Source organism: Camarhynchus parvulus, chromosome 4, assembly GCF_901933205.1.
Source record: "Camarhynchus parvulus chromosome 4, STF_HiC, whole genome shotgun sequence".
In the NCBI taxonomy this organism is placed as follows: domain Eukaryota; kingdom Metazoa; phylum Chordata; class Aves; order Passeriformes; family Thraupidae; genus Camarhynchus; species Camarhynchus parvulus.
This window is the reverse complement of record NC_044574.1, coordinates 41,534,640-41,606,728: the sequence shown is the minus strand read 5'-3', so window position 1 is coordinate 41,606,728 and position 72,089 is coordinate 41,534,640. Positions and strand designations below refer to the sequence as shown.

The window sequence follows — 72,089 nt, the reverse complement described above, 5'->3', positions numbered from 1 at the left end:
AAACATTCAAAAGGAGGCTGAGCAGCAGCAAAATGTCTCTTGTAATCTATTTTTTCCTGAGTTTCATAGCTGAGGAGTGCAACTGCAACATTGATCATATTTACTCCTTGTGTGATTTTGAAACCATCTGCCTTGGATGCATTTTATTTATACTATCACTTTTCCACCAGGAAACATCACCCTCAGCATCTAGGCCATTAAGTAACCAGTAAATAATGTCAATAATTAAGAGCCTTCAGATTGTCACTGATTGTAAGGAGCTTGATGAGATGAGCCACCAGAAAAGAGGCCTCTCTGGATATTAGAAAAAGTTGATGTGACTTATAAATGTTGCAAAACCCATTAGAGATACACTTTTGCTATCCTTGCTGCTACCAGGTATATATAGCGACTATAGCGGCTGTCCCTAAAGTCACAGTCCAGTTTGCTGACATCTTTACTGGTTCATTATGGTACATGACACCATAACTCGGTCTCAGCTTTTGGTTCACATGCCAGTCATAAAGAGATTGACCAGGTCCTTTGTTAGTGTGGTCTCAGCAGACTCTGTGACCTTTTGCTGGTCAGCTGCACTTCCAGCAGCAAGGGACTCTAATAAAATGGAAAACAGCTTCTGGAGGCTCCTCTCTGAGACATGCTCAGGGCAGATTCAGAGTCACTTTCTCCTAGTCACTGGACTGGAAAGCAGAATAGTTACTGTCTGGTCTGTCTTCACTGGAAGTCTATATGTTTGGATCCAGATGCTGGCATGCTAACCTAAGATCTTTCTTCCCAAACTTAATGGTCAGACTGCAGGAGAAGCAGGGAAGGATCAGAATGAATATTGAAAACCACTTCTGCTTGTGAATCTGAGTTGGGTCTCAGTTATGAAACAAGAAAAATTGAGAAAAAATAGAAAAACTGGGGCAAATTCTTATGCATATGTACAGCTAATCAGAAGAAAACAATGTCATAAAGACCCTGATGTCTCTAGCTCTTATTTACCCAGTTTTACTGCCCTGTGGGAATTATTTCTTGGAGCAGAGCCATAATGCTGGACTGGACAGTTGCAGTAGCCAGTCTCAGACTGTTTCTCTGCAGTCTGACAGTTCCTCTGTGCACCCAAGCTTTCCCATATTCTTCTTTTCCTAACTTGGAGCGGCAGGGCTGCAGTGCCCCTTGCTCTAATTTACTAAGGTCTATGTACTTGCAAAATGGTAGTAAGAAATCCCCTGAGCAGAAAATGGTTGGAGTTTGGAAAGTTATTTGGGTAAAAAGTAACATCTGCTGGTCCTGTTCATACTCTTCCCTGGGCATCTGCCTGTGGCCACTGGTGCAGACAAAATGTTGTTTTATGGGGTCCAGCGGCCTGAAGTAGCATGGCTGCTTTTATGAAGTCATTTGATAATCTTCATCAAATATTTAATGACTGCATGGTCTCCATATGAACACTACTGAATTCATACTGCATACAGAATAACTGACTGGTAATTTGACAAAATAGATCAATCTGGGCAGACAAACTCCAGTCCTAATCTTTTAAGTGTTCAAAACTGAATATTTCCATTGAGTTTGGTATTTAAAATCACTGCAGAATCTATGATTTTAGCTATGTTCAAGAAGAGTGCTAACACAAAATACAGACCTTTAATCAAAAAAAGCATTTCAACACACACTTAAGGATGTGAATAATTACAAAAAGTAATGCTGACTGGCCTGAGCTGATTTTAAAGTGAAGCTATATGAAGGCAGAAATATAACGATAATCAGATGTAATCTGAAAATGAAAATGTATTTTTTTCTAGCATAAAAATTGTTCTCTCCAGCAACACTGCTGTCAGATCCATTAGCATGGACGAGTCTCTCTTAGATCAAGACAGGAAGGATGATATCTTAGACAAGAGAAAATTATGCTAAGGATGCATTCAGAGCTCACTATGTTCTTTACTATTGAATGACCACCCATCCTCTAGCACCTATGTTTACAGCTAGATATTAAAAAAAAATAGGAGCACAAGAACTTTCACCACAGCTTCTTGAAGTTTCAGTGCTAGATTCATTTTTAATGTTGCTGTAAGGGATGTAATTTACCCTGTACATTTCAGGCATAATGTGTAAAATACTTGTTTCCATAACAAGCTGTCATTTTAGGATGAATGGGTTTTCTACAGGGATTTCTGGGTAGCATATTTTTGGAGGTTTCTATTTTGTAAATTATTAGTTGCTATTATAGTTTCTGAAAAACCATGTAGTGTAATAACTAGGCACCAAGCATATAATTATTATTACTCTGAAGTGTGTTTTTCAAACTAAAAGGACATGGCCTTTCTTGCACGGTTAATTGTATTCAAGCCTCTGAGAAGTATGCTCCGTCAAGAGGGTTCATATAACAGTTATCGTTCCAACCCCTAATTTTGTCCAACATTCCTGATGAAAAATATCTCCTTAAATAGTGTGTGACATACCTGTGATGGTGCCTCAGGCAGCTGTTCCTCTTTTTGAGCTCATTCATTCTCCAAGACTTCCACTGCTGTACATGATTCTACTGCATTTCACAGTCCTCATTTCACACCTTACCCAAACAATCAGCATTCAGGCATTGTTAGTTCTCCTGGTTTTCTGGGAAAAAAAAAGTAGCAGGGCTTTAATTTCAGGGGAAATTTAACAGTGTTTTTTGGATCTCCTAAGGCAGATCCTTTAACATGCATGGATCATTCACAATGGTGTGAAAACACAGATGTTCTCTCAATTATTATGATGGTGTCCCTTTTCTGTATTGCTAAATCTGAATGAGGGGACAGATTTTAAAGTTCAGACTGATATATAGCTACAAATATAGAGAATATAATTTTTTTAGGCTAAGAACCAAACTAAGACCTTAGAGTAAGATTCTGCTGAAATAGCTCTCTTAAAGGCAGAAAGGATCTGTTTTCTTTAGGTAAAAATTTTGGGGCTCAGGTCCAGTTTGGAATTGGAGCCTGGGAAAGGTGCAATTCGTTATAACACTATGCCAGTGTGCTAAAAGTGTTCCAAAGACTGCAACTGAGCATCTTGTGGGTTGTAAGAAATTTTCCCTGTGGGCCTTGGGCACCATATGTCTAGCAGGTAGCTGACAGCTGCTCAGACTGAGGGCAAATCAAGAAGAATTTAAGTAAAGAGCAACTACTACAGTAAAGCACATCAGCAGTGTGATTTAGGTATAATGCATGTGCCATGGTGAGCGAAAAGGAAATTTGAATGTGATGTTGCATGCTGTCCTCACTTTTGTCCTCAGGAACATCTAGATACCTTTCCAAAATAGTCAGCCAGGAGGAATACTGAATCATGCTTAAAACTCTTATTAGATGGAATTGCCTTGACTTGTCCAACAAGGAATCTGTCTCTTCTTTTTATTTAGTAAGGAGAGGAAATAAAGACAAGTACTTAATTCCGTACTAATTCACTCTGCATGCAATAAGTGCCTTTAGAAAGAGTCTATATGGCAGAAAGTATAGGTGTTATTAAATGACATCTCAACAATCACTGTCTTCCTAATTCTTTTCAAGGTTAAGCTATATTCTTTATCGATTTGTATAGATATAGCTGTGGCACAGTTATTCATGAGACGTAGTTTAGGCCTGTAGCTTGCTGATAACAATTACTAATCATGCATTAACTCTTCACAAATCATTTACATCTACCGTTTATGCATGAACAAACACTGCCTTTAAGAGCTTTGAAGCTGACAGGCTAATCCTTTTCATCACTTACTTGTATCTCAATTCCTCAATGACAGTATAATCCAGAAAAGAATTCAAAATGGATTCTAAATCAATCAAAACTAATTCAGTCAATTAATTACACTATTTTATTGAGACTTAAGGGTTAAATGAGAGCATATGAGTTGTGTGTATGCAGACAAATAGGTATCTTTTGATTTAATTATAATTTTTTTCTCACAAAACTGGTGTGACAATATTTCTCAACTTTCTAAAATATTGTCTTATAGGAAGAAAATGAGCCTCTGTAATTTTAAGAGACATTATTTGGATTTTTTTTAAAGTGTTTCCACTGTGACTGTTATAATGTGCAACACTGTGAGTGTTGTAATGTGCAACAAGAGTTTACCGTCTTTAAACATTAAAGTTTAAGGGAGGAGGTTGGGCAGGAAAAGGATAGGAAAGTGTAAGAGTAAAGAAGAATACAGAAGACCCTTCTGTTGAGTCACAAGGTTCAGAGTAGACCCTTGTGCTAAACTGAGCCTGCCTTTACCAACAGTTTATGCTTGAAAGCTCAACAGCCATTAACCTTAACAACACTTAAATTTAATAGCATTTAATCCATAACTTAGGATCAACAGCTTAGCGGAGGTTTCATACAGAATATGCTGTAGCACAACAGTAACTCACTTACAGGTCTAACTTTACTTTCAAACCCAAAGTACTTAAGAATCTAGGAAAGCAACATTCCTACTAATTTGCTATAGCATATTCACACTTGCTCACACAGACATAAAGAGTCTGTACGATGTACCTGTGAAAATTTACTCTTGAGTGCAGTGAAGTGCTCACTTCAGATGCCTTTGCATCTTCTCAACAGGCACAGGGTTGAGCCTTGAGGAGTTGGGATATCAGCCCAGAAACATCATCATCATTCAGTGATCCTCTGAGCAGAGCGAACTTGAGAGTTCACTGGCTCTGAGAGATGTCCCGGGCAGAGGGAGGTTGCTGGTCACAGTTGCTGTGGTCTGGGAGAGCTCAGAGGCTCTTACTTTGGGCTGCTGTTTTTAGAACCACAAGAGAGGTGGCTTTAGTCATAGCAATCTTCCATCCTGGCCACAATTCAGGTCAGAAAATGTCTTTGAAAATTTGATAATGAAAATATTACTTCACTTGGGTTGTTGTTCAGACAGTAAAACGAGTTTCCAAGGCTGTTTGCTGAAGTCCAGGTGGTCATTAGACTGTACTAGTTGCTGGGAGCAGACAGTGCCCCTGACAAGCTCCAGGTGTGTCTTCTCAAGGCCTAGGAATCCCAGGATTGTAGTGTGGCAGGGGCTGGGGGAGTGGTGTGTGCACCACTACATGGGGCAAAAAATCATAAAGTTATACAAACAGCTTGACAGTGGTTTGCACATGGAGATCTGTCAGCAAGGGAATAGCTACATAGTAAATGTAAGCAATAAAATGCATAAGGCTGCAGGGAACACATGTTTTCAGCATCCTGGATGATCTCAACTTTCTATAAATCCATGACAGCAATTAGACATGGCTGCTTCCTGTATTCATAATATTAATATGTAATATTCATAATATGAATATGCTTCAATATTCATCTTATGAATATAACCATGTCGATTGTGATCAATGTATGCAATTGCTGTTTTGACAAGCTCTTTGTCTATCAGATACATAAAACCTAACATATATATATATATACACATATATACTTACCAGCATTAACATGTTTGAAGGGGCACAGGTTTCTAACAATTTCCTCATTTAATTTTATTAAATGAGACACTTAATTGTGTGTGCAGGTCTCTCAAAAGTCTTAATTTTAGAGCCTCCACCAAGGCATAATATTCTGAATTTTCCAGTCAGAGTTGCCACAACGACCCTGTAAGGATCATCTGTCATACTCAGTATCTGTAAAGGAGAGAGAGATGAGAGAACTGGAATATTAAGGAAGACAGACTATAATTTTCTTCATCTGATGGTTCATCTGTTTGCTTTTTTTTTTTTTTTTTGCTGATGGGTTTGCCACTTCAAATTTCGGTATAAAATCATTAGTCTTCGTTTCAAAGAAATAAAATCAGGTTACTTCCACAGTTCTGGTCATTTGTGCCAGATGGGAGAAACCTTGTATACCAAATACCTATTATGTCTGTATTTCCTACAATGATGTATACTCATTACAATAGTAGAGAAGGAAAGAAAAAGAAAGAGCTTTCATCATCCTTTGGAAATCAGTCTTTCTTAGGTGCTCTGTAAATCTCTAAATCTTCTGGATGCTCACCATAGCCATCAAGATGTGACAGGTGATTAAAATAAACCATTTATAATTACAAAGTTTGGAGACCAATAAATCCTTTCTAAAACTGTGTTTTTCAATTGTGTAAATTAAATCAACTCAATTTATAAGAAAAACAACTTTGGTGAGCATTGAAACTAATGAAATATGATTTTCATTTGATTTGGATCTTCTGTTTGCCTGGATTTTTAACTGAATTAGTCTGAAAACCAAGGTATGGGTCCTTGTGTTAATAGAAATTTAAAAATATGTATTTGCTTTCCTGAAAAAGGTTTGGTAAAGGCTTCAATAAAATTTGGTCAGCTATTTGACATTAGAAATTTGTTTTTCAATCATAATTCATCCTCTAGTAAAGTTGATTCTTTATGAATTAGATAGGTTTGTGGCTAAAGAACCTGTAATCATTTTTTCCTAGGTGGTTTTTCTGATTTCTAGTGAGCACTCAAGCCAGTCTGCTTGCTCCCTTACTTTTCTTCCTTCTGCAGGAACATAATCTGATTTTAATTCAGGTGCCTTTACAAAACACACAGGACTACTCTCTGAGTCCTCTGCCTTTTTTTTTAAGTTATTGTTATTATTTTAAATGTGGTATAAATCACTTAAAAATCAAAAGTTTGAACAAGCTGTTTGAAATATAGACACATACAGTGTTATTGCACAAAATTCAATACCTTTATGAGACTAAAAAGAGCCATAAACCCAAAGAAATTTTATCTTCTACAGCTGCAAAGTATCTTTTGTGGGATCGAACAGCAGAGCTGGACCTTCAGATGTCCATGTTCTACTACTGCAAACTAAAGAAACAACTAAAGTCCCTGGGCTGATCATTAAGAAATGTCTTGTTATATCTTGCATTTGGTTTACACAAGAATTTTCTAGTGAATATTGTCCAAGATCAGGATTTTATGGGAATTATTCCTGAATTAGACAATTTAACATGGTTAGATATTCCCAACTCTTGACAAGGCAGCAATTGCAAGCAGAGGAAAGATAGTTAAGTCTACCACTGCACTCTGAAATACAATGAAAATTGAGACAGACATGTGCCTTCCCCTATACATCCATTTACTACTAAAATGGTGTTTTATTCACTTCAATAGAATCTCTGAAATACAAACTGATATGACTAAAACTAATCAGCAGAAGCTGCACCATTACTCATGGTCAACTGGCTTGGGTGTATAAGGCTTTCTCATGAGGCTGTTTTCTCCATTTCTTCCTGTTTGGGCATTGCCAGCTTGGCTGGCTCTGCAACAGGACATCTGAAAGGTGTGCAGGCTGTCCTCCAGAGCCTTGCACGCATGACAGCTCTGGCTTCCTCTTGCAAGTGTGCAGTGAGGGGATGGAGTGATTATTCTGTCCCTGTTGGCCTGCCAAGGCAGGAAAGCAGTTGTCTGTGACCTTGGACTGCTATTATAGGGTGAGAGGCAGAAGAAGAGGCCTTTTCTTACAGAATTTTCACTGCATTGCACTGATCAGGAAGCTCTTGCCAATGCCTGTACCTGATGGATTGAGATGGATCCTGCTGCCCAAAGCAAGCCTTCTTCCTCACTCCCTTCTGACTTAGATTTGCCCCAGTCCTAGTTTTCCTGAGTCTGTAGCAAGTGCTCTAAGATGACAGCATTAGGAGGAATGTAACTTAAGAAGAACTGAAATAGCAGTCAAACATCTGGGTCATGAAAAGTGATGTAGTGCCAGTTTGAGTAGAGATCTGCTTAAAAGGCAAATGAACAGAAGTGGAAAGGAGGGAGGGAGCAAGTGAAAAGGGAAATTAAATGTTTCTGGATATAAATGGAAGCAGCTCTGTGTCCCCAGCAATGGGAATTATAAGGATTAAATTAAAAGAATTTTAATTTAAAAGAATTTATAAGATTAAATTAAAAGAATTTATAAGGAAATTAAGGAAGGGGATTAAAAGAAATTATAAGGAAATGCAGGCAGCAATTAAGAAAGAATCCATGTGCCTGGGGGCAGTTGAAACCTGGCAGGGCAAGTCAGAGGGATGAGCACCCTGTGGGTTCACACTTTCCAAGCTTCTGAAAAGCATCCTGTGGGCTGGGAAGGGATGGAAGGGATGAGATTGCCCTTAGCAGTGGGATGGAGGCTCCAGGACTTGCTCCATGGTGCCACCATGTCTGGCTGGCAATGGATGGGGGCCATGGTGGGGCAAGGGCAGCCAGGCCAGGGCAGCTGGCAGAGGCAGATCAGGCTCTCAGCAAGTCAGGACAAAAAGCTGCTGCCCCTGCTGAGGCAAGTGGAGGGTATCCAGCCAAAATATCTAACTCTGGTTGTTGCCAAAAGTGGAAAACATTTACACAAAACTCTTTTGCTCAAGGAGAATAAACTAATTCTCTCTTTTTTATTGTAAAAATTTATTTTCTCCATGCATTCCCTCACCAGGAAACATGCCTATGGAAGGTTGGGGTGACCTGCTTTTTATTCCCCTTTCTTCCTGGGAGAACTTATCACAGGATAAGTTCTCAACCTTATCTCAGCCTCTGTGAGTCTTGCTCTGGCTGGGTTGAAATAGGAACTGTTCTGGTCCGGGCTGCAATATATACTTCCCTTTATTTTTTGATGTGGTTTCTTGGTACTAGAAAACAACCAGTTGTTCAGCCCAGCATGTGCTGTGGTTGATTGCTAGAGGAGTGATTCCTTTGCTGAAGCTCACATGGAATGTTGTGAACTGAGGGGTTTTTATCACTTTGGGGTACTATCCACCACAGAACAGGTCCTGGGATCTTCCCTGCCAGCAAGGCTGGGGCTCTGCATCCTCTGAGACATGCCAGCTTCTCCTGTGTGTCCCAGTGCATGGGGCTAAGCCCCAGAGAGGTTTGCTGTTGTTGGAGGTAGAAGTTGGAGTTTCCTAACAGAAAATAGTTCTGAATTTAATCATTAGCCTTCTCCACTGCCATCTGCTTCCTGCTGCCACGTTCTCCTCTTCAGGTGTGTGGGTGAGGGATGGATATGGAACTGGGAGCCAGTGTGGGGGCTTTTGGTGTCTCAGTTCTGCATGGGCAGCTCTGCCCCAGAGCCAGCCCAAGCATGTGGCTTAACTACAGCCTTCCTGGCTGAGGAGATGGAGGTTGTGAAAGCTGAAAGACTGGATGAAATTGTCATCCCAGCTGAAAGCAGAACCAGGAAGGAGCTGCCATTCTCCTTCATGTGCCTAATGTTTTGGCAGGCACAGGGAAGCTGCCAAAGCAATTGCTCCTGTCCTTTAGGCACTCCCCACTTGTAGGTGAATTATGACCTGGAAGTGGTGCCAAGCCCAGCACATGTGGAAAAGGACAGCAAAACTGAGATGGAGAGGAGAAGGTTTCCTTGGCGTGTGAGTTGGTGGGTGCCATGGGGTGGCAGAGGCTGGGGAGCTGGCAGGGACCCCAGGGGCTGTGGCACACAGCTGGTCCCTTACCCCAGCATCAGGTGTTACAACATGCGCTGCTTCAAAGAAGCTGCAATAGAAAAATGCTTCTGCTAAACTCTTCCCAGATAAAAGAAACAGTCTTTGAACAAAGTCATGGAAGAAATTTTACTGGCAAGTGTGACATAGAGCCACAGAGTCTTATCTGTCCCCTAGGGAAGTTTTTGTTTTGGAGAGGCAACATTTCCAGAGGAGACAGTGAACTGTAGAAATTGCTGAGACTTTTAGGTTCCTGCTATGTTATTTGGTGGGTTTGTACCTAGAAAACAAAGACCTTGCCTGTGAGTTGAGCTGTGTTGGGACTTACAGGCCCTCTAATGTGGACACAGCAGCAGATACAGAAACATTTAGCAGTTCAGGACAGAGTCTAACCTTCCCATACTCAGCAGAAAAAAAAAATTAGGTGGAGTGCCCATTCTGATCATCCTGGTACTGCTGTGTCTCCAGACAGCTGGAGACAAACCTTAACATTTGTGAGCAAGGAGTTCATCGGAAAAAGCTCAAAACCAGCTGCTTCTTTGCGTCTCTCTGTGACTGCTCAGGAACATGAGGAGAGGGAATGAACCAAGAAGAACTGCTCCCTGCAGCAAGGCCAGCTTGGTTTTCTTCCTCTCCAAGAGCAGCAGGAAGTTGCTGCCATTGGGAGAACCCTTTGTCTTTCCTGGGAACCCTGGATGTGAGATCAGGACATTGGCTTCCAAGGCTGGTTCCCTGGGGATGCAGCTGCCATTTTTCCCCTCATCTGCCTCTGTGGCACATGCACTTCCTGGCATTTCTTCCCACCACCCTGAAAACCATCAGACCATGGCCACATCCCAGGGTAAAAGGTGTCTGGGGAAGCCCAAGAAAGCTGGGAGGGAAGGCAAGCTTCTAGGAGGAAAATGTTGGCAATGATGGAGATGTGCTGCTGCAAGTATAAAGTGTGCATACAAATGTTTGAGTTCAACGATCCTGAAATTTTAAAAATCACACTTAAACAAGGTAGTCCTCACTACAAGCTGATGGCAGCACATCTTGTCCTTTCCTTGATAGCTTTCCATGTGTGTTGTGTGAAGGTTCTCACATGGGCTCATACTGTGACATGCCAAGTTGGAGCACATAGCAACTCAGCCATATCCTACTGTCACCTGCATGCAGAGGCCAGACAGGAATGACTTCCACCTTTATGGCTATATCTAAACAGGAGAGCATCAGCAATGCTAGAGTCATCTCTCTGGCTGCTTGTGGGACAATAAAAGAGCAAAGGAGGTGGTCCTCATCCCAGAGAGCTAGGCCTATGCCCCGGCCCTACATCAGCCTGGAGCTGTTGTTGCATCTGTGCTGTTGCCAAGATAAGGTTGTGCGGAGTGGAAGCTGGGCTGGCAAGTTCTCCCTGCCCACCCAGGTGTCCTGGGATGCCTCCTGCCCCTTCCCCAGGCCTTGTAAGGGACTGCTGGAAAAAGAATTTATCCTTACCCTTATACAATTTCTTTTCAGTTGTTGAGAGCAGAAAAGTCTGAAAAGTCTTGTCTGAGCCTTCTCTTCTCCAGGCTAAACATGCCCACCTCTCAGCTGCTCTCCATAGGACTTACTATCCAGACCATCCACCAGAGTCTGGTCTTTGGTCCAGAGTTCTCTGGACTCTCTACAGCACTTCAATATCCTTTCTGTAGTGAGGGGCCCAAAACTGAACACAGGATTTGAGGTGCAGCCTCACCAGTGCCGAGTACAAGGGGATGATCACTGCCCTGGTCACACTATTGCTGGCCACACTATTGGTGATCCAGGCCAGGATGCCATTGGCCTTCTTGGCCACCTGAGCACACACTGGCTCATGTTCAGCTGCTGTTTATCAGCAGCCCCAGAGTCCTTTGGGCAGCTTTGCAGTCGCACTCCCCCAGCCTGTAGCCCTGCAGGGGGTTGTAGTGTCCCAAGGGCAGGATGCTGCACTTGACCTTGTTGAATACAACTGGCCTTGGCCCATTGATCCACCATTCCACTCACCTGTGCAAGCCTGCACTCCCTCTTCCTCTCATTCTACTCAGTCCCTCTCCGTTAATATTCTGTTCCTGCCAACTCCGTTAGGTATCTCCCAACACCACTATCGAACGCATTCTCCTCTCGCCAGAGACCAGAGGATGCTCCGCTCCGCTACCCCCTTCTCCACCTCCCACCGCCCGGCCGGTGCCCCGTGTCCAGCGGCGGCAGGGCCGGGGTCCGGGCCGGCGGCCCCGCTGCCCTTCCCGGCGCGCAGTGCCCGAGTGTGGGCGGGCTCCGGGACGTGCTCGCTGGGGAGCGCCGCGGCGCCGCACATGCTCACTGGCCGCGGAGGCACCGCCGGAGGTAGGGGCTCGCTCCGCCGCCGGAGGAGCCGCGCTGTCGCTGCGGCCGGGCCGCGGCATGGCCCGCCCGCTCCCGGGCCGCCGCCGCCGCCGCTGAGCGCGGGGGGATCGCAGCGTCCGGCGGTGAGCGCGGGGCGCGGGCGGCGGCGGGGCCGCCTGTGCGGGCGGGGCCCGCTCCCCGGTGGGGCGGGCGGGGATCGAGGGTCCGGCCCGAGGGCCCCGTTCCGCCGGGCGGCACGGCCGAGCCCGTCAGCACCTCGGCCAGCGCCGTGGGGCGGCGGCGGGCGGCGCTGGGGCACGGCCCGGGCGGGGGTGCTGCCGGGGCCGCGAGGGGAGCCCCGCTCGTCTCGTCCTCCCGCTCCCCGCGGAGCGCCGGCAGCGCGGAGGGGAGGCCGCTCCTTTCCCGGTGCCGGGGCTGGTGGGAGGCCTCGGGCCGGGAGGCCAGGAGAGGGGCCGGTGGCGGCAGGGGCAGATCCGCGACCTTTCCCGGCCGGGCCGGGGGGGTGGCGATGCTGCGGCTCCCAGGAAAGGGGCAGCCGAAGCATCCCGGCACCTCCCGGAGGTGGGGGAAAAGAGGGAGAGGTACAGCTCTTTGAAAACAGTGCGGGGAAAAATCCAAATAAATAAAAGTGGAAAATGCAGCAGGTTTTGAGGCGTCTGCGAGATTTCTGTTGGCCCAAGGAAATGCTTGGGAATTATGTGTAGAATGGCAAACAAATGGGAAATGCCTTGGGTGCCGCAGTGCTGTGGCCAGGGGCAGGTGGGGCTGCCTCTGGCCAAACACAGACTCATCTCCTGGCCTTTGGGGTACATGCTTTTGCCCCAGAGAAGTTTAAATATTACGCTGAGCACAATGCAATAAAGCATAGTATTGCTGGTTGTGTTTAGTCATCTTTGCAAGGCCCTGTCAGTGCTGGCTCTGCAGTGGAAATGCTTCATGCAAAATTGGTGTGTTTAAATTCTGTACATAAAATTGTATTTATAACCTCTTGTCATAACCAGCGTTGAAATGGTTGCTATTTTATCTGTGCAAGGTCACAGAGAGCTTGCAGTTCCTTGCCTTGCTACATGACTGGTTGACATTGTATTTAATGCAGTTGATACATTTCTGGTGAGGAGCCCCTTTCCAAGCTTCTGAATATTTTTGGTTAGGCAGTCTTTGAAAGACATAACATTTCTTAAACACACTGAAGCAGATCTGCATTTAAATCTGTTCCTTACTGTCAGTTTCAACTTTGGGAAGCTACTTGACTCTCTGGAAATTGCCTAAGTCAGTTTCATGTCAGGGATACATGTGAACAGATTCTCTCTCCCAGGACAATGAAGGACAACAAAAACCCAATTCCCATGAAATATTTGTTTACTTTTTGCAGGTATGTATTTCCTTTTGCCATATCCAGCCCTACTAACATAAACTGCTTTCTTTTACCACAGACTGAAGATTTCTCTGAAGCGTAACTTTCAAGATGAAGTTCTTACTAGCAATTTTATGTTTCATCTCATTCTCCTTATGGGTTGAAGAAGTCTATTCCAAAGAGAAGTCTTCAAAGAAAGGAAAAGGGAAAAAGAAGCAATATCTATGTCCATCGTATGTTCTTGCTTTCTTTTATGCTTTTGTATGATGGTGATCCTGCCTTGTTTTTAGCAGTGGAAATTATGTGGCAATTGAAGTAGAAGGTGGTGCTTTCTGCGGAAAGGATGGGGTCTGTGGTGGGAATGGGTTTGACCAGCATCTGTCGTTGTGTTCCTTCTGCATCAGTTCTTCTGTTTTAGTGCAAGGGAAAATCTTAGCCACAGTAATTGTTCATTTTCTTGTGGTGGATTTCAACCCAGTGCCTTGCTATTTATGGGTTCACAGTAGCATGGTCTCATAGTGCTGTGCTGTCTAGCATCATGTCACAGGTGTACTGGGGAAAGCAAGGAGGGTTCAAAATTGTCATGATTAAATTCAGCTTCTGGTTAGCTAGTTCTGTAAGAGAAGGGTTGTCCTACACGTATTCTTGGTGCATGTTGAATAGGACTAAGATCTTCAGCATCTTTCATCAATCATGTATAATTCTATAGCTTTTATGGAGGTGGATGTATTGATTGTTGCTATAAAGTATGCCCTTATTGAATAATCTCCCTGTAAAAATACAGAAATTATAATCTGTGCTTGTCCAGTTGAATAGAGGATGTGTTCTAGACACCTATGATTACTTGATATTAAAAATACTCCCTCTTTCTAATGCCTACCACAATTTAAGCTGTGATCCATAGGACAATATTTTATTTGTGAGTGCTATTTTTAGAATTTTCTTGGCCAGCCTTACTCATTTTTTAGTGTTACGTTGTAAATATCTGAAGAAAAGATTGATGGACTGTGATAAGTTGCCAGTAAGTGTAGAAAATTGCTATGACTGAAATGTTAAAATTGTTTAGACAAAGTTAAAACATATTTCTTCTTTGACCATAAAAGAAGAGGTACAGAATGTTAGACTGGTTATTTAACATTAATCAACTTTTTCCAAAGAAAAGACGAAGTAAAAGTGGAATAATCAGACAGAAGCATTGTTCAAGTAGTACTTTTTAAAGTTTCCATTCTTTTCAAACATCGATGGTGATGTTTATTTGTAACCTCAAATTTTAGAATGTAGAAACATATGGTGCATGTCTTCCTTCTCTTTTTTTTATATCAAACCTAAAAAATTATACTGGTCATTAGATTTGAATACATTAAGATATGTCTCAAATGTGATCATAACTCATCTGAAATTACCCCTACTTATTCTTTCCCTTTTAAAAGTTAAGTTGAGTTCTGGATGAGGCTTTTGGTCTGAGCTACTGTGAGAGTTTGTCACAAGGAGAGAAATGTTAGGGTTCCCAGCACAGGCATCAGAACAGAAGCCCTTGGAAAGTGAGTTAGGCAGCTGGGAACTGAATCCAGGTCTTCCATGGTCTTTTTAAATAGCCAACATTTCCCCCTGTTCTTGACTTAGTCTTAGCAGATTCAAAACAGCAATGTCATTTTATCTTTGTAAGTGAGTAGATTTTTCTTGTTTGTTTTTATTTTAAGCCCTGTATTTCTTGGTACCATTAAATATTATGTCATTTGTCACCAATACACTTGAAAAAACATTGAATACGTGCTATCATTTTCAAAGTGGTACTTTTCCAGTTGAATCTGTCTGCAAAAATACTGGTGAATCCAGTACTTGTTGATCCACTGTGCAGTGCTGCTGGCAAGATTTGCTGTAGCAATGATCCTGTTTGATCTCCTGAATAATGACCAAGTTGTCTATATCTCACTTGGCTGAAGTTCACAGCTTGAGAGACAACCACTTGTAATAGTGGGGTTGCTGTTTCTGTGGCTGGAATCTAGAAGACCTGTCATGTGAATGAGCAATGAAAATCAACTCTGTCTGGCAGAGAAACTGCCCAATGCTCTTTTAACTCAGGCTGCTGTTGGCAAACTTCCAATCATCAGCATTTTTTAAATGATCTTTCACAAAACTTCTTGATTTGGTGGCACTCTGTGTTGTAAAAGAGGTTGCCTACTAGTAGTAATTTTTTTTTGTGAAAAAAGCAAACAATCTTTCCTCAGAACCTAACCAAAACACAATGCAGTGGAGAGGGAATCAAGTGACACTATAAGGGTTGACTAAAACTACTCAAGGAAGTGTCTAAATGAAAAATTTCCTAGTAATCATGAAAGAAATATTTTAGAAGAATGCACTTTATTTTTTAACCAAAAAATTGTATTATTTATAAAATTGAATGGTACAAATTTCTAATGTAAATGTACATTTAAAAGTTAAACTCTTAATCCACCTTTAATTGCATTGGTTACTGGTGCAATAAAGTTTAAAGCTTAATTGTAACAAATTATTGCCTTTTATCTCCTTGCAGCATGTGAAAAGCTAAATTTTAATTCTTCAAGAGAGCAAAAAACTGCCTTAGTAGTTGTATACGGAGCAGTCTTCTCTTGCAAATTTTATAATGAAATCCAAATCTATGCAAATCATTATTTAGGAAAACCTTATACTGAACGTCATATTACTGCCTGAGTTTCTTAATTTGATGTTAAGAAATGGATGGCTACAAGATTGGCTTGGGACTTTATAGTGAATTTGTTTGGATAAAAATTAAGCACGCTTGAACTTTTCCTTTTACGGCCCTCTAGAATACAAGCCTTTTGCCAAATGCACCTCTCTGGCATAAAATTAACTACTCTTAGGATAAGATGAAAAAAAGCTGATTAGAAACCCCATAAAAAGTTCATTATTGTCTCATAAACAGATATTTGCTTCCTTAAATCAGGAAAATTGTGTTTTGTATCTTAGAGCAAACCCTGGTGATTATTCATGATGCTGTACTTCTCAGTGCATTGTGTGATAGTGGCTTAATTGCCATCTTATTTTCATTTATTCTTGAAACTATTTTTCCCCAGTTTTTATTGAAGAGTTTATTGAAACTGATGCTTAATCATTTGGTTCTTACTTTGATTTAATGCTTTCTCAGAACAGATGTAAGATTTCACATCCTGCATTTAGATAATTTTCCTTCTTACCTCAGGCTTTCCAAGTGAAATATAGAATAATTATACTTCTTTCTGATTCCTGAATCTTTGTTGATTAACAAAGAAATTGACATATTGGGCCTAAAATGTTATAATAGAGAGTTTTACACCATAAATCTGAGAAACTGGCTTCCACAGATACAAAGTGCAATGAAATACAAAGCTTTAGTAACAAAACTTTTGCCTTTTGTTTCCATGGAAAATCTTAAAAAAAAATCAGGCCTACCCCTTCGAGAAAAAAAAGTGTGTTACTGTTAACAAAGCTTATTTTGAAATTTTATATACTTAATACAGATGATTTTTATACAGCTGCAGATGGATTAAATTACTTGATCTCTTTCCTGCTCACAGACTTTGTTACTTAGCTATTATTAACTTCTTCATAATTCCTCATAATACCTTCTCTTAAACATGTGGGACAGTTAGCTGTGACTTAGAGGACTGCTGAAAAATGTTTTTCCTTTTGTTATACCATAATAAACACTTCAGTTATTTTATGGTGTTTGAGCTGCTGCTGTTACTTCCACAATCCTTAGCAGCCTGGAAGGTCTCTACTCAAAACTACTCAAGATCTCTAGACAAATGAAATTATAAGGAAAGGGAAGCTTGGTTATTACAGTATTAGAGAAGAAATAGAAAAGTAAGAGTGTCACATAGCAGCTAACAAAACCAGTAATGACTGTGGTCATCATCACAGCTATCCCTGTTAATTATAGTTTTAGGATGACTCAGCTGTTCACTTGCACAGCTTTCACTTCTGAAGATCTCTCAGCATCCCTAATGCCACAGCAATGCTGAATGCAAAACCTCAGTCCCTAAATCTCATCCTTTTGTCTGGATAGCAGGACTGTGCTTTGAAAACAGCATCTCTCTTCACCTTTATGCATTTGTCCACATGGAGATTTATATCCTTGGGGATGATTTACTAAATACTGTATAATATCTACAGAGACCTTTTTTATGCACAAAGCAGGAGTACAAATCATATTTGGCTTGTATTGAACAAAGCATATCAGCTACTTCAGAAACTGTGAAATGGCCCTCTAAGCCCTCCAGAAAACATGGCTTATGCCATCTGCCAGGCAGAAGCTTAGAAAGGTCACAGATAAACAGCTTCTTTTAAAAAACAACAACAAAAGACTGTGGAACTAGGGAAAAAAGGCTTTGATGTGTTTAAAGCAGAGTTGTATGAAACTCTGGCCTCAAATTTCTGTTGGTTAACTTAAGGCTTCTGTCATGCCCTTCCTACTAAAACTAAAGTTCAAAATATATTTTACACCGTGGCTCCTCTCCACTTCTTCATGAACTGTAACTTTTTTATCAAGTTTTTGGGTATACATCACCTCTCTATCTGTATCTGATCAACCCCAAAATGTAATTGCTGGGAAAGCAGCATCATGTCTCTCTTCATTCCCATCATCTAGAAGACACTGTTGATAAGTCTGTGAACATTTTCATTTGTAGGTGTGGTGGAAGGGTTTATACACTTTGTGGGAGGAGGTAGAATGAAGTTGAAAGAAAAGCCTGAATTTGGTTGTGGAAGAAGATACATCTGACAGTCATTCCAATGATAAGTACTTCGCAGAGCCCAGGCCTTGTTCCTATAAAAATTCTTCTGCCCTTTAATAACAGCAGTTGGTGAATGCTTTTATTATTCTGTATCATGTAACTCTCATGGAAAGCTGTGATCCCAGACAGATAGGGCCACATTCCAGAAGGTTTGCGAATTTGTTTTCAAAATGGTCAAATGTGGTGGGCAGTAAAAGGTAAAGCTGTATAAGCAAAACCCAAGCTCTCTTGTAAAGCAGTAGTTAAGCATGTTAGACTGGTTCTCGTTCAGTAACTTTCCCTCTCGGTGAGCAACGTTTGCTCCGTTCTCAACACTGGAGTGGCAAGACACCAAAATTGTGTGGAAAAGTTACAGACTTTGTATTTCTTATACAACTTCCAGACTGAGAAAAAACTTGGATCTGTGGGTTGAATTGCACCATCTTTACCCAAGCCCAAGCAAAACCATAGGTCTGAGTTCTGTTGTCAAGGCAAATTATATAGAATGTATCTCAACTTATATTTTCCTCTTATATCTCCACTTATACCACCATGCAGGTGGTTAGATTTTACCAAGGTCCTTATATTGTCTCCATATTTACAGCATTTGGAAAGAAAATATTGGGGTATGGAACAGATGTAGATAAATTAATTCCAAAATGTTGCTTAAACTTGTGGATGCTTATCCTGTTTTACATCTGTATGCTATATCAAGACGCCACAAGACACCCATTATGTGCAAGGGTCACAGGTGGTGACTTTGGTGGGATGCAGAGATGCCTAAGCTAGGAGCAAGCAAGCTAACTTTAGCAAAAAACCACATTGCTGAGAGCAGTACTAGTTCAGGCTGGGTGAAATACCATGCTAACCTGGCTCTGTTGGTTTGGGGTCTGTCAGCTCTGTGGCAGGCAGATGAACCAGCTTGCTTTTCTCAAGTTTAGTGAATAATAAGGCACTTCAGATTCCCATATAAACACTCGTTAAGGTGTCTAACCCTGGGAATGGTGAATTATGAAACCAAAGCTGGATTTAAGAGGTTTCTGCAAGACAAGGACTGAAGTGACACTAACAGCTATTGACACTCCCTAACTGCAGGAAGGTTGTCTTCATGTCCACATTAGGAGACTATTCTCTTTGTTCTATCTACAACATGAGATAAAAGACGAGCTGTTTCACCCCCTCAACTCGCAGTTCAAAATTCAGGGTGCCTAATCTGGGTTTCTGTTTCAAAATTAGCTATGAAGGAACCTTTCTCTTTTTTTCACCACTCTGCACTACCTCCAAATTTCAGTACTGAAGCTACCTATCTCATTTTAGGTGTTTAGCTATCAACTTCATTTGTGAAGGCGTATAAATGGTGACTCAGAGTTCCATAGTTTTAGTGTAATTAGTGATACTACTTTTCACTGGACTAATTGTAATGAATCTTCTTAGGAATAGACAAGTCACCTTGCACAGTTTGAAAATGTAGCTCTTAAACATACTAGAGATTAGAGAGATCACTCAGAAGAGTTATATAGTATGTCATTGATATGTATTAACTTGTTTTTATGCTTAGAGTTATTGCACTCAAAAAATCAAATGCCTGCAAATCAGAACACTGATAGTTTATATCAGGAAAATTGGACTTAAAATATATGGTGGGATATTATGTTTCCCATACTTATTTTTATCTTTCTCACATGTACACAGCCATGTTATATGACTACAGTGTCAGTTTCCATCATGTATTTTTATCTGTCAGTAATTTAGAACTATGAAAATACTTTCCTTCCTGTTTGTATAGGATATTTTTTATATTCTTTCCTCCTGTAGCACTGCATGTGGAAAGGACTCCTTGTAACTTCAGTGTGCTCTGAGAGAATAAATGTCATGATGACCTATAGAGATATAATGTCTTTTGACACATTTGCCTAACACAAATGTAAAGCTATATAAATTTCAAACCAAGTATAATACATGCTTCCTTTTGTCATGCATATTTGCTTATCTAAAATTCTGGATTTTGATTAGTGAATTATGAAAATAATTACCTGTTGCCATCAACTTAAAATGTTGGCCATGATCTTCAAAGGCAGTGATAAAAGGTGTAGAGCTGCATTGGAAGAGGAGATGAACACCTTACTGCATGTCCTGTGAAATACAGTATGTAAAGCAGTTCTTTGATTCAGATGTAACCTCTGAAAGATCAGGCATTTCACTCAGGGATGTTATAGCAAAAGACTAACTGTACCTTGTTTTCTCTCTGGATTGTGAGGACACTGAAGAAGTGAAGATACTTCTGTGTATACAAGAATGCTGGTTGTTTTCCATTTTCTATCTCTGAATAAATATTCAGAGACAGAAAAATCACTTTGGGTTTGGGTATTTTGTATGTTGGTGGTGTGGGCTTTTTAAATTGTTACTTAGGTAAAATTTTTTGGTAGGGAAAGTTCTAGGTTTACAATTACTTGCTTTTAAATTTTCTTCATAGCAACTGTGAGGCTTCTGTTGCTTTATCCTTTGCTGCTTCTAAGCACTGTATCTTGCTTAGAAGTCATGCACTACTGTGAAGAGTGCTACATTCCTGTTTCTTAATGCTTTCCATCAGCGCCACATGCATTCAACACAGGTTGAAATGAATGCATTAAAATTAAAATACATGCTGCAGCTGGTGGAAATCAAAGTTACCAGTGTTTTACAAGTGGGAAAATTGGAGGTTGAATTAGAAAAAATGGTAAATACCTTCTCGGTATGTGTGTTGTTATGTGGGACTCAACCTTTAGCACACTGGAGTAATACTCTTCTAGAAAGGCAGATCTCAGCTCAAATCCTTTTTGTCTTATGTAATATACAAATATGCCTCTCATTAATTCATTCCATAATGGCTAGTTAAGCAGGGGTGGTTGTGGCTGTAGGTAAATGTCTCACATTAATAGTTCCAACCTCTTTATCCAAGCACCTAATACATCCCATTAACTCTCTTATTAGGTCTTTCGGCTCATCTGTCACTCCAAAAGTGTGGCTAACTTCTTAACTCACCCCAAGGATGTATTGATTTCCAGGTGAAATTTAGGCATTTTGGTCAGCAAGGCTCTCAAAAGGAAATTCAGTCATTGTGGAGAAGTTTCCTTGTGTGCTGTTCAATGATGGTAGTTTAAAGCTGTAAAAGAACCACAGTGAAAATATGACTGATACTCAGCAGAGCTTTTTTTTCCCAGTAGCTATTTTAACGACTTCATTCAAAGTGACCTTTAAAAGTAGCAATTACTGAATCTCAATGCTTGTCCTCCTAATTCAAAGCAGCCAATGTCATTGTATTTCACTTGGTTCTTAGATAAGCAAGGACAAATGCACTTCTACACTTAAGTTCAAAACACAACCCAAGGGCTTGTGGAAGATGTGATTCTGGTGTTCTTTACCAGCATTGTTCTTCCCATCACTGCCTTCCCAGTGCAATAAGTCTCCTTTGCCCAATTTTTGGATGGCTTTTGAACAAACAACCTGAACAGATATTTGTATTAATATACTTCTGCAGTACAGCTCAGATCTCACAAAGCTACCAGTTTATTCCTCTTACTCATTGCTTTTTATGAACATTTGTGTTTCATTTATATGCCCATGTTATCCTGTGTAGTTCAGATTACTGTTTTCACTATTTAATGAACTTTTTTGTATAACCCATGACAAAAAATAAAAAAAAAGTATTTAAGTTTGTTCATTAGTTGTTGCTTGGATTTGTTTTCATATTGCATTGTACTGGACATACATAATTTAGAAAGAAATCTTATTTTCAGTATTAAGGAGATTATTTTATAAATGTAGTTTTTGTAGACATCTGATGTAGATGTTTTAGATGTTAATATGTGAGACTTACAAGGAAGCAGTGGCATGAACCTTTCTGTATCTGATAAAACGCAGCATACAGAATGTTTGCCTGCCTTTTTAATAGCTAAATGAACATTCTTTTCTGAATTGCTCTTTTTTAGAAAATGGAAAATAATCTTTATCTTTTATTTTCCTTTTGTCCAGCTAGTGGTAACAGCAAAAAAAGCATACAAAACTGGTTTATGATATTTCTATAGCAACCTCTTCATTGGTAAAGGTCATCACTGAAAACCAAGCACATCTCAAAATTACAGAATTGGAATAGAATAGAATAGAATAGAATAGAATAGAATAGAATAGAATAGAATAGAATAGAATAGAATAGAATGGAATGGAACATTTCAGCTGGAAGGGACCTACAATGATCATTTAGTCCAGCTGCCTGACCAAATGAGGAAATAAACTAATTCTTTTGCATAGTGATCCAATTCTAAGTAAAATATAAAAACTTATAAACTCAGCCCTGGGAGGATTGTTTGAATTTGTCAATTATTAAGAAAAGAGTTAGAACACATATTCCTTTTTTAATTGCTCTAATATTAAAGTAGCAGAGGATTAATGTATACAGAACATGCAGACCTGTATACATAACAGGAAGTTAACATATGTTGCTAGAAGTAAATGCTTCCTTTTTTTATTAGAAGACCAATTATCTCTGGAGAAGTTCTGCTGGAACAATTAGTTCACCTATGTGGTTGTTACAGATCACAGAGGTTATAGTGTGTTTACTGCAAGAGGTAGGTGGGGAATTATATACTGCAGCCACTTAATGCTGCTCCACAATTCTTTTCTCTTCCTGTATGTTATAGTTTAAGGTATCCTCCTGGATACATATTTCTTGGTAGGTGCATCTCTGTGTAGTTTTTGGAATGCATACTTATCCTGCTAATTACTGTTTAGTAGTCAAAATTTCAAGGTTTTAGTGCCATTTTATTGCCATAATTTTTTCTTCATTTATAACATCAAGCAAATACAAGAAAAGCTAAGCTAAGCTAGCTAGCTAAGCAGATATATAGCTTTAGGTTTCAGAAATATCCTGAATACAACAAAGAAAACAGAAATATGATTATTTTTTTCCTGATCAATAAAATGCTCAATGGGTATCAAGGAGGCTATGATATAATAAAATGTATTCATGTTTTCATAATGGTTGACATTCTTTTAATAATAGGGAACTCCTTCATAGTTTTATTTATAAATGTTTTAGTTGTTAAATGTTAACTGAGAAGATTAAATCTCTTTGGGAATGCATAGTGAGTGCTACCAAGTAAGCAAATCTGATTCCTTTTGCCCTTATGGTTTGAGTTAAAGCAGTTGTTTTTAAAGGTAAGGTCATTAATAAAAGCTCTTCAAGGGCTAGACTCTGGTCTCATCTCCAGTTTTCAATCAAATGCCAATGTCATGGTATGCTGACATTTATTAATTAATTAATTTCTCAGTAATCAATAAAGAAAATGCTGAACAGGAGCTACCATAATTGGACATTTTGAAATCAGGAGGTCTACGGTCTACTACATTCATGTGGTTTTTTTTGTTGTTTTTCTTTTTTAACTGGTCAAAAGCCTTCTGTAGAGTTAATGCTTTCTTCAAAAAATTGTAATAAGGCAGAAATAAGGCAGAAATCCCAGAGGACATGAAGGAAACTGAAGGATGAGAAGAAAAAAAACTTAGCTGTTATACAGAATAACCTGTAGGTCTGTCAAACTGACATTGGTATAGGAGACAATAATGAAAAAAAGAAATTACAGGGTGAAGAAGGCCACAGCAGCTGATGCTGATTATGGAAAACATTAAGGTAATAAACTTGATCATTTTTTCAAATACATTTGTACATTATTTTGCAAGAGGTGATAATGTTGATGCATATGAATTATACCTATGTACAGTGTTTCTCTTATCATTACATGGCATCCTGGTTACTGAATTATAATGACAGAAAGACAGCAAAGTAATCATAAAAGGGATGGAAAAGTGATTATGAGACAGAATTCAAAACTGGAAACAGTCACTGAACAGGTTCTGGAAATATACAAATTCATTTACATACAATTATGAGCCTGCTTGGTGTTTAAAATACCTGGGGAGGGCAGTGACGCACCCATATTGCTTTTTATTACACTCGATTTCATGTACTCTTGTAGCTACATTTACCTGTCACAGTTTTTTTTGATTGCAGCAATGGTTTTCATTTAACACCCAGCACAATAATGGCAAGGTAATGCAGATGTTTAAATTCCCTCTGCAAAATCAGAGTCCAAGTAAAGCCAGTAAAGCTTTTATTAGCACTTGACAAAGAGATTATGCAATCCTCCAGCTCTGGGTGGAATAGCTGGCATGTGCTAGCCGGAGACTGCCAAAAGCCTCTGCATGCTTTGGCACCTACAAAGTGGCTGTCAATTTACTAAGGTTCCTAATCTGACAGTCACTAAATATAGTTCAGGTGGCTGCTTTCTACTGATGAAGAAATCATGTCCCTCTGCATATTTTTGTTAGGAGGGAAGGAAACAATTTGTGAATTGCAGTTTATTTGCTTCCAAGTTTACAGTTAAGAGTATGTCAGAGAGCATTTGTGTTTATTACACAAGTAGTTTCTTGAAAAATACTGAAACTTCTCAAGGAAAGGAAGACTATGCAGTATGGCACCTGAAAATAATGAACTTTTTTTTTGCTTGTGAAAAGGCATTTATGGCATTACTTTAAAATCGCTTCAGTTTAAGCATGCAGTTGTTTCTGTCTTGGTAGTAACTAATGAACTTTTTTTTACAGGCAGCAATCAGCTGAAGACCTTGCAAGAGTACCTGCTAATTCTACCAGCAATATCTTGAATAGACTATTGCTCAGCTATGATCCCAGGATAAGGCCTAATTTCAAAGGTTTGTCAGATACTTCAGCCTCTGTTTTAATCTTTGGATTTTAATTTTTTCTCTTTTTACACAGAGAAAAATTATGTAGATATAATACTCACAAGCTAAATATTTGTGTTGGTTTTTTTTTTAATGGAAGCCTCCGTAGATAGTGTGAAGCTGCAGAAGATATTTATCCTTTTGAAATGAAAGATAATATGCTAGGATTTCATTATCATAATAGTATGTGATGCTTTATTACTATTGGTCTTATTTTATAAAAGACTTTTTAAGTGTAGAAATAGAATTTATAGAATAAGTTTTAAAATATATTTTTATCTCTACATTTTAGTTAGACTCTGCTTTACAGCATTTTAAACCACCAGATTTCTCTATAGACATCCTTTAAGATGACTATAAAAAGTTGGGGTCAGCAGTATCACTATTAGCAAACTATGGAATTATTAAATTCTTTAAAGATATTTTAGTTATAAAGCTTCACACTTCAGGAATCCATATAGATAATGCATTGAAACACATTTTCTGCCATTTAAACATCTTCCTGGTAGTCAGATGTTGCAGGATTCTTCTGTGTAGAGTGTGTGAACCCTTACACGAGGAGAAAAAGTTGAAATACATATTCTCTGCCAAACCTCTAAGAATTCACACAAGTTAGGCTGCAAATTAGACTTTTCAGGAATTAGATTATTTACCTTCTGTAAATAATGTACTACTAAAAAGATGTAGACAATTTTATTACATATAGGCAATGCAGTTTACATAAAACAGCTCTTTCATTTTAAAGCTCCTCGTATAATTACATGAACATTAAGAGATATTTTAACATGAATATGACTAGTATGAAAAATTCGGAAATCTTAAATGTTTATTGTGCTTTTGAAGAGGCTATTTTCAGTTCTATTTAACAGTTTTATAAACATATTAAACTCAATTCTCAGCAAGTGTACTGCTTCTTTCTTATTCTCTGTAGAACCAAATTTATATATTTTCACCACTGTCTTGTCACAAAGAATAAATGTCCAGCCTCTTCTCTACCTGTTCTTCAGCATAATCAGCTTATAATCACAAAGCATGGTGCAGATTTCTTTATATTTTTGATAACCCTTCTGGCAGTCTGGTAAGAATCAAGACAGAAGGGAAAGGAAGGACATGTAATGTTAACTCAGAGGGAGGTGGAAGAAAAAGAACATTTTCTGACAAGTGGTTTGCCCATGTTAAAATGTTCCTCACACATGAGTGATTTTCTTGGATGGCACATCCTATTCAAATCTGGAAGAGAGAGTACACTCTTGGCTACTAGTGATGTGATGGGTGCTCTGTCACATGCATCAGGCATTAAAAGAAGTATTGTGCTTATTGCATAACCAAAAGCATCACAATTTAATAGTCTGATTAAAAAACCAAACCAAACAAATGGGTTTAACTGAAGAAGGGAAATTTTATCTTCATAGATTTCTGGTGACCAAGAGAATGAGTTTGAATTTATGTATTAAATGTACATAAAAATATTTTATGCAAACAAACATGCTATTGGAAGAAACATATGTTACTTAGCACTGTATTTGCTTAGTCTGTCAAAAGAGTATTCATATATTCTTATATCTCTTTTGCTGCTGAAAGTAGGAAGAAACCCACTGAGTATTTGTAACAGTGTAAATTATATACCTGCATCTAGTGGACGTCCTGACATTCATACCATAGAGGTACTAAATAAAAGTAGTGGTCCATAATTAGTTCTCTCAATTATCAGGCCACTTCTCCTTGCTGTGTGATAACTCTCTGTTAACACCAAATTAAATGACTGCCAATCAATTCCCGCAGGGTGACAGAGGGCAGATGTAGCAGCTGTCATACCATCCCTCTTCAACTACAGGAATCCTGGCTGTGGAAAAGAGAAAAAAATCCAGGCCATCTTAATATCTTCACAGCTGCTGACTTCTAGAAATTTTTCTTGGTTAATTGGTAACCATTTCCAACTCTTTCACACCGAGGCTATATAGCTGTGAAAGATGCATGCAATAATTTTACCTGCCTCTAGTCATATTTTACAGGCAGGTAAAGGCTTATGTACCTTACTTGCACAAAGAGGTATCCTCTTAAAGCATAAGGAAATATCTCATCATAAATCATAAACAGGTAATTTGGGATGATAGTGTCATTATGACCTTGACAGTTAAAAGTGTCTGCTGCTAGAAATATCAATTGCCTCTATCCATTACACTGTGTGCAGAAGTAATACTGGCTTATTCATTCTGAGATAACAGAAAATCATGGAATTCAAACACTATTAATTTAGATATATGGTCAGTGGAATTCTGTAAGATTAGCTCTCTGGAGTAAGGATTTTTATTTTTCCCTTTTTCTTATCACTAGGTTAAAAAGAGGTTTAGTGATTTCTATTGACTTTGATAACTGTATATATACTAACTTAAAAAGATAAAGTTACATTGTGATATTGTGGTACCAGTATAAAGGAGCTTTAAATGAAGGATAATGTACCTTTACTGAATTGTGTAGCTCACTAGAATTATTTTTTTTAAAGGAATTCCAGTCGATGTTGCAGTTAACATCTTCATTAACAGCTTTGGGTCAATTCAAGAGACAACTATGGTAAGAGTGAAATTAAATTCATGTAGTACCCATGGAGATTTTCTTACTAAATTAAACTTCAGACTGAGGATTATGAACTATAAAATAGAAATTTTTTTTGTGGTTGCAGACACTGAGAATTAAGTTAGTAGGGTTAATTGTGTCTGACTGTGCTTTATGTCGTAAACCTAAACATATTAATGTATTTCACGCTATATATGTCCACAGATTTAGAATCTGTAGCTCTAGAATCTGATTTACATGAAAGGTGATCTATGGTTTCCAAGATGCAAGAGCTAGACTAATTTCCATAAGTTTTTAAGTTCATTGGAAGAACCCATTTGACAGTATGAGTTGAAGATCTTCCTGAGAGTTATTACTTAAGTTGCTTGGTGTGTTATTCAAAAAACCCCAAACTAAGACTGTATATGAGAGAAAAAGAACAGAGGTGCATAAGGATGAAATGTATAGGTTCTTTATTTTATATGGGTCTGAAGATGTAAATAAATTGTGATGGAATACAAGGAGCAGTAGTAAAGGAATAGGCTATCAATTACCGTAGACTTCCTGCTGTTTATTTACTGCATGGGAAAGATAAACTGGGGAGTGAAGTTTATAAAAATGTGTTTCCAGTTCATCCAGAAAATTTCAGCATGTCAATAAGAGGATGAAATAATCCTTATTGGAATTTTGACTTCATTTGTTTCTTTGGGAAATAAAATCAATTTCAAAATATGAGTTCCTTCAGCAAAGCACTTTCTGATATTTTGGGACTTGCAGATCTTTTTTTGTCACATTGTCTCCAACAAATACTATCAAAAAGATTGCCAAAAAATGCATGTCATTATTGAAGATGTTCTGACCTGATCAGGTTTTCCTTTTGTGTAAAAAAGAGGGGAGTGCACCGTGTCGTGCCAGTACATGGAAACCTCAGCCAAGACATTCACTGAGTGGGAGTTCTGAGGCATTCCCTGATCTCTTTGGTGACCTGTTGCATCTAAGGCACTGAGGCAGTTCCCAAAATCAAGTTGCTTTTTTAATGCTGCGACTAAGGCATCATTCTGACACATAATGGCAGAGAAGCAATAAACCACAATACCACTAATAAGCAATAAAACACATTTTTGTTGTTGCTGGAAGTCCCCACTAAAAATTTAGAACCAGCTTACATGTCACCCTAATGAAATTTCAATAGGACTGCAGAGCCACTCCAAGTTGACATAAATGGTGGCTGGAACAGTTTTGAGCAGCTTGGCCAGAAATTTCTGTTTCTTTAGCTAGCAGAGATTTATGTCTGATTGCAAATGATAGTAAGTCAACTAACGGCATTAGTGGGAAGTGACTTTAAAACGAAAAAATGTAAGTTTGCCCTAAGGCCACAAGATTTATTTCTGAAAACAAAAAGAGGACTTGAATTTAAAGAGGGGCAGGGAGGAAGAGCAGGAAAGTAGGACTGAGATAAGTGTCTTAAGATATCCAATATCTTGGGCCAGATGGCCCTTTCAAGTTTCTGAAATTAGTTGCATGCTTTAAAAAATGACTTTTAAGAGGCTTTTTTGCAATTCACCCAGATTCAGATAGTAACAAAACATGAATGTGAGAGATTTGCTTCCACCAGTCCCTCCAAAAAATAAAAGTATGCTCTCCACAGCTGTGTATGTATGCCTGTCTGTGCCTTCCTGATATGGTCACTCACAAATTTACTAGGATGTGCTGTATGATAAGTGTTGCTCTCCTCTGTAATTCAGAATATCAGACACCATCCTTACTTTATTTTATGCTTTTATTTAGATTTCTATGTCTAGCTGATCACCATCATAGCTAAGCATGTTTATGTCAAATTTGGGTTACTTCTTGATTGCCTTAATCTAATACAGGAAGCACTGACAAAATTAACAGTCAATCTGTTCTTCCATGTATTATTTAGAAAACTCTTCCTGCTGCAGTGGGCATTGGATATTCAAGAATCACTTCTCTCTTGAGGATAGGTTTGTACTTGGTCTGGGTAATACACCGGACAGTAGAAATGGATCGCTTAGAATGGGAAAAGACTTGTTCTTCTGGAATCACAGGAAAAATATTTCCTGGGGGTGAGGCACCAAAATATTTCCTGGAGGTGAAGGATCAGAGGGGTCTCTTGTGTTCAGAAAGTAGACATTTTCAGAAGTACCAGAACTGCTGCAAAGGTTCCTTGGTGTTGGAGAAGAGAGTGGCTGGCTGCATCTCTACTTTCTCTGGCGTTGGTGAGAATCAGGAGTAGTACTGATTTATAGACTGTCTCTAAAATTACCAGAAGCTACTAAACTGGTTGGAGTGATATCAGAGTCTTTGAAATAATATATTTCTGAGTTTTTCAGTCAATGAATTATTGTGATGATGCTTTGCTCTCTAGCCACTGCTGGCTGTAATAATTGAACTCATAAATTTTTGCAAAATCTCTGTCGGGGTAAAGTCGTGATTCCTTGTTTTGTGTGATGGAAGTGTGGGGAAAAATAACAATGGGTACCAGATGACTGGAAGACAGGTTATGGTAGAAGGGCCAGCAAACAAATGTGTAGAGTGACAGTGAGAGAAGACCTTGCTTGCTGTCCTTCTGGTCCTGTGATAATTATATTCTTAGCTATGCAGTTGGCTCATCCTCAACAAAGAGTTGAAATAAGCTCCTTCTGAGGTAGAATCCACTAAGATTTAAGAAAGGAGGGAATTTATTTATAGAAAATCATTGAAGTTACTTTGTTTCAAAGCCAAAGAGTACCCATTTTGTGGGTCCTATGCCCAGAATCCTGTATCACTTTAATCAAGACTTTGTGAAGAATCTGAAGGGCAAATGCTTGCTCTGTCTTTAGAAAGGATAGTTTTCATGTTGTGTTTTCAGTATTGAAGAGAACTGCAGCGCTTCCATACTTATCAAGCAAGTTTCTTGGAAAAACTAAGCAAAAGACCTTGTGAACTACAGAGAGAATCAGAATTCGTACAGATAAAAAGGAGAAGAGCTTACACCACAGCTGCTATGTTCCAGTAAGCTCCCTTTATCCTGAATCCTGTAGCTTGTTTCCTTCTCTATCGTTAGACCACTTGTCAAGGATCCCATGTTAACTCTGCTTCTGAGTTTGCACACATTTATTGAGACTGCAGAATTGGTGGTATAATAGGGTGATTATGTCACATTTAGAAACTGTTTTAAACTGGATGATCAGTCAAGGATTCCTAGGGATAGAGAGTTTCTGGTATAAATACTCCTAGGGCTATAATTTTTTTTTCTGTGATGATGATCTGACTTTCTGTCTACAGAATCTGTGTTCAAGGTTTTTGCTTGCAGTGTGACCTTTCTTCACTGACTCAAGCAACAAAACACCAGTTCTTTCTTCTTCTTTACTTTAAAATCTTACAGAAAGGTCTTTTTAATATTCGTGACTGAAAAAAACATTCAGTTTCCTTATTTTAATCTTAAAAATGACATTTTTTACTTCATTAAAAGGAAACATTATTATGTTGCCTTTCTTTGTATGAGTGCATTTCATGATCATCTATCTGCTCTGTTTTGCAGAGATATGTAAAGGCTATGCTTGCTTTCTGGCCTGAGGTGGTTTTCTGGTCACATGCACACTATTTGGTAGACTTCTGAAATATTTCCTAGAATGCCTCCCAACCTCCCTGAAAATTACTTGCCTTCTGTTGGAGTTACATGGGAAAACAAATCCCTGTAGAATGCTTCTGTGTTTCCTTCTACCTGGCAGGTCCTCCTAGCTCTGATTTTGATGAATGTCTTTTCCATCCTCTTCCCCTACTTTCAGCCTTTTTAGTTGCTATTTGACTCTCCTTTGCTCTAAAATGCCAATCACTCTGCAAATTCAAAAAAACATTTGTAAAATGTACACCAGAAAGACCATGTGCTCCATGCAGATTTCTTCTTCAGTCCCTGTTCAACCTAATTCTAATACACTTACTGAATCTTAAAATTCATTGTGCAAATTTGAGAGGACTGGTCACAGACTTCTTTCAAGATAAATTTATACCAGATCATAGTCTTTACTGCTGCCAGATGCTGTAAGAGTGCATGCTCTTCTAAGAAGCAGATTTTGCACATTGTTGTCTGGCTAGCCACAGTTTTGTATTGTGACATCTCTTTGCTTCTTTTTGCATTCTCTGTATTGCCTCAAGTATGTGGTGGCCTTCCTCTCCAAGTATCCCTGTCAACGTCTCTACTTTGGTCCTGAACTTCCCCATTTTAGATTAGTGGGATTTTTCTTTCTCTGAGTTAAATGGGAACTCAGGTTCTTAAAATTGTTTGGTGTTTAAGTTCATTTGTAATAGAGCAAGGAAGGAAATAAAGTAGCATCCACCTGATCTTACTTCCAATTCTTATTTTGCCAGTGCATTCTGCTTTTCAGTGATGTAAGCATCTCCTCCTACTGAATGGGTAAGCTGAAGGCAAGTGTTGCACAGTGCTTATCATTTGCCTATGGCTTTGAGAAGGCATCTTATTTTGTTTGAAATTAGGGTGATGCACTTGTTTATGGGGAAATTGGATTCAGCGTAACCAATAGTGTAATGCTTGTCAGCATGAATGGTATGCAGTATTTATCTCATATGGTTTAGAGTAATTTTTTTCACTGAGAGAAGAAGTGCATATGGAACGGGAACTTCAGCAAGAAGCAAGTAAAGGAGATTTTCAATTATATACATATAATTGAAAAGATGCTTTCTGAGATAATGACCTGAATTCCCTCCAATTATGAAGCTTCTCTATGAGAGCCTTCCAGTACAAATTCACTTCATATTAACCTTTTTTTTTTTTTTGCTTCTTCTTTACTTTGGCAAGACAACATAGGTCTTTGTGTAAATAAGAGTCAGACTATGTACATTTTTTCCAAAATCAACTACCAACAAGTAACAAGTAATTGGTTTGATGCTTTGCTTTTCCTTACAATGCAGTAAGGAAAAATATTACACAGTATAGTGTAATAAAGAAATACTTGGGCTAATTTAACTGGTGGACTGGACATAGGAAAGTGGGTACTGTATTTAACTATACAGAGCAAATCAACAGAATAAATTATTCTGCATGAGATCTTAGCCAAGTGGACTCCTTCTGGTTGAAGTTAGGATGACTGTCTCAACATGACACCTGCTCTGGACAGTAAATGCAGTAAGTACAGCAGAAGATAATTCAGTTTTATCAACAAAAGAAATGCATGAGAGTCGTTGACACGGAGAGTAAAAAACTTTATAAAATTTGTTTGTATGCAGAATCCATTGACAAACCAAAAATATGTTGAGAATCATCACTCCCTTATTTCTAGCATTTTGCTGTAATTCTAGAGCAGTAGCAGTGTTTTCACTACTCTGAAAGACACAGCCCTTATCTCAGGATTTTGCACCTAATAGACAATTATGAAAAAGCAAAGCACACTACAAAAGGCAACTGTGAAGACTGGAGATAGAAACAATCTTACATACAGTTATTAAATTTAACTTTTAATTTAACTTAATTTAACTTTTTTCAACAATAACTTTATTTTTCTCTGTATGTGATCTGCCTAGTTTACATATATATCAAAGAGAGGCACTGGCTTAAATGTAAATGTAAAAAACAAAAAGACTTAAGAGATAAGACTGAAAAATCCCAGCTGACATTCTAGGTCAGATTCTTCCTTCAGATGCACACAGCTTTTGCTAAGCACAGAACATGTGCAGGGTATCATTTTGCCCTGAGACACATGCTACTCCAGTCCCCAAAAGCAAAATTAGGTTCTCATAGAGCACGGCTCTACTACTGTCCTTCCTTCAGCCAGATTCCTACCGGCTCTACTACTGTCCTTCCTTCAGCCAGATTCCTACTGATTTCAGAAGGAGATTTCCTCTGTAAAGCCTTGAGTTTGTCTCTTTGGGACTGATTCTGTTTCTCCTTTCATACCTGCTACCTCAGTACTTAGGTTGCAAGCTGTCATCAGTTTTCCTGTTACCAAGATAGTCCCAGATCACTGGTAGAAGGTCTGAGGCTGTATTCTGGGTGTGTAGTATAAAATCTATTACCTACCTGGTCTGTTTCCTGCTTTTATTGTATGATATTTTGCCATCAGTGTGCCACAATCAAATGAAGAGTAAACTGGAATTGGCAATCACAGGATATCCTGAAAGATGTGATATCATGCCTGCTGCCTGCAGCCATTTAGTGAAGTCAAGCTTTGGCCTCTCTCTGCCCTGCTGCATGCTTTTCTCTATGCCTGGGTAACAGGAGCTTTTACTGAGGGAATGCAAAAATTACTCTGGAGTGGCAATTTGATCCTTTGTTTAAGGAAAGTTGCTGTATTCAAAACCATGAGTGAGATGTAATCTGTTTGTACTAAAGTCTGTTAAACATAGTACTTCGTAATGTAATTTGAATAGTGATTACTGTCTTTGTGATAGAAAAATAAGGGCGTAATTTTTTCTCTTCCAAGTCTGGTGGGATGGTTTCATTTCTCTGTGGGGTTCTTACTAGACTTTTGGCTAGTCTAATGTTTGTTTATTCTTCCGATCAGGATTATAGAGTCAACATCTTTCTAAGACAGAAGTGGAATGACCCCAGACTCAAACTGCCCAATGACTGGAGAGGTTCAGATACACTGACAGTGGATCCAACTATGTTTAAGTGTCTTTGGAAGCCAGACTTATTCTTTGCAAATGAAAAAAATGCTAACTTCCATGATGTCACACAAGAAAATATCCTTCTTTTTATATTTCGGGATGGAGATGTCCTAGTCAGCATGAGGTATTTCATTTATATGTTTCCACTGTTTTTTTAAAGTGATTTTTGAAATATGTGAAATATATATTCTGTATTAGCCTTAGTATTGTAATACAATTTATTACTAACATTTAAATTTATATGAGACAGTTTCTAAACAATGCTGTAATAACTTATGTATAAAGAAATCAGATGATAGCACTGCAAGTGTGAGAAATTTGATGTCTATATACATGATAACATAACACACTGAACTAACTAAATTTAAACCCTTTTGATAATTTATCGGGTTCCTAGAGCATAGTAAAGTGGATAATTTATCTGAAATACAGCCTTCAATAAAACAGTATCTGTTGCACACTACTTGAATTTTTACAGCAATTAAAGTAAACGATGATTACTTGCTAAAGATATAGGAAAAGCAGAAATTATAAAATTTGTGAATATGTATGTTTTGTAAAAGTACTGCGAAAAAAATCCTGATTAATTTCTATGCCTTGCTGGATATTTTTTTTTTCAGAAGCCTCCAAATTTTTGTTCAGTTGAATTGCAATTAACATATACTTTTTTGGTGATTTAACTTGGTTTATCAAAGGTATACACGATGACACAAAAATAGTCATCCACTTAAACCAGCAAATTATCTGATTAAAAGGGAGGTGATAGTGAATTACAGATATGGAGAGTTTATAGTTTACAGTTTGTAGAGATTAGGCTAAATTTTCTAACAGGAAGTGAATTTTCTTCTGTTGTGTGCTGTAACATATTGCCCTGAAGACATAAGAATGATTATCTGAATATACTGCAACATTACCTTTAAGAGGGAACCACTTGAGAAGCTAGGTTCACGTGAGCTATTTCTTCCTGGAATAGAAATGGATAGAAAAAAGGAGAAACAATATGAAAGAGTTTGCATTCTTTTTTTACCATTTCAAAACAGCGTGAGAAAAATCAGTCTCAAGACTATTGCTGGCAGTGATCAGAAAAGAAAATACATAGGGCAATCAAAGCATTTCATTTGGATTGCTCTGAAGGTCTTGGTTTTGATTTCAGCTGCTTCTGTAGTTTTGAAGTATATAGAAATTAATATTTCAAAGTAGAAAATAACTTCCAGCTATGAAAGAAGTTTCTCTTCTGAAAGAGCAAATGTTAAATGAAACATTGAAATATTTTTCAAATATTTTTGCTAGGTTGCAGGTATTTATAAAAGAGCTCAATAGGAATGGTTAACGATTAGTGAATATTGAGTGAATACTAATGGAAGTGTTTTGGATGGAAAAACTATCTCTGAAAAAGTGCAAGAAAGAAAAACAGGTTCAAATAAAGTTAGAAATTATTGCCATCTTTTAAAAATACTCTGTTTATTTTAATAGCACACTATGTTCTTACATGTTCTTATATGTATGCAGGTAAGATGAATTATTTTAGGGACTGTGATTTGATGATACTTTTAAAATATATAATTTCTGTGTCTTGTGTTTCTAGTTTACAGAGGTATTATCATGTATAAATGAAAGACTCTCCAGTTCTCAAAATACTTTATGGCAAAATTTGTATGAGAGAAAGCTCTTGCACAAATGGTTAAGAATTAGGAAACTGAATGCAGGAATAAACAGCTCCTGCTCACATCAGGGGAAGTAAAACAGTTGCCCCCCCCCCCCCCACCAAAAAAAATCTATTCTGTGTTCTGTACTTTTCAACATGAATCATCTGCAAAACTGAATTTGCAAGTGCATTTGATGATACCAAAATATGCAGAACAGTAAAGATAAGACACAACAGTGAGAACCACAAATCAATCTGATGACTAAGCAACAAAGTATGGGATGAAATTCAATGTAAACAACCGGAAATTACGCATGAGAGAAAAAAATTATTTTAACTTCACATAAAGCCTGATTGATCTAGAATTGGTTATTTCCAGCCAAAAAAATTAGCTTTGAGTAGTAGTGGATAGTTCTCTGAAAATGTCAGCTAATAGCTCAGTACTATTTGAGAAAGTGAATTGAATTCTTGGAAGTATTAGGGATTAAAGTTATGCCAGTGCATAAAAGTATGCTATACTTACATTCTGAATGCAATTTTGGTCTTCCAGCTGTAGGAGGGGAGGCAGGGACAGTCAAAGGTGTGGAACAGCTGAGAAAGGCTGAACTTTTCACACTGGAAAAAGCAAAATAATTGAGGTGGTGCCATAGAGGTCCCTAAATCACTAATGGCACAGAGAGAAGGGATGGGCATTAATTTTTTGCCTTCTTTTACAGTTAAAGAACTCTGAGACAGACTGAGGATAGGTAAAAAGGCATGATTGGAGTGTGTGCAGGTTAGCTGTGGCATTCTTTGCTGCAAGATGGTGAGCATATTAAACTTTATGTGGTGTCAGGGTTCAACACCAGCTGGAATCTAAATACCATTCACTCACTTCCTCCTGGCCCCAGTGGGATGGGAAGGAGAAGCAGGAAAATAAAGGCAATAGAAGTTGTGGGTCGAGAACCCCTTAAAAATTGCAGCAAAGTAGAACAAAATAAAAGTATTAATGCTAACACTAATTGTAATAAGAGGAACAGGGGAGAGACAGAAAACCAAGAGAGACGATGCAAAATAGAATTGCCACTACCTGCTGACAGCTGCTCATCCCTTCCCTGCTGCCTCTCATCGCCTTGTGTACCTTCTCACTGCCAGAGTATGGAAAACTGAAAAGTTCTTGATTTAGGGTAAGCCCTACTCAGCAACAACCAAAAACATCAGTGTGTTATCCATGTTATACTGAATCCAGAACACAGCACTGTGCCAGCTGCTAGGGAAAAAACTAACTGTCCCAGGTGAAACCAGGACACCTAGATTCCAGAAAGCAGCTGAAAGCAAAACAACTTCTTGGAGACAAAAAAACTGTTGATGTCCCTTAAATACTGAAGAATCCCTTCTGGTCTAGAAAGCCCTTGAGGTGCAACTTTTGGATGCTGCTGGATATCTGGCAAAATAACACTTCAGGATTGCTGTAGTGTCATATTCTTCTTTAGAAGACTGTCATTGGCCAATGCTGGAGGCAGGACTCTGTTCTGTATGGACATTAGGTTTGTTTATTCTATGACCTATATGTATTTTGTCTTGTATTAGTAATTCTCTAATTTGTGAGCTTCTATATTTTTAAAATCCTCTATAAAATTTTATTGTCTTATTTTATACTAGAGAGATCTGTATTGCAAGCCGCTAATTATAACTTCTAAACTTTGTTTCTGCTCTTCTGGAAGATAAAAATCAAAAACCTGTGATGTTTTTCTTTCTCATGGCCTTCTACTGCTTACCTGACAACTCACACAATTTTTAATTCACTTTCTGTATTTTCAGATTGTCTATTACACTGTCATGCCCATTGGACTTGACCTTGTTTCCTATGGATACACAGCGCTGCAAGATGCAATTGGAAAGCTGTATGTAAATCACTCTGTCCATAAAAACAGTTCTCTTCTAGGCATGCATGAGAATCAAACAAAAATTATTAATTCTTTTTACTTCATCTCAACATTTTTAACGAATCATGAAATTGATACTTACTGGTTCCTACCAATGTACATTTCCCTATTTAAGATGGCACTATGCACTCTTAGTTTTAGCTTTTGCTGTCAACCAGAATGATAGCTGAGGCCTTTTATAAAAGCATTTACAATAAACTGAGATAAATGGAAACATATCATTTGGAAAAAAGAATGGTTTTGCCAGGTGGTTTTAACTTCCACAACCGGTGCTGCTTTGTAGGTTTTTGGGGCCAAATTTATCCCCTTGCATTGATGATACATTGGTATTGTTTCGAACCTCTTTGATACAGTACCGAAGGAAAAGTATTTGATGCCAAAGCAGTGAGATCATTCAGTATCAAACCTTTTGAAAGTGGTTTCAGGATGTGTTGTGGATGTAGTCAGGCATCTATTCCTTGTCTCCAGGTGATTTAATCTTGCAACAGGGCAGACAGGTCACATCTCTGAAGGGCTTCATGCCATGCTGGAAGTTGCAGACAAATGTTTCTGAAATCCATCTTCCTTTCCATGCCCCAAATATGCAGGTGTCTACTCAACTACAGCTTTTTCCAACAGTTTAATCCTTGGTGATCCCACTTTCATGGTAATTCTGTTTTCCTGAATAAGAATGAGCATGAAGCAGAGAGAAGGAAGGTGACCTATTCCTGTCTGCTCCTGCTGTAACGTATCAACTTGTTCAGCTCTCCAGCAGGTCTGCTGGGAAAGGGGAGGCCGGGGAAAAGAAGTCACAAGTGTGAAAAAGTAAGGTTAGCCAAAGCTGAGCAGGGTATCACAATATGGTCAAGGCTAATACTACTACTATTACTACTACTTCTTACTACTACTACTACTACTACTACTATTATTATTATTATTATTATTATTATTATTACTATTATATAATTTTAAAAGTTAGGTTTTGATTGTCAGCATTTATCTTCAGAATTTTAGTATGTCCATAGTAATTTTGTTCATCACTACTATATATGTACATTAGCTGAAGTAAGCTCTTATGGAAAACCCAAGTCAGTTTGGGATTAAACTGGAATTAGTAATACTAATAGAAATTCACTTAAGGTTTCTCAGTCCAGCAAGTCCACTTACTTTACAAGTGTTGAAAGATATGGTCATGCAAGGAGAAACTACTCATTAAAAAAATAATGTTAAGATGATATAATCAAATGTAATGAATTTGCTTCTTTGAAAAGACTTGCCACTAAACTTTCTTTTACCTTTTAATTTAGTTATCAGAAGTAAGAAGGGTACCCATGACTTCCTATCTGTTCTTCCAGTTCTTTCCCTGCTAGCCATTGGCAGTTTTACTCTTAGGTTATTTTCAAATCAATATTTTGTTTTTACTTGCTAAATTTTGAGATCAAAAAAAGGCCATCAGTTACTAAGATGTTCTCATATCCACAGTTATAATCCCCTGTTCTACGTATTCTCTACAGACACAATTTTCACTCTCCAGTAATTGTTATCATAAAGGATCTTGGCAGTTTTGTGATATGCTGTGTGTTGGAACAGGGCAAAAATGATTTTATGAATGAAACATTAAAACATTTTTTTATAGTGTATTATATTATGAAGCTTTGAAACATTGTGATTTTTATTAAATTATTGTGAATCATAAAGACATCATTTATGAACAGTTTGACTTTCTTAATCACAGCTGGTTTTCAAAAATTAAAAAGAATAATCTAATGCCTCCAGAAAAATAATGGCTCTTTAAACGTTTTTTTCAGGCTTTGAATTGCAAAATGATGCATTCCAACTCCATCTTTTTTATGTTTCCTCATCTGTGTTTCCATCTAACACACATTATCTCTGTTTGAATTAAGTTAATCTTTAATGAACAGAAGGTAGCAAAAAAATGTCTTGTAAATCATGATTCTGATTATGCATATTTAATCAATACTGCTTTATTCTTGAATATTGTGAGTCTAACTTGCAGTGCCTCTCACTTGGTGCTGCTGTATATAATAGGATTTGGGCGCTCAGAGGTTTGCTGAGGTCTTTCTGTCTGTCCTCAGTGGGTCAGGAAGGCACTGAGCTGATTTCTGTAGGACTGCGCATCTGCTCTAATTCCTGGGCAAGTATTTCCTGAATGGTAATGCTGCCTTGAATCAGGGCTTTTAGGCCAAGAAAATGAGCAGTGTGGTTGTCTTACACAAACACCAAGATTCATCATGGTAATTGAGTTGTTAAATTCTTTTGAAGTTACTCAGACTCATTAAAATTCATCTTTTTCATATTTTGCTGAAGTAGAGTATGGATGAGTATGGAGGCTTGAAAGCTGTGGAAAATACAGCTTTGCTTTCTTTGTTTGAAAAGTACACCCTGTAACAAATACCTCTTAGTCATCCTAATATTGCTGATAATGTAATGTTTCACCCACTAAGTCCCAACTTCAGCCCACATAAAAATCCAGCTGCAGATTATTTAATTTTTGTATTTATTTATTTGAGCAGGAAATAAAAAGAAAAAGACTGGAAGATATACAATACATATATGCTAGGTTTTCTTGCAGTGTTTATTGTGATTGAGGTGGATCTTTAGACAATTATTATTATTCTTTTGTCTTGCAGTTGGTTACACAACTGATGACTTACGGTTTATCTGGCAGTCTGGAGATCCTGTACAGCTAGAGAAAATTGCTCTGCCTCAGTTTGATATTAAAAAGGAGGATATTGAATATGGTAACTGTACCAAGTATTACAAAGGCACAGGTAGGTAATAAAAGTTATTTTCTTGGTAAAAAACTCTAAGCTTCCTTCAATTGCTGTTTATAGTTAATGGTTAATATTCCAGTCCATATTTTACATTTCCTGGGATAAAATACATTACTTTTAACCAATGAGTAGTTCATATAATGGTAAGTTTAATATGTGATCATTACAAACTAGTTCAAATATAGAAATATACAAGTTGAAGAAGAGATTAAATGTTTGCCTTGGCTTTACTTACAGATATCATGGTCTTATTATCACCATTTTATTTCTATGGTCCTAATACCTGTTTATGCTTGTAAATGTCCAACTTTTCTGAAAGATTGTTCGTGCAGAATCATGCCAGTTGCAGCAAAGTGGGTAAATTTTGATTTTCTGGTTAGACTTTTTTTCCATAAGTGGCTAGTACTAGAGTGTAATTCCAAATGCTTCACAAAAATCCACAAAAATGTGGATTTTTCCTTTTTCTAAATGTTCTGGAAATTCTGTCATTTTTGAAAGCTGCTTGCAATCCTCAGTCCTCTGTTTATTTATTCCTATAATTATTTTTGTAATGTTGGCACACATTTTTCCAATGTTTTCTGTACTCTGGTTTTAATGATTTACCTTTTTCACCTTGATTGATTCCTGCCTACAATTATATCCAAATGACTCACGCTGTGATAACCACAAGACCTTCTACAAGAGCAGCTGTATTTTAGTCAATGCTTTTACATCATGGGAATAAATCTGCCATTAAAACTCAGTTGGGAAGTCTGTGGTGCTGCAGCTTTTGAGGACCCTCTGAAAGTTTCCTGTTGGCTATTCACCTAAAGTGGAGGCTCTGTTGCTTGCAGTTGCTCCTGCGGTAGATTCCAAGCCTGGAGAGATCTCAAGAAATCTTAGCAGATCTCAGAGTTAAGAACTTAATTTGAAAAGATAATGAAAATAAAAGTGGGCTTTGGTTTTTAACTGCAGAATGAGTGAGATCTCATGCTAAGAACATAATTCATCCACTCTTCATGGGTGATTTATAATTCGTAAATAAGAAATTAGCTCTCTTCAGAAAAATTCTGGTTTTTTTGAAAGCATATCTAGCAGCTAGCAGTAATGGCATTCAGGATATGGCAAAACCTTTCTTAGCAGTGAGAGAAATATTTTGTTCCTATTTAAAAAATGAAATTCCTGAAAAAAATAGTCCATAAAGTAGTGAAAAACTAAAGGAATGGATCTTGCATTTCCCAAAAAAAATTCATACAATGGAAAAATTGTAAAACTTATATTCTATTGTGATTATTCTGAGGTATGCCCTAAATCTGAAATTAAATGTCTAAAAAAACTATAGATAGGAACCCTATTTTAGGAACCCTAAGTTTTTAGGAACCCTAAAGAAAAATATTCAGGAATTATACACAAAGAAAATCATTGGTATTCTCTCAAATTTCAGCAACTTGTGACCACAAATGACATGGTGCAAAATGTTCAGTAAAATATTCACATTCTGTGTATGTGTGCTTTGAACATTAAAGAAAGAACATGAGAGAACCATTTTGAAAAGTTTTCACAATTCTTTTATTGCAAATCCATTCTGTAAAGAACCTCCATTTAATCTTATAACCAAAACCAGAATTAATATTCAGTAATGTGAGTCAAATATTAAGTACGATGAAATATTTTTAAAGGCTGTTTTCAGTGCTCCATTTTTTTTTAATTTACTTGAAAATTCTTACGCTGAAGGTATTTTTTAACAGCAAATTTCACACAAGGAGATAAATAATTTTGTCAGATAATCAAGAGAAGTTTTGCATCAAGGAGCAGATTTTCAAAATTATGGCTTGTGTAGGAGTTCCCTGACAATTGTAAAACCCCTTAATCTTTACTGCCTATTTCTGTTAACTGATGTTTTATCATACCTGCCTAAATTGAAAGAGGGTCAGCAAATCTGGGCTGCTTTTGTAGCAGTACATTGAATATTTATATTTGCAAATTTCCTGTTATTCATCAATTTTATGACAGATCAAATAGGTCCTTTTGAGCTGAATGGTGAGGCAATAGATACCATACTCTGTCTGATTAAATATTATTCAAATGAAAGCATACAGAATGTATTTCCTACATAACACAAACAAATAATGATTTTGAAGGTCATCAGTCATTTAAAAACAAAACCTAAAAGTGTCTGGAATCCATTTATAAATTATAGAGGGAAAATTTTTCAGCGAAGTGATCACCGAAGATGATGGAATGAGCTATAAAATACAGTATAGTGTCTTCTACACAAGGATGTTTGTCCTTCATGTTTTCTGTTTTTGTTGTTGTGGTGTTTTTATACCCAAACAGTACTTTTACAATGTATCATTGTACAGCACTTAATTGATACAATATGGGAGGTAAATGGAGAACTTTTTGACATATTCTATCTTCTAAATAAGTATCTCACCACCTGGATAATAAACACAGTCTGATTTGAATTTTGAAGTTTTTGTAATATAACATAGAAATGCCTTTTTCTTGTGATAGAATAGTTTTTGAAGTTTTCAGGCTTTTTCCAACACTGTTGTGTTATTATTAACATAGAAATTCCAGTTCTTCTAATTGAGTGAAAATATGGACAGAAATTATTTTCTGGTTATCAGACTTCTTGATACATTTGTTATCTCCAGCAAAACATCTAGTAACTGCAACTTTGTTTCGGGTTGAATTCATCTTAAACATTGTCTGAAGTTTGTATGCTTTAGGTGTTAATTTTAAAAGATTTGATACATTCTTCCTTGTTTACAAAATTCACAGCTTTTCCAGAGTCTTTTTAAGAATGTCTTTACCAACTTTAGAAGTCATTTGTACTGACTTCCAGTACTGAGGAAGTCTCCAGTTAGTCACATTCATTCACTTCATTCCATTCTAAACCTGCTGGACTAATATTTCTTAATTCATCTTTTGCACAAATTAATGCTAAGTAGGATTTTCAGATGAGCTTAAACTAGTAGGACTGCTACACTCCATTGGTTTTGTCTGAACTGTTTCTTGAAGCCAGCATCAAGCTGGGAGTCACTTCAGCCTCCTGCTGCTTTGAAAAGTGGAAGGGTTCCTTACAGCACAAAGTGCCACACTGTAACCACACTTGGTGCTTAAGTAAATCCATGTTTTGATTTTTTTTTTCAAATTAAACTCTTTACCTTTATAAAGAAAATCAAAGCATTGAACTTTTGCTTTTAGGCAGAAAAAGACCTGGAAGATATGGATCAGAAACTCACCTGCAAAGCACATTGAACATTAATGCATTTATTTCTTTAAAGGTTATTACACTTGTGTAGAAGTAATCTTCACTTTAAGAAGACAAGTTGGATTTTACATGATGGGTGTTTATGCTCCTACTCTGCTAATTGTTGTTCTGTCCTGGCTGTCATTTTGGATCAATCCTGATGCAAGTGCTGCAAGAGTCCCACTGGGTAACCTGCATTTTCATGTGCTGTCACAATCCACTGTAGCACCATTGAGCCATTCTCAGTTGCTTTGGCTACATGACACTGGACCCTGAAAGCAACTTCACTTCCATTATCCACTCATCATTTTCACTGAACTCTGCTCATTCCAAGTCCTGTAAACTCCACCTTGGCTTTTAAGACTTCACTTGATTGTAGTTCCAGCATTTGGATGACAATCTCCACTCGTCTCCGCCTGGACAAATCTGATCCATCTATGCATAGGTGGTGCTGCAAACACTGGCAATATGCATTTTACAGGAATTTCAACATTTGGATGAGTAAGAAAGCAGGATAATAAGTAGGCTCCTAATAGCTACCTATCAGAGAAGTCTTTCTGAAGATTAGTAGAAATGATACTTGGAAAAGAGCTAGCATTCCTGTTACCTCACTGGCTTTATTTCATTAGAGACTTACTTCATGAAAGTACTTCAAGCTCATGCAGTCATGCTGCTCAGCCCAACATAGTAGGCAGGCCCTTCATTTATTATGAAATAGCAGGACACAGAGTTAATAGTAACAATATTATCTGACTTATTGGGTTGTACACAGGACTACAGCTCTGGCATGGTCTGCTGACCCCAAGAGCTCAGTGACATGCAGAGCTGTTTGACATGCATACACTGTTTGTTTATGAATGCTTCCGATACAGTAGATGGAAAGTTAGCCAGAGTGTACACTGAGGATTCAGTTCAGTATTTGCTGTATCATTCTGTTCTGAGATAACACATCTGGTTATTCTTTATTATCCCCATGGACCGAAAAAGTTTCCAGCTTTGCAGTGGTACATTGATACCACACATTTCTAAATAAAACATCATAAAATTTTGCAGTTTAAAATCACATGACCGTAAACATTTCTTTATGTGTCAGTGTTCTAAGAGCTAGTGAATTGTCCATTTGAGATTAATGCTAAATAAAATACCATATCAATCTTATTGAAATCCAAATGGGAACAGTAGCTAAAGAATGTGTTGCTTGTGATCAAGTAGAAATGAATATTTTCATAGGCCAATACAGATAGTTTCATTTTAATTTACATTTTCACATCCTCAATTACTTAAAATGGATCTGAACGAAATAATCTCCCTGTGAATGAAAAAAATTTCATGCACCATAACAAACATATTTGAGACTCCGTTTAGCCAACATTTTTTATAGACATCAATTCTATTTCATGAAGCCTCCCACTCATAAATAAAGATTTTTATCATTAGCATTCACAAAACCAAAATGAGACATTCTGAACATGGAGATTGAACTAATTTTTCCCTACATGATAGCCATTTCTAAAGTTAGCTTTTGCAAATGTAGCTCTTCATGCTACTATTTTCACAGGAGCCTGTGAGAAATCTTTCTTTGGCGTCAAGCTTGTATTTGTTTCTTGTGATATGAATCCTGTGTTGATGGTGACATTTGGAAGCCTTATTAGGGGAAATGCTTGGTGAAATCCATGATGAGTGCGGCCTTCTAACAGCCTCTGCACATATGGGCTTTTTTCATGATAAGGGCTTCATGAAATGCCCTTTATCTGGAAAGCTTCTTCTTGATCCTGGAAGCTCAAGTAGGGAATGACTGTGACCCTCAGTCACCTCCACGTTTTCATCTTTTCTCAGTGAATTGGGAACAAAGGATTTTGATTTGGTCATACAGCTTCGCTTGTCAGGAAAAACTTCCCTTTTACCTAAGGTCTGAATATCACACTTGTGAACAGCTCATTCAGAGAATTCCTCCTGCTATAGCACAGTTCAGATTTCTGGGACAATGCTATTCTAATTTAAAGGACTCCATTTTTTGGTTTAAGTATCATATTTTTCTCTTCCACCTTCCCAGAATTAGATGCACATTGTAAGATAAGTCTTTGGAAACCCCATTTCCCAACTGTGTGATGTGTGATGGGACAAGAAACCATAACAACCAGTTCAGCCTCACTTATTTGTTTCTCTGTTTATAAAATGAAGGTAATCATTATTACTAATTCATCATTAACTGCATTATCCTACCTAAGTGTTTAACTTGTTCATTAGCTGAAGGCATGTGCACTTTGTACACCTGCTGCACCGACCACATTGTGAAGTCCCATTCACTGTTGCAAAACATCATTCACTATTGTCTGTTTCAGAGGAAGAGCAAAGCCAGTGTCATTAAAGGGAAGTTTTCTTATTCAATATATTATTTTCTCTTTTTGTAGGTATTTTCTCAGTGCTCAGCTTGGCATCTGAATGTACCACTCTTGCTGCTGAACTTCCCAAAGTGTCTTATGTGAAGGCCTTAGATGTCTGGCTGATTGTTTGCCTTCTCTTTGGGTTTGCATCCCTGGTGGAATATGCTGTGGTTCAGGTAATGCTAAACAATCCAAAGAGAATTGAAGCTGAAAAAGCAAAGATTGCCAAGGCAGAGCAAGCAGAAGGGAAGGGTGGAAATGCTGCCAAGAAGAACACTGTGAATGGCACAGGGACTCCTGTTCACATCAGCACTTTACAGGTAGGAGCTGCAAAGCTTTGTATGCAAAATCAGCATTCTTCTCTATTAACCCAATTCCAGGAATATAATGTTTGTAATAATTTTAAATAGTGCTTAATCTTGGAAGGGATCAAGACAGTAAAAACATGCTGGTAACTAATGGCCAGCAACCTGACCAATTGGTCCCTAGTGATTTGGGGTCAGAAGTTCTAAGTAAAAAATTTATCTTTTAAGATCGTAGCAGCATGGTTGCTGCTTAGCTTCAGGTAAATAAAGTAGCAAGCAGCTTTACAGTTGCTGTTTTTCTCATAATAAATAGCAGCTGTCAAACTGTAACTATTCAGAAGACAGAACTCTCAGACAGTATTTGCTCAGAGCATACTCAAATAACACCCAGCTCATTGCTTTCCCTGGGATGGCCACAGCTGCACTGCATTGCATGCCTGTGAAGCCAGGAATCCAGAAGTTGAGGCAATTGTAGACAAAAGACCTGTCTGTTTGTGTCAAACAGTTTCTGCATTTCTTCCGTTGCCAGCTGGAGTTTATGTGTAAATCAGTCAGATTTCACTATATGGTTAAAGGTGACATGTACATCTTCATTCAGGCCAAAGTTTTCCATCATGTTGCTAAATTCCTGATATTTTAGAAGTCCCTGTTTATGCTCCAAGAGTTTTCAGCCATCCCAGTCCAACTGCCTTCAGTCCTAAGTGATATTTACTTGACATTTATTCTGCAGAAGAAAATATGTTATTCTACAACATGTCTAATATGAATTTGGCTTGTCCTTTCCAATGACTCAGCAATTCTGTTGTAGAAAATAAAGCTACTAGGCTAGATCCAAGTGGTATTATTGGTACACAGTGACTTCAATGTTTCTTCAAAAAAGGAGTGGTTTATGCAAGAATGGCTGAAATCCTATCTTAGTAACAAGCTGGGATTGTCCTGGCTTGACTAACTAATTGTCCCCAGTCCAGAAGAGCTGCAGGTAGCTGCAGTGTTCTGCGATACCTGCAGCTTAGTGCACTTAACTACCATAATTCTCATCTGGTAGAAGAATCTTGGGGAAATGTTTTGGTAGGCAACTAGTCTCAGCTTAGAGTAACCCCATGACTGCTTTGACTTGTGTCATGAGTAATTCCCCAAGCCTAGGCAACTTAAAAAGTGTTAAGTGTTTAGCTTGATAAATTACAAGTTTAACAAAAATTTACACTTTTTCAGTGGTGTGAACAAAACCAATTGCTAAATTACTGATTCTTGTTGATATGCATATCCTCTAAGGTACATGCCATTGTCATATCCAAGTGGAAAACAAAATTATCTGTTATCAAATATGCTGTGCTTTCATATTTTATTTTTTTTCAAGAAGGCACTGGTATACAGTGTGTTTTAAGACTTAGAAGGGGGATCATTATCCACAGAAGTTAAACAATGTTTCCCATGAGTGATGTCTAGCAGTAGGCTGAAGGTTTTTAGAATTTAGAATTGTCTGCCCTCCTCTCATAGCATCTCCCCTCCATGATCTTGAAATACCAGCCTCAGCTTTTCATGTTTGACCTGCACTTTTCAGGGTCTTCCCAGTCTTCCCAATTTGTTATGAGAGACCTTTAACATTCCAATAGCTTCTCATGATCTTTATAAAGAGATTTACAAAAAAAAATTATTTTACAAGCCATATTGGAAATAGGTATTCCGTGGTGTACAAGTTGGTCGTGTGGCTGAGTAGCTCATGGCTAATGATCCAACTTGAATTAATCCACCTGCTTTGAAACACAGCCTACCAGAGGAAATGTATCCTGGGCTGGTAATTTCTGGGAAGATGACCAGGCTGAGATAGAAAAAGGTCCCGGACCAATGAATCATTTGACATCAGGATATGGCAGGACAGTGATGCTAGATTTTATATATTTGAAAGCTATAAATCTGCCTCACTGAAAATTCCCTCTCTGAACCTGCTACTGCATAGGAGTACTTTGAAAATTCTTGGCCCTGGAAAAGCATGTACTAAAGTCCTAAATCAGAACAGGTGTAAATCTTTTGTAGCTCTGACTTCTAATCCAAAAGTAGGCCTACCTCACAAAATTGGATTGCTCCCATACAGACCTAGTAATGATCAAGTAGAGGATGCATTTGTCATATGGAAAATATGCAAAGGAGAGAAAAATTAAAGAAGCAGGTAATGGAAAAAAACTGTATGTTGAAAGGCATAAAGAATACAAAACAAAAAGAGGCCAGAGTGCTGTCCCAGAACTTCAGGAGCTGTTTCTCATCAGGGTCATGTAGGATTGTGTGGGAGGCAAGAGCAAATACTTCGCTAAATGCCTGGAAAGACTTAAGTGACTTTAGGAGAAAAGGATGACTTATAACTGCACCCCAGTAATAAGTACATGTCCCGTAGAAATGTTTAAGGATGTTCTTTTTCCACATAGGAGGTGATATTCAGGCAAAAGTGACTGAGGATGTAGCTGGAAATGTCAGCATAGCTTGGCTTGAAACAGTGGATAGACCAGATGGGACTTGAAGGCAAAAGCAACAGAAAAGACATGGAAGCAGAAAACTCCAAGTGGGGAAAAACAGAGGGCATGAATAATTCCATTTATAAGTGTTTCTCCTGGTTAAATTAAGCTCTTACATATTATGAAACATTAACTGAATGGTGCTGATACATATCTGTAAATTGTTTAGAGGGGAATCAAATTTAAAAAGAGAAGTTACTTTATTTCACTTTAAAATGGCCCTGATCCTGATGCCAAGGCAGTTTGTGTTTCCTGAGCAGCAAGTTGTGCACTTTCTGCTTTTGCAGTGTTGCAGCAGTGATGTCTCTGCAGGAGATCTGGGGAAAGGACCTGCATGTGGGGTACAGGGGAGTTGCTGCATTGAGAAAATTCTTGGTTATGAGGAGGATCAGAGGAAAGCAAGTGGGGCAATCAGGCATCCCTGGTTCCAGACTTTGTGGAACAACTTGTTTTCCTGTGCTTGCTCCATTTGTGAAAGTTAAAATGGCATCTGGTTTGGAGACTTGGCATATTTTATTTTAGTAAAAAACAACTGTAACAAAACCTCATCATGATCCCTAAAAATACAACCAGCTATTGTTCCATTTTTATGGACTAAAGGGATAAGCTTTTTAGTGTATCATAAATATTAAAAGTTTAATCTAATTCATAATTGCAGTTTAGGAGAAGAGATCCCCTATAACAGAACCTGCGAGGTTTCATTGAAAGTTTTCAGCAGAAAGCCCTTTTGTCATTGTATCAATAGTCAGTGGTCACAATCGATAATGTCCAACAGTGACAGTGAAGATGGCAAAGTGAAAAGAGTGCTCACAATTTGCCAATCACCCAAAGATGGAGAAAGGCTTCCATGGATGTATAGCTACTTCACCAGATCCTGGGAAATGGCTGATATAAAAGCTGTGTGCTGCTAGCGTACACCAACCCCTCAAGTCCAAGCTTTATGAGTCATGCTCCCTCCAACTAAAACCCTTGAAATGTCAGTGCCATTTTAAACCCAGAGGTTTATCAATATGACTGTCTGATTAAAGTCAAGTGGTCTGTCTGTCAAGATCACCCTGAATCTGTAGGGAAAAGAAGAGAAAATAAGCACTTCTGATGTGTTTTTCTAGGAGAAGCAGTGGCTATGCACTTAGAGGCAAAAAGCCATGAGAAAATACAGCTTGGCTCCCTCAGCTCATAGAGGCTGCAAGTAGATGCTGTTCTAAGCAGAGGAGAAAATTATGCAATCTGGTGATAACTGCTTGCACTGGCTTTTTATTGGGAATCCTCAGCAGGAGTTTGCATGTGTTTCCTAGCAATGAAACATCATACAGTGAGAAAAACAAGCAAAAAGGGAAATGTTTTGAAGATGAATCATTTTTTTTGCTTTCATTGCTGACGTGATTACAGTGAGAGATTGCACTGTTAACTATAACAACACCCCTCAGTTTGAAAAGTCACATTTTCATCAAGCCCATTTTTAGAAGCTGTCCCCCACAGATAATGTGCTAATGACTGGAGAGAACATTTGCTAAAAGAATGGTTCTGGCAGATGATGAATAGCACTATGCAAGTGGTGGTAATAGCTCTAATGCCAGTTATTTTTAAAAAGTGGTGCTATTGCTTGCTTTATCTTGTCAGAGCCACATCTAGGCTCTGAAACCAGAGATAGGTTGTGTTCATCTCTACTGAGTTGCAATGTACTTGACCAGTGGTGGTGACCTGTGGTGTCCTAGTCTTCCCAGTTTTTTTTTCCCTCACATGGAACTCCAGACTCAATTTTTTTATTGTAGAACCACCAAAAACCCAGCTTACATTTTACCTTGTATGCAAAACCACAGGCTGCAGCCTATTTTAATAGTTCCTGACAGCATCTCAGGTACAGAGTAGGTACTTTCTGCTCCAGTGACTCCTGTATTCATCCTTGGAGATAATTCAAACACGACTGTAAAAAGGCCCCAGGCAGTCTGCTTTGAGCAGAGGGTTGGACTAGATAATCTCCAGAGGTCCCTTCCAACCTCAGCTGTGCTGTAATACTGTGATATTTTATGCATTAATATTTTTGTCCTGTATTTTGCAAGGAATATTTGGAATGTGGTAGCATATTCCTGCTGAGCTGCACCAGAAAATATACCCAGTGTGAATACAGACTAATGCTAAATAATCACTACTTTATTGATGATCTACATCTATCATTATGGCAAGAACAAGAGAAGAGCACAAAACAAGTGCGAGAGAGATGAATAACAGAGCTTGTTAAAAACCTCCTCCTTCATCATGTATGGAAGCCCCTTCCAGAGCTGGCAGCACTGGGGACAGATGTGCATGCCAACAGGAGGGTGGGAGCACAGCAGCAAGAGGGGGTTTTGTGGCAAGGAGGATGTGCTGTGTTGGACAGGGAACACAGCATTCCAGTGGGGAAGCTCTTCAGCCTGAGGGATACGTGCTGGGCTTGAGAAGCTGCCAGTGCTGTAGCATGTTTGAAGCCTTGCTAGGAGTTATGGACAATAACTGCTCTCAAAAATGACAGGTTTTATATTGCACTTCATCCTGATGGATAAAGAGGACTTGATCACGGAATGAACAGTCAATTGAAAAGGATCTTTATTCTATTTGCACAAAACAAATTGAATCAAGTCCCTGATATTTTTGATGCTGTGAAAGGTCAGATTTCACAAATTTGGCAACTGTCTAATCTGGATGGAAGAATTTAAACAAAAAGTTTAAATGGAGCTGGTGAGCTAATAATGTTCAAACCAGAAGTAAAGCTACACTAATTTAAGAAAAACCACAAAACCTAACAAATAGCACAATTGAAAACAATCATTCAAGCATTTCTCTTTTCTCCTCACTGGCAAATGGGAGGTCATAGCAATTAATATAAGCTGAACTCAATAAAATAATTGTGTAAGTAAGAAAAGAGATATATGCTTAGCATAACTGAGGGCAATAGGAAGTTACTTTGCATATACAGCAAGAATAAAAAACCTTGCAAGATGAATAATGGTACTATACTAGGTAGAGGTAGAGGTGCTATAAGTATCAAGAATTAACTGAAAAGAGAAAAGCATTGAACAAATACTCTGCTCTATGTCTGGGGAAAAGCCAAATATATTCAATGTGTGGATGAAATAGCTCTCATTCACAGTAGCTGATGAGAATATTAAACAATATCTATTAAAGTTAGACATTTTACAATTAAGATTTCAGCTTAAGTTGCATCTAGAATTTTTTTACAGAGCTGGTCTGTGAGTGCTGTGGAACATTAATGTTGATTTTTAATAAATCCTTTAACTCTGGGAGGGTTTCAAAATACAGCGAGAAGCTAACTTTGTGCCAGTACTTTTAAAGCTAAGTGGCATAACATGAATAATTATAAGCCTGACATCAATCAGTGGAGAATATTGCATAGCTTACAGGACTCTTGACTAATAATTATTGTTTGTAAGTATTAATTATCTTTAATATTACTCATAATTCAGCCTCATGTTAGCTAATAAATGGGCCAGTGAAATTAAAGTTGATCTGTTTATTGATTAAATCAAACTGAATATAACTTTTTGAGTATTATCAATTAGGTTGACAGAGGTAATGATGTGAAGGTAAGAAACTCTTTAGGAACATTTTTCTTGGCTTCATGTGTCAGCCTGGTTACATCATCTGTATTATGCAAAATCAAGTTTAGATTTGTTACCATCTCTGTGTACCAGCAGTTAATCAGACTAACTATAGTCAGGCCTCGTGTCTGAACATTGAAGCCAAATGAATTCAGATTAGACATAAGGTACATATGTTTCTGAGGAACAAAGTCATGGAAAAAATTCTCCATCCTGGATGTTTTTAAAGGAAAATCTAGTGTAACTAGTTTGGGCAGTGAATGTGGAAAGTGAGGAGGAGCACCAGAAGCAGCAGAGGCAGAATTGGGGAGTTAGTTGCTCCTACCTGCCAGTCTGCATGCATAGGCAGCACTTATTCTTTCATCTCTTTCCCCATTTTCTTCTCACATTATTCCCCTAATTCTGCAACCAAAGGCATTCTGCAGAGGCGCACGTGCTGCAGCTCTGGAGCAGCAGCAGGTGCTGAGCTTGGCAGTGAGCACCAGTCAGCCTGAATTATTTAAAAGGTGAGAAAGGATATCACAAGGGGCCTTATGGATTCTAGGAGGCATTTTTAGGTACTTCTGAGCTATTCATAAAAAAACAGGTGGTCTGTCCATCCTCGCAAACCTAGACAAGGTGGTCCAATCCTGGAAGAAACAGGGAACTAGGTCTGTGTTTTGGGCCAAGCCCCAAGAACTGTCACCTTCCTGTGGTCTCCTTGCTCCCTCCCAAATCCATTGCAGAGAGACAAGGAGTCGCTGCCCAGCTCCCTGGGAATGCAGGGTGTCCCTACACTACCCCAGAAGCCTTCTCTTCCCAAACAGCTGCTCCCCATCCCCTGCTGGGGAAAAGCCATAAATCTGATTCCTGTGGGTTGGGTCTGGCCCACAGGTCATGGTGCTGGGCAGGATAAGGCAAGTGACATCAAATATTTTGTGTCAGGATGAAGTCAAAAGGATATAACATTGAACATTTTACTTTTCTTTACACATCTTCAGTGTAGTACTCTAAAATCAAGCCCTACAATATTTTTTGCACAGAAGAAGTTCCTGTAGCCTTTGGTAAGTTCTTTGTGCAGTAAATGTGGAAAGTGAGGAGGAGCAGAGTTTGTTACACTTCTAGCACAAACCAAGGCAAAATTAATAAAAAGGAGATAATCATATATACTTTATATTATCTAACATTGTTTAGAGGAATTTAGAGTGGAGTGAATTTAGATTAAAACAACAGAAACACTGGAGAGGTGAAGAGATATATGAGAAAAAATTTAAAAATATGTTTATGCAGCAGCTGAGTGCAGTAAATAGAAGAATGTCAGATTTCTAAAGCCAAAGAAAGAGATTAAATTATTTTCAAAAGTAACATATACTTATTAAAGGAAAATTTGGGCCAGATTGCTCATACAAGGAAAATTGTGTCACCCTGATAAATCAGTACTCCAGCTGACACTGGCCTAAGCAGAGCTCTGTGTGAACATGCTGTGAACAGTTCTCTGCTTATAAGGCAGAGGTGACCTAGAATCCACTCTCAGTCCTGAATGGGAATGAGAACCGACTTGTAACAGCCTTTAGGAGAGCACTTTAGATACTGCAGTTGGAACAGGAATATTCTCTGATATAAATGAGAGAATTTAGGCTACAATTAGTGTCACTGAATTTTTACAATGTGTTACTGGTAGTATGAGGAATGGACTAGAAGTTTTCAAATCCAAAAGGAGGCCTATAATTTTATACATGATCCTATTTCTTGTAGTGCTCTTACTAAATCTTGCTAGTTTTGACCATGGAAAAAATCTAATATTCCTATGACTCTTCAGTTAACATGCACCCCAGTCCTGCAAGCTCATTTTTCACTGCACAAGGGTCTGCTTTATATCTTCATTACCTATGTCATTGGATATGATCTGATTGGAAGGAATGTCTCAGATTGATGAATAATAGCATCCTGTCACCTAGGGTCATATAATCATGTTTATCTGTATCTTAGTCACCACCTTACTAGACAGTTTGCCCCTACTACTCCAGTAATGAACACTGTCTTAGGCTGTCAGGTTTTTGAGGACTGGGAGACAGTTGCAAGAGATTTGTATGTATAGTTTTGTCCTGCCATCAGGGAACACCTGTCTTGTTTTTCTTCTTTATAACCTGGAATCTTGATTTTGTGATGGTTTAGAAATGGTATTCTCCAATTTAGTACTCCCACAAAAACCACGCACTGCTGCATCTCCTTGCTCCAAGTGGAGGCACAAAAGGTAAAGATCATGGTTTGAGATAAGAAAAATTTACTGAAAATGAGATAAGAAAATGAGCAGTTAACAGCAATAATATTAACAACAAAAGGTGTAAGAAAATAAATTATTCACACAGAAAAATTCCCTGGCAATAGGCAATACCGGATGGCTCCCTTTGCACGTTTTGTCAACTAGAAGAAAAGTCTTTGTGCCAGAAGAGAATCCCTTTCCCCAGCCCTGGCAATGACATGAGGTGATATAGAATAACCTCTGTGCCCTGGCCATGCCTCTTCCTGGCTACTGCAAAAATTAACCCTCTCCTGGCTGGAGCCAGGACAAACCTGCACCTCTGTTTAATGCATCAATTTCAAAATGTACTACTTTCATGAGAAAAAGAACTCTGGAAGATTTGGGAAGTTGAATCCACTTTTTTCAGAAGAAATAATGCCATGCTTCTTTCCCACCTTGCACTAGAATCAGTTTTGTCAATAATGGGAATAAAAGCCCCAATCAAAGTTTAAGTCTCTTCCTGACTGCTTCCGTTCTTTCTACGCAGGATAAGTGTCATTATCATAGAGAAGCTAGTAATATTCTTCAGAATATTTTTGATTCTTCCATAAACCTGGCACTGTATTTTATGACACTATTATTATTATTTTAGTAATTACAAAGTATGACTATGCAAATATCCCAAACTATCAGCCAAAAACTGCAGAAAACCAGAGGTGGAGAGAGCTGAGGGTAAAATACCTCAGGTCTTTGTGGAGGAGAGACAGGCTAATGGGTAAAAGGGACAGGCAGCTTTTGAATTGTTGAGTTTTAGTGGACCAATGGCTCCAGGAAGCCTTACTGAAACATTCATTTATGTCAGTTGCCCATGGGTATAGCCTGAAAACTAGCAGTTTTTCTACTAATGCTAAGGTTATATATGTGAACAAATTTATAGTCTGTATTCTTCTCTCGGCTTTCCTGAGTAGTCCAACTGAAGTGAAAGTTTGGGAGAGGTTTATGCAAGTCACAAAGCACAGTGCCTTGCAAGTAGTCTCTAAATCACTTCAAGCTCCCTGAACAGTGTGTTGGTTCTCCTAGAGATATGTTGAATCTGAAATAAAATTTTTATAAAATCCAAGGAAGGGAATATAGGAACCTTTTTTCCCCACAGAAAAAAATTATTGCTTGATCCCCAAGAGCACTAAAGGAGCTATAGGAAACACAGGAATCCTGTTGTTGGATTTAGATTTCCCAGTTAAAGACTTTGGCACTGCTGAGAATAGTGTTACATCTGTGTTCCCTGTTTTTAGAGAGGCACTAAACTCCACAGGTACAATGCAAGATGGTCACCCTAGGATGAGGTATAAGATCCTGACCTGATAACTCTTTAGAACCAGAACAAACTGAAAATAATTGCATCAAACATTGAATTTTAGGGCTAATTCTGACTATGGGTTTCAGAGCTTAAAAAAAATGCAAGTAATGAATAGTATCAGGTCTGCAGGTTCATCAGCACAGAATCAATATCCAAAAATACTCCCCACAAAAATATTCTCTCCCCTTCTATCATCTTAAAATGAAGGAGTCTAACTATAGCAGATTGCAGAGCATGAGGCATGCTGTGCATGAAAAATTACACAATTATGAATGTTTGGATTAGTTGATATGATTGACTGATCATCTTTAAGTACTTTATAACATAACCATTCCACAAATTAGTCTGATGTAATGTGTCCCTATCAACAAGTAATTTTCTGTATGTTTGTTTGTAGCAGCTGCATGAAGTTTGCTAATGAGTTGTGGTGAGTCGATCATGATTCCCCTCACTCTTTATTTCATAGGTTGGTGAGACCCGATGCAAAAAAGTTTGCACTTCGAAATCTGATCTGAGATCCAATGATTTCAGCATCGTTGGAAGCTTGCCAAGGGATTTTGAATTATCAAATTATGACTGTTATGGGAAGCCCATTGAAGTCAACAATGGGCTCGGGAAATCTCAAGCCAAGAACAACAAGAAGCCTCCTCCTCCCAAGCCTGTCATTCCATCAGCAGCAAAGAGAATCGATCTTTATGCAAGAGCACTGTTTCCTTTTTGCTTCTTGTTCTTCAACGTCATATACTGGTCCATATATTTATGATAAATCTTTTATTTTTTTTCATATGTGTAAAATATAGCCCATTTCATTATCCCTTCCCAGTCATGAAGGCCACTGTGTGAAATTATTTGCATTTGCAAAGCAATATGTTGCATCTTGATGCCGTGCGATTGTACTGAACATATGGCATCTGAAATTTGAATGAAAGCATGACACTGCAATGTCTGTGCTCTGACCAACTTTGTATATAAATGTACAGCATACATCCTGCTTTAGGAATATATATGAAGGACGATGCCTACTACATTATAAAGCTGAATAACGCTCTTCTGTTATTAGTAACATACAGAAATTTAAAGTGTTTCTGACAATGAAACTGATGTGCACGTTGAGTATTATTAAAATCAGTATTCTAGTATATGTAGTATTTAACAGCTTTTCTGCTGGTTTCCAGAGGAAAGAGAAACACCCACCAAACATCTTGTTCATGTATAATTTCAGCTGGCACTGTTGAAGAAAAAGCTAAGGTGTAATTATTATTATTATTTAGGCTTTGTAAGTGAAGGCAGCATCAAGTAAGCAGATCTTGTCTTTGTGGAGAAATAAAGATCAGAGAACTACTAATTTTGTAAAATCAGCTCATTTAGGAAAAAAACCCCAACAACTGTGTCCATGAAGCAGGCACAGTTAAGTGTGTTAGAATATGCTGGCAATAAAACATCGGGACAAATTTTAACTGCTGTTTCTTTAGGCACAAACTAGATACAATGTATAAAAAACAAACAAGCCACTTTGTAGACTAAAGGTATCAAGAGATTTGGAGAGGCATCACAAGATGCAGCTCAGTATCAGGTTTGTTATACATTTTTACATTAGTTTGTCCTCTGGCTCAGCGTCTGTAGCATCTGGCAAGCCTGCAGTATGTAAGTCACAATTTTTTTTGTTGTTGCATTGGACACGTCTTACTTGATTTGTTCTGTTTATCCCCTTGAAAGTTTTCATTTTAAACAAACCAATTATCAAGACAAAATCCCATTTTCACCAATGATGATACCTTTTCTTGTTTGCGTACTAGCTAGCACGTAGCCACCAGTAGGAGTGAAAACGTGTCCTAAGGTCTAAGGGGCTGAGATCTCATAAGCCCTGGTGTGCCTGTGTGTTAATTAATGGCTGCCCTCACCAAATCATTGATCTGGCTGCTACATTTTGGAGAATAAGGTCCTATGCATGAAATAATTCTGATAGGAGACAGCTTTCCATTTCCCAGAGGAAATTCTATGGCATGGAGACTACCTTAATGTGAGCTCCTTGGTGTGCAGAGGGCAGGGCCTTGGGTCTCCTGTGGATGCCAGGGTACATCCCCTCGTGAGGGCAAGTCATGAGAAGAAATGTGGCCAAAAGAAAGCTGCATGCAGGTAGGCATGTGAGTAGAGTGTATCTGCTGAGAGCAGGGACTTGGCCTCAGCCCATGAGAGCGTGCCATGCACGTGTTTGCTGGGGAGATAGGGCACCACAGCTAGTTACAGTATGAAAATAAGGCACCTCTCACTAACTTTGTAATTCATAAAAGGAAATCTGGACTGTTGGCCACTCACAGGCTAGGAAGGGACTGATTTAAATATATGAAGCTTCCATAGTGTGGAAACAAGCGATCCCACTTACTGTGCTACATTTCTGGCATGTCCAGGATGTGCTGAGCTAAGGTAGGACACAAGGGAACCATTGGATTACTTGGGTGTTGCCCACAAGGTGAATGTTGTCCACATACAATGATCCTGCACAACTAAAAGGTCCAAAGTGGGAATGTAAGAAGAGGAATGGCATGTCACACTGGCTCCACTGGATATCTGGTGAACCTGCACACCCAGAGCTTTTTGAAGCCACTGCTGCTTTGTGATCAGCGGGCTGGCTGCAGCAACTCATGTTTGGGTTGAAGAGATCTGCTCTTCATAGTATGGTCACACACACTCCACCAGCTGCCTGGCCACTGTCTCATGGGGGTCTCACGTTTTGGGTTTCGTTCTGATCCAAAGAAATGGAAGGCAAATCCCAGATGTTATTGAGCTGTGTGGAATGGGGGCTGAGGGAAGTGATATCTCTAAGGTCTAGTTCAAAGTTTTAATATTTCGGTTAGTTGAAGGTAATTGCAGAATTGTCAGAGACTCTAAGAAGCAATAAGGATAAATGAAAGAGAAGAAGGATGGGAGGGGGAACTTTTATATATACAGAATGGTATATTTATAGACATTATTTATTCTCATACTTGTATTTTTTCTTACAGTACTGGAAGGCAAAAAAATAATTACCTTGTGTTGGAAATTATATGAATTTTGGAAGATAACTTTCTTGTTAGAACTCTTATTAAATTATTTATCTGTAATTAATGTCCACATTCTATCTGTAAAATCTCAATTATAGATTTTATTGTTAAATTAATCTTTGTTCCTTCTTGCTTTCCTGCTTACTTGATGGCTTTTGTGTTTTATCATAAAACACTTAATCAATAATACACTGTAATTGCTTTCCAACTCACACAAAGGGAAGCAAAAGGAATGCATATTGTTCAGATAAAGAGTGTTTGTTCATTACAGCACAAAAACTAAGGCCAGAAGTGAAGTTTAACAGCAAATTTGAAACTAAATTTAAAATGAAACCAAGCATCAGCTATAAAGTATTAATTTTCTTTTTACTTATACTAGATAATATTGCAGTATTTGTATTACCCTGGAATATATTAGCTTGTCCTACTGAGCAGTAATAATTGATTTCTTTTATTTTTCTTCTTTCTGCTAAAGGTCGTCAAGAGTTTTGCACACCATCTCACATTGTGGTCCACCAGCACCCTCTAGTTGTAAAATTAAGCCTGTTGACCGATTTCCAAATTAAGGTGCAAATATAAAACTGTATAGGCAAAATAGGATCCTAATTGCTAATTATAATATGAAATAAAAAAAAAATATTAAATAAAAAATAAATGGGCACAAAATCAATGTGCAGCTGTAGAAATTTTCCATGCAGTTCAAATTTCAAAGTATAGAAATGAAGACATTCAAGTAGTAGCAAAGGTGAGGTTCATGACGTGCAGCTTAGGAGCTCAATTACTAGTCCTGATGTCTAAACAAACCACATGACAGCAAAATCTGGTTTTGTGGGAGAGCCCATATGTGTTTCAGCTGACATTTACTTCAAGTTCTGCAGTTAACTGGTAGGAGAGTTACAAATTTTTGTTCTACCCTTAAGATAAACCTTGGTATTTTCTTGGTTCTTAAGCATTGAGGGGTAGTATTCAAGTAGCTAATTCTGTTCTTTTGTACTATCATCACCCTTTAGATATCTTTCTACTTTTTTCAGGATTTTAGAACACTTTCAAACACTGCATCAGGAATTTCCATGGAGATTATTTAATTCATTTCTTAACTGCATCTACAAATTTAAGGTAGGCAATGAGTAAGGATGCAATTTGAGAAGTGTGTCAGCTGCTATGTGTTAGTTCCCTGTAGCACACAGCTCATATTTGACACTTGGTTTTAGGAACAGCTCTTCAGTGTATAATGGCCCCTCCTCTTTTCTTCCCTTAATTCTAGCTGAGATGGTGCATGTGAGCAGTTGGTCTTTTGAGGAAAGGAGTTTATTTTTGTAAGTGCAGTGTAGAGAAAATTGACCACTTGGATACTCTGCCAAGCAGCTTTCATTCTAAAAGTCTTCAGAATTATTTTGGCTTGTTAATAGGGTAAAGGAAGACATCTTTGCTGCCCTATTACCCATTAAAGAGAAAGCAGCAACACTGCCTTCTGGGGTAGTGTCAATGGGCATGACTACAGTGATTGATCTGACTGTATAATCTTGCAAAGGAAATGCACTTGCAAGTAATCTTTATTTAAAAATATTTTACTCTGAAGAGAGACAATACCTTACTTAAGCAGTCTGTTATAGCTGTTAAGGGAATCTCTTAACAGACCTTATAATAAGTTATAATACAGACCATGGTCTCTGCTTCAATTAAAGCAGGTTATCCTTATGGTTACTGGGAGATTGCAATGGGGGTGTTTATAGAATAAGTAGCATTGACTTATTTATTTCCAAGGGAGTGCAACCTGAATATATGCAGTGTCAGGTGATTTTTCAGGCTATTGAGATACCATAGTGCTGCAGTGAGTACAAATGAGGTGTGTAGCAGATAAGGGAATGAGAGGACACTGTTACTTGATGCTTTCATGTACTAATTCCGGGATTAGAGAAGGTAATGTGGAAAGAAATTCAGATACAGATAAATTGAATAATGGTTTTGTTTGTGTCAACTGCTTAATTTGTGTCTAGAAATTTACTTTGTATATAAATAAGTTATCTTCTTTTTATATTACTATAAGGAATTAATAAAAAACTAGGAAAATTAAGCTCATCTGTGGCACCCAAAAGATAAGAAAATAAATTATTTTCCTATGAAGCTCTACCCCTAAGAAAACAGTAGAATATAAAGAAAAATTTGAGGACATAAATTCCTCATCATTGTGTTTTTGTCTGTGCCATTGTATCAAATCAGTCACAGGCAATCTGGGCTGCTTGCAGCACTCCCTTGCATTTTGTCTTACTCAAGAAAGTTGCCCACCCCTGTACTCCCCCTGCGCCTGTCCTCCTTCCATCAGTGGGAATAGTGTCAGCATACATTTAAAATAAAGATTACCTGGCTATTTTGAAATCCTTCTGAAAGCCCTTCATTGCTACAAGTATGTCTGTGCTAGAATGTCTGCACTAGAATGTCTGCAGCTAGTGCAGGTTTATCCAAATTAGCCTTAAACTGGCTGTTGTGGGGTGGGCTGGAAACATCACCATGGTGACAGTGAGCTGTGGCTGGGAAGCCTACCTGCTGGCTAGGGCAGGAAAAATATCCTTGGAGTTCACCCCCACGAAGCTTTGTGGTGCCTTGGCTGTTGTGCTCAAGCAGTTGGTTTAAAGTTAGCTCGTGTGGGTGTTTGTCAGCCCATGCCTGTGAACTGTAGGTGTGTGCTGGGTGACGCATGGAGTGCTAGCACAGAGAGATCCTTCCTATGGCTCCTGGGAAAGATGGCACTGTAAAATATCCTCTCCATAGCTCTTGGTTGCCTACAGCATTTATGACATTTTTAATTTTGAGCACTGACAGGAGCATTTGGTGGCAGTGACAAAAAAAATGCCAGTTTGGTTTTTTCCTGAACCAATGTATGTAAATGAATGAGTTGGATTTGCCCACCTGAGCATGAACAAGGTTTCCTCCTGGGTCTAGGCCATAAGACTATCCCTCTTATGAGCCATTCTGCCTGAAGCCCCTACCTCTAACACTGGATATTAGATCACAATCTTTTGAATGAATAATGAGACTAAAAAACTAGTGTGACTAACAAGAATGAGGCTGTAAAAGTCTTTTTGGCTTCCTGGTTTTCCATGCAGGTCAGTGCTAATTTTGAGGGGCACTGATTGCTTTTCAGCATGGGATTTCTCAACATGTCATTGCCTGTCAGGTTCTGGAGACCAGCATCCTGATTCCCTCCTACAGGGAATCAGGGGGGTGTTTGAAGGGCCTTCAAGTTTGTTAGTCAACTCATCTTTTGAGTATTGAGATAATCCAAAGCTGCCTGGCTCCATTAGCTGTCACACAGAGGCAGCAAGTACATTAGGCACGTCTTTTAGTACAAGAAAATTAATGGCCTTTCATCTTATTGCATGAAAATATGGTTTACTGTGACAGAGACCAGCCAATAAGGCAACATGGATTTTTGTCCCATCAGGCGATTACTTAGGCCACATAAGGTGCTTTGACAGGAAGAAATATGAGGATTGTGGTGTATAAAGGATAAGGTATTGTAAACTCTTTTCCACCTGATGAGTTCTTCAGGCTGTGGCAGTGGGAAGTGTAGGGTTTTTCATATATATCTGTGTCACTCTGTTTCTTTCTATGAATATTCACAGTGGGAGTTATTTTTTTACTTGAAGAAGCAAATTCAAGAGGTTTTTGGGCCAAGGAACCCTCCTGAGTATAGCAGGTCAAGCTGTTGTACCGTTGCCCCCTGCAAAATCCTTTCAGCTCAGAGGAAACCTTCTCTAGCAGCATGAACTGAAAAAAAACCCTCTGCTGAAACTGCAGCTGCTTCTGAGAGGAAAGTCTGTGTGTAGGCAGCCCCTGTGCTTCCACCTTCTTTTCCTGTAGCATACATCATGATAATCAATAGTACTGTTTAGCTTTTCTGTTCTGCAAAGCACTCCTTTTATCTAGCCTGAGTTATTTCCTTGGCAATAGGCTTTAGATATCCTACCTTTCATCTCTGTGCAGTCAGAGCAAAGATAGTGTGTGACTCTATCAGAATTCATGAAGGCAAGCCAGTGCTGATGTTCAAGAACACTTAAATGGTAATATATGAGAAGATCTAGGACCTACTTATTTCTTCAGTTTTAACATTGTGTTTGTTATGCCATTTCAGTTATGTCCCTATATCTCAAAATATTCTGGTATTTGGATAAAACTCCACTAAATGCATTATATTTTTGAGTTAAGTTTATTAATTTCCTGTGAAAAGCAGAATACCAAAAAAAAAAAAGCTGTCCATGTGACATTTTTTAACATGTTGATTTCCTCTATTAACCTTAAAACTTGCATTTGACCCAGAGGCTAGGGAAATACTAGTGTAGTGTTTCTTAGTGTTTAATAAGCCTTACATTGTCATAACAGATTTGTCGGTGTCTCAGGCAGGCTCATTCTTCCAGATTAATTTGTTTGTTTCTTTGACTCTCAAGGGCCAGTTCACTGGAAAATATTAATTTGGAGACTGGCTATTTCAAAGGCATTATACTGACAGGAGCTGACTGTAAAGAGTAATGGTTCTGACCAGTACCACTCCAGCATCAGCTTCTGCTGTTGACAAAGCCTGTCTTGATACCTGCTCCTGCTTCTGACAAATCCTGTTTAGCCTACTGGAGGGCATAAAAACCTTTGTAGGCTTTTTAAAATATTTGTCTGATTGTGTCAGCTTCTGAGACAGCCCTGCTTCCATTCCCCTTCTGGACGTGCTTCAGGACCAGACTATTACAGAAGCAATCTTTTTTCAAGCAAATACAAATGATATACAGCATCCACCATGAGATATCATCTACTTTGTGGAATTAAACTTTGAACTTTATTTAGTAATTCTTCATATTTTCTAGTTGTTTCCCCAAGGTGAAAGCTTCTTAAATACATTATTCTTATATTAATAAAACCAAATGTGCATGATGGCAGGAGAGGATCACAGTGGCCTTGCTCATTTTCTCTGGACTTAACAGCTCTTATCTTGCTGTGCTCTTTAAGCCAAGGAGATTTTGGAGCATATGCTACAGCTGAAGTCATTTTGGCTGCCCCACACAAGGCTGGACAAGGACAAGACCCATCCCTGCACAGGACCTGCCCTGTATTTAAAGCTGCATTCAAAGCAAATCCGCCAGAGGAAAACACAGCTTTTTCCCAAAGCCTTGTGCCATTGCAATAACTTGTTCATCACATTCAACACTTTATGAGTTCTCTTGCAACAGAGAAGCACTTCCTTGAGAAAAATAACAATGCTGGTGCCATAATAATATTCCTAGGCTCTGCAAATTCATGGGAGTATTTTACACCACTACGGGTAGAATAGCGAATGTTACAAATTTTACCATGGGAGATTTTAAACAGCAAGTGCATATCCAAGCTGGCAGTACTTCATTATAAGCATGGCTTTATTGCCTTATTTGTCCTATGCCTCCATATTCTTCCTATTTCAGGAACAGCATTTTAAAATGGATATTTTTCTAAGCATACTAATTATTAAAATATATGGTGGTTTACCCTAATTTTTTTCCACAGGAACATAAGGAAGAGATAGTGTATTTTATATTACAGTGCTCTTGCAGCAATTTTGCTAGTGTCTGTTAAGAAAGTTTTGATGAAATTAAATAGGTGGAAAAATTTTCATGGAGTGTGCAAATGAAACAGCCAGGAATAAACCCAGGAATAAACCCATTTATGCAAGACTCACACTGAGAGTCTGATGAGCTTTGACAATTGGAATAAATTATTTTGTCTGAAAGGAGATTCCAGTTGAAAAGATAGGACAGCATTTAATCTTTCAACAGTTTTCATTTCTCAGATGAAAATAAAAACCAAACCCTTATGAAATAGACCAGGTACCCTTGTACGTATTGACCTCATACCTGCCCACAGCCATCGTGCTCTCCTTTAATACAGTCTTTCTGCCAGCTCCTGCTTCAAGAGTTCAATCAATGGAGTTATTTCTTCTCTGACCAAGCAGTAGCAGGACTGCTGTTGGCTGAGTGCACACGGGCCCTGGCTGGGGCACAGCTCTATGCACAGCCCAAGTCTGCACATGGCACGTGGTGCTCTGTAGCTAAACACAGTACCCAGTAGGCAGAGGCAAGTACCCCTTCCCCAGGTCTCCACTGCAAATTTGGCAGATTATTTCCTCTATTTTCTTCTATTCTGCTGCACCAAGTGACAGAGGGCAATAAGGTGGCTTTCTGTTGTGCCAAGGGCCTTTTGTTTAGATAGGAATGTGGCTGGGGCAAAAAGTATTATCTTGCTATATGTTGTACAATGCCTTAAGGCATAACTGTAATGCAGACAAGTAGTAATAAAAAATATTTCGATCACTATTAATCATAGATTCAGTGGCATAAAATAGTGATATATCTATTTCTCTTCTCCCATTCTTAACATTTCTGGAAGTCGCCTGACTGATTTCAAGTGCCTGATCTTCCCCCTCATCTACGTTAGCTTTCCACTGTAGTTCTTTCTGATTTATTGTCTGAGGACAATCCACTGCATGCATGCATGCATGCATTCTTTCCTTTAAAATTACTTCTTTCTGATATCTAAAAATGATTCTTAAAATAACCTCATAGTTCCTTACTTAGATCCAATTCCCCAGAAGACTTTGCAGAGAAACAAAGGAAGAAGTTGTAGCTTTTGAAATGATATATTCATCCATTTATAATTTAATATGCACAAGCATTAATGTCTATATTTAATATAATGACATTCCTAGGACTAAGCCTTCTTGAAAATGGTGTGTCAGGATTTAATAAACTACCAGTATTTTCCCTTTCCATTATTAATATTATTTTGTTTGGCAAGCATTTGCAAAGTGCATCCATATCAAACCATGCATTTTTCCAGTTCCCTGTAAAATAAATCATCCCCTGCCATGGCACAGAGTGAGCTATGTGGGCCATGGGATATAAATCATGACAGAATCATAGAATATTCCACATTGGAAGGGACCCACAAAGATCATCAAGTCCAACTCTGGGCTCTGCATGGGATACCCCAAGAGTACCACCATGCGCCCTGAGAGCATTGTCCAAACCCTTCCTGAAGTCTGTGAGGCTGGTGCTGTGACCCCTTCCCTGGAGAACTGTTCCAGTGCCAGACACCCTGTCCATGAAGAAACTTTTCTTGGTATCCAAACTTAACCTCCCCTGACTCAGCTTCAGACCCTTCCATTGGGTCCTGTCACTGGTCACCAGAAAGAGGAGATCAGTGCCTGCCCTTCCTCTTCCCTTCACAAGGAAGTTGTAACTGCAATGAGCTTCCCTCTCAGTTTCCTCTTTCCCAGGCAGAACAGATCAAGTGACCTCAGCCACTACTCACATGGCTTTTCCTCAAGGCCCTTCACCATCCTCATGGCCCTCCTTTGGACACTCTCTGATAATGGGTGTTTTTATACTGTGGTGCTCCAAACTGCCCCCAGCACTCGAGGTGAGGCTGTCCCAGAGCAGAGCAGGACAATCCCCTCCCTTGCCTGGCTGTTGGTGCTGTGCCTGATACCCCCTAGGACTGGGTTGGCCCTCCTGGCTGCCAGGGCACAATGGCTTGTGTTCAGCTTCATTGACCAGGATCCCCACATCCCTTTCTACAGCACTTTCCAGCATTTCAATCTACCTTTCACTGTCTACACACACTACCAGGGTTGCCGCATCCCAGGTGCAGAATCCAGCATTTGCCCTTAACCTTCATACAGTTGGTGACTGCCCATCTCTCTAATTTTTCAATGTCTCTCTGCAGGGCCTCTCTGTCCTCAAAGGAATTACCAGCTCCTCCCAGTTTAGTGTTCTCAACAAACTTACTTAGTATTTCTTTGAGTCCTGTGTCCAAGTTGTTAATTACCAGGTTCAAGAGCACTGAGCTTAGGGTGGAGTCCTGCAGAACCCCACTAGTGACAAGTTGCCAGCCTGATGTCTCCCCATTCACTCTAACTCTTTGTACCTGACCCCTGAGCTAGTTGCTCACCCATCACATGATGTCTTTATGCAGTTGAATTTTGGATGTTTTGTCCAGAAGGATCCTGTGAGAGACAATATCAAAACTTTTGTTAAGTCCAAAAGGTTACATCAACTGGCTTCCCTTCATCACCTAGGTGATCATCACCTTCATCACAAGCAAGACTTCCCCATCATGAAGCCATTCTGGCTGTGCCCAATGACTGCCTTGTCCTACAGATGTTTTTCAATACTTCCCAAAATAAACTTTTCCAGGATTTTACTGGACACTGAAGTTGCATACTGGAGTAGCTCCTTCAATTACAGATTCGAAGCAAGTGTTTTCACATAGAATGAACAGTAAGTTCTTTCCTTTAAAGAAAAAAATGTGATTAGTTAGCATCCAGTATTTTATTAACTCACCAGTGCTAGTAATGATCAAGAGTAATTGATAGGTATATTAAGTGAATTACTAGTAAATGAATTAATAAAAGGGATACAGCAAAATATGGATCTGTTTCTGGAGGTTTGTTAGCTGAGTCCTTGAGGTGGGAAGTTCCTGTCAGGCAGTGCTATTTGCCATTTAAAGGATGTAATCCAAAAGCAGTGTAGATAGAATCACCTGGGAACTGGTTCATACACAGGAAGTTTAAAGTGTGTGCCACATGTCTGTCTGCCCCATGGATTGCTTACTGCTGGGTTGTCTTTCATGGCTGACATTCAAAAGGAAAAGTTTGCAGGAGCCCAGGGTGGTATTTTCAATCCATTTCACTTCACTGTCATTTCATGGAGTATTACTGTAATTGATTATTCGTATGTATCACACAATCATTTGTCAATAACACCAAATTGTCTGTTCATCTAATGAGGCACTGAATTGAGATGAGCTATAATTAATAAAATTATAAAATAATCAGATGATGAATGGAGAAAATTCCATTCTGAAGCATAACATTTTTTCAACAGACTTTTATGTCCAATGCTGCAAGAAGCAAGCGGAGAAGCAATCTGCTATCTTGTTCACCAGTCGTGCTTGGAGTGCTGGTGTGATCTGTGATTTTTCTTAACTGCCTCAAATAACTGAATGCTTCTTGCTGTGAAGAAAATCTGAACTATTGCTACCATTCTAGTATGAAAACATCAGTAAGAACTGGATGATTCTGGATACACATTTGAGGAGATAAGTTTCTGATCTCTTTATGTTTCTCTAGCTTTTTCTAAAGGCCTTGTGTGTTTTGTGTAAGCTCATTTCATTGCCTTTGACGTTTATTTGCTACAGCTGACCAACCTCTAAAATTAAGGTCCTATTTTGTTAGTGCCACTAAAACCACAGGGAGCCCAGCAGAATAAAGGCAAATGTTCGTGAGGGTTCTCCTGCAGAAAGTGCCTTTCTGTGCTCTTATTTACGTCAGATACTATCAGCAAAAGCATTTTTATCATTTTAGTTATAGAAAATGAATTCATTGGATCCCATCAGAAGATCTGCTTAATTTAACAGCAAGGCATTAATGCTATCTTCACAGTAGCTACAGCTGGTACTGACAGGTCAGGTACAGCCAGGATTTGGGAGAGAGGATGTATCCCTATCATTGCCCCACCTATTCCTAGCTGTGCCATAAATCATCTCTCTGCCCGTGTTTTTCTTTGTTGCTTTTTTAGACTTATGCCAGTGACATTTCCAAGATCAAGGTCAGGTTCTTGTTGTTAACAACCATTTTTGAACTGCCCTTGAGACCCCACCAGCTCATCTCTTCCTTTTGGAGCCCTTCATGCATTGTGCTGTGTATGTGTCCCTGTAGTGAAAGGAAGCCAGAAATTTGGAATTGTCCAGAACCCAGCCACGTGTGCACATCACCTCTGTGAGTAGGTCTCATTAACGGCAATGCAATTAGCAAGAAGCAAGGTCAGTCTCAGGTTAAATGGCAGCTCCACAGACCACAATAATGACTAGCAGTTAATATGTATAAGATAATGCAACACCAATGAAGTTTCAGTAAAGACAAGCAAGCATTGTTTAGGTTGTCTTGAATGTCACAAATTCTATAAGCAGAAATTTTCCTACTATAACCTTGTCTATTAAACCCTATATTAAAAGCAATTGTGCAGTTAGCAGAACGTTATTTTCTGCATATTTACTATGAAGTATTTCTAGTCCAAAGTGTGAAATTAAGTGCCTCATAGGAATTGTTTGGTTTTCTCTTACATTTCTGGTTTGGGTTTTTTCCCTATTGTAAAAGCTTGCCTTTAATACCACACTATCAGAACTAATCTCTGGGAAGGTATGGCAATGCAGAGGTGAAAGTAAAAATATCTGTGCTGTGAACTAGTTCTGGGACTGAACATCTGAAGTGGTTTTTCAGAACTAAAAATAAACTTTTGTTGAGCATAGTTCTGTACATTTCCATGCTAACTTGAGCAAGCTGTTTCTTGACACAAAAAAAAAACAAAAAGGAATTATGGACGTCAAACAGGTAAATGGTGAACCCAAAAGAAATTTCTGTTGTGGAAAGATCAAAGATCATAATGATAAGGATAGGAGAACTGATGTTTCAAATCACAGAAATCCTTTTAATCTTACATCCTATTTCTGATGTGGCTTTTAAAAGTATAGTGTAAAATGTCTGCAATGGGTAATTGGACAAAGCAAATTTTTTATTCTTTGGATATTTCGTGAAGAAGGGGATTATTATCTTGTCTCATGCAATTCTATCTATTCCTCCAACTTAATTTATTTTTAATGTTGCTAAGTGCTTGTACTCCATAGTATAATTTCTGGAACAATTTGTCTCTTACCTATTTGTGTCATAAAATAAATTATTTTAACATTTGCTTGATGCTTTTTCTTTGATTGATTTCTTAATGGAAAACATAATAGCAACCATTTGACTGATAGGTGTTTAAACTCTTACTCACTATAACTTAAATTTTACTCTATTTTCCCAGTGACAGAAGCCCTGAAAAAATTATAAAGCTATTAAATAAATAAAATGCACTGCAATAACATAATCATTTTTAAACAAAATCCTTATCATGAACATCTTTCTTATTAAAAGAAGGTTTGTGAATCTTTTTCATTCTTAAAAGAAAAACAAAAAAAAGAATAAAAAATGCAGCTTAGCAATGTGTTTATAAATGAGTCTATGCCCTAATTCTCAGTTATGTGGGGACACATTAATACCTGTTACAGTGCCAGTTTGGTGTACAGCCCTTGTGACTGTGACCAGTGGCAATGGGGCAAGTGGAACCTGATGCCTGCATGCCTTCTGATGCTGCTTTAAGGTTCTAAAGGGAAACACCCTTTGGAAGAAGGAGAAAGGAACATTCTCCCTTGGTGACTGCAGTGAATTTTGTTCCCCTTTAATGTGGAGAGAGCAGCAAAGCAGCCTTTTTCCATCCTACATCTCCCCACACTGACAGCTAGCCAAATAGTGCATGCTCCACTGAGCAGCCTGGAATGGGGCTCCCCAGCTCCAAGGGGTGGAAGGAGGTGCCACACTGCCCTTTCCCCCTCCCCTGCTTTGGCCCTGACTGCCTTGGTCCCCAGCCCAAAAGCAGGATTAGCACTGGTGCAGTCATTGCAGCTTTCCTGCTTGTTCAAAAAGCTCTTGGCCTCAAAGCCTCGTGCAGAGCAAAGTCATACAGAAACCATTCCAGACGAGAAGGAGAGATTCAACCCTGCAACGTGGAATGTTATGAGACGCTGTCTTCCCTGGATTAAGGAGTTTAGCAGTTACTTCTGCTGTGGTAGGAAGCATCTTTGAAAAGCTAATGTGAACACTGTCCTGAATCCTGTGTAAAGTCATAAAGCAAATTACAGTGTTGATTAGCATGGAAAACCACTGTGTGAACTTCCATTCTCTATGAGAGTTCAGTGTTCATGAACTAATTCTCCCTGCTGGGATACAAAAAGAAGTCTCTCATGCTAATCAGCTTTGCAACAGGTTCAAATTTAAAAAGATCAGCTGATTTCTCCAGTTTCTGGAGGTAAATGGAGTAAGTATATATGTTATGAAAAGTTTTTATGTATGATTGAAACATTAAACTGAGAAGATGTCTTCTCCGTGCTGAGAATGATCATTACACAGTCCATTTCCCATGGGCTGGTATTTGTTCAAAATATTGTCCTTGTTCAAAATATTACTTCTGCAGGCTCACCACAATGACACAATCAGCTTCCTACAATACTCATAAATTTAGGTGCAGAGCAATATGTGACCAAGCATGTACAGCTGTTTTACTGTCACTGGCACATATTAGCCTTGCGTTTCAATCTGTTTGTAGTTTGTAGCTCCAGAGCTGCTTCTCAGTATTATTGCTTGGGATTCTGAAGATGTGGGATTACCCCAAGGTTCTGTGGTGGCTGAGGGAACAAACACCTAGTTTCAACAGAAAAAAGGCCCAAGTCACAAGTTAGTAGAATTTAGAGACTAACACTAAAAGTGTACCCCAGATATGTCAATAGAGAGCAGACTATAACATTCGTGTCAGCTCATATTTGCCTTTTAACATTTTAGCTTGTTGTTTACGAATGCAGGTAAGTGAGATGAAAAGGTGATTTGATGAGTACTGGGGATTTGACAAGTACCATACCTCAACAGGAAATAGTCCACTGGTATATGAGAACTGATGTCTCCATCATCTCCAAAGGGCTTTTCATTCTAAATAACAAGGAATACATTTCTCACAGGTGACAGAAAAGATGCAAGGCTAAAGAGGAATTTCAAGGCTAAAGAGGATTAGGAGCTGACCTGAAATATGGGTGTAGAGTTGATACTTCAAATATAGATGCTGGCATGAAAAAAGGAATAAGAACATGATGAGAATACAAAAACAACACTGAAGTCAAGGCTGGCATTGCTTGTGGAACAGATGGAAAAGGTGATAGATGAAAAAAGAGAGGATCAAGGCAGGCCATTATAGTCTAAGCAACAATACATTTGAATTAGCTGTGCTCCACAGAGGGAATGGGAAGTAAAATATGAAGGTAAAATCAAAATAACTGTAGAGAAAAGGAGATTTTGATGGCAATGCATTGGAAAAGCAGATGGAAATCAGCCAGGAAAGGAGATGGCAAAGAAGAAGAGAAGTAGCAGGTAGGCAGGGGAAAAAATAGGACAGGAATGAGAAATGTATCCCTTGGGTCTGAGACAAAACCATGGAAGTTTTTTATACCACTAGAAGAAAAAGAAAGATATTTCCAGACAAGAATCGGGGATTTAGCATGTATAGCCAAATCTGAAAGAGTTCCTTTTAAGTTTTTCCAGAGGTTTAATAATGTAATTTGCTATAATCTCAGTAGAAAAAAAAAAAATTGGAGCAATCTAGCAGATTTTCCACACACAGAGTTTATTTATCATATACCTAAGAGAT

General features: G+C 38.4%; 1 protein-coding gene across 3 annotated transcripts; it reads left to right on the top strand.

Annotated features, from left to right (window-relative positions):
• The first annotated feature begins 11,698 nt into the window (after nucleotides 1-11,698).
• On the top strand, nucleotides 11,699-58,898 carry GLRB (glycine receptor beta). 3 transcript variants are annotated; one of them, XM_030947912.1, is made up of 10 exons: nucleotides 11,699-11,734; nucleotides 13,168-13,321; nucleotides 24,473-24,579; nucleotides 27,113-27,180; nucleotides 33,684-33,913; nucleotides 37,235-37,317; nucleotides 39,990-40,130; nucleotides 43,406-43,558; nucleotides 45,783-46,075; nucleotides 56,208-58,898. In XM_030947912.1, the coding sequence occupies exons 2-10, from the start codon at nucleotides 13,200-13,202 to the stop codon at nucleotides 56,502-56,504; spliced, it is 1,494 nt and encodes a 497-aa protein (XP_030803772.1). In that variant the 5' UTR covers nucleotides 11,699-11,734; nucleotides 13,168-13,199; the 3' UTR covers nucleotides 56,505-58,898. The 3 variants fall into 3 exon arrangements, with proteins under 3 accessions (XP_030803772.1, XP_030803774.1, XP_030803773.1); XM_030947913.1 differs by lacking the exon at nucleotides 11,699-11,734 and adding an exon at nucleotides 11,787-11,856 and having other exon boundaries at nucleotides 56,208-56,656; XM_030947914.1 differs by lacking the exon at nucleotides 43,406-43,558.
• The last annotated feature ends 13,191 nt before the right edge of the window (nucleotides 58,899-72,089 follow it).

What these genes read in the sequence shown, in the direction of transcription:
- GLRB (XM_030947912.1), top strand. Translation starts at nt 13,200, where the DNA reads ATGAAGTTCTTACTAGCAATTTTATGTTTCATCTCATTCTCCTTATGG. An exon ending in CAAGTATTACAAAGGCACAG is followed by an intron (nt 40,131 to 43,405) that starts GTAGGTAATAAA and finishes ATTTCTTTAAAG; the next exon opens with GTTATTACACTTGTGTAGAA. An exon ending in TTCACATCAGCACTTTACAG is followed by an intron (nt 46,076 to 56,207) that starts GTAGGAGCTGCA and finishes TTTATTTCATAG; the next exon opens with GTTGGTGAGACCCGATGCAA.